At 42.4% G+C, this 72,089-nt stretch overlaps 2 long non-coding RNA genes and 1 other non-coding gene across 4 annotated transcripts; all 3 read left to right on the top strand.

Moving 5' to 3' along the window:
• The first annotated feature begins 8,292 nt into the window (after positions 1-8,292).
• On the top strand, positions 8,293-8,364 carry Trnaa-cgc (transfer RNA alanine (anticodon CGC)). The gene has a single exon. It is a non-coding gene; the product is annotated as a tRNA-Ala (tRNA).
• Positions 8,365-16,703: 8,339 nt separating this feature from the next.
• Positions 16,704-22,700, top strand: LOC148117305 (uncharacterized). Its single transcript, XR_015736910.1, has 3 exons — positions 16,704-16,804; positions 20,022-20,130; positions 20,393-22,700. It is a non-coding gene; the product is annotated as an uncharacterized LOC148117305 (long non-coding RNA).
• A 3,637-nt stretch (positions 22,701-26,337) lies between these two features.
• Positions 26,338-62,517, top strand: LOC146889195 (uncharacterized). Of its 2 annotated transcripts, XR_015736914.1 has the most exons (7): positions 26,338-26,568; positions 28,093-28,189; positions 42,728-44,418; positions 45,986-46,063; positions 46,881-46,997; positions 50,800-50,950; positions 59,138-62,517. It is a non-coding gene; the product is annotated as an uncharacterized LOC146889195 (long non-coding RNA). The 2 variants fall into 2 exon arrangements; XR_015736913.1 differs by having other exon boundaries at positions 42,728-46,063.
• Positions 62,518-72,089: the final 9,572 nt, after the last annotated feature.

The following is a 72,089-nucleotide window of genomic DNA, read 5'->3' as shown; positions in this document are numbered from 1 at the left end:
GTTTTCTTGATAGTCCCTATTGGGCCGTTATTTTCCATCTGTCAGTATTCAAATATCCAGGGTCCCTTGAACTTTTCAAAGATCAGTGTTTTCCTGTGGAGATAAGAACAGAACCCTGCCCCCATTCTATATGCTTTTCTTACCACCTGTACGGTTATCATCATTGTAGATGCTGTCATTTCTCCTTTCCAAGAGGTTTCTCCTCTTCAAATCGAACCTTTATTAATTTTGATGGCATCCACAATTTTTCTTCTCCTGTGGAAACAAGAGCAAAACCCCTTCCCCAACGTAGCACATCTCCTGGCTTCCATTGAGAGGTCAGCACGTCTTTGAAATAAACAGGTTGGTTTAGTTCAGAAGTTTTTTCCATTATCCAATGCCTCTCTGCTGCTGTTGTTCCTTTCTCATTAGCATTAAGAAAATTCAAGGTTAATAAAGCATTATGCAATCTATTTCTGGGGGTATCTTTCGTCCCTTTCTGTTTGTTTAGCATATCCTTTATAGTACGATTTGATCTTTCTATAACTGCCTGACCTGTAGGATTATTTGGTATACCTGTAACGTGTTTTATATTATAATAAGCAAAGAAGCGTTTCATTTTCTTAGATACATATGCTGGACCATTGTCTGTCTTTATTTGTGCAGGTATACCCATGATGGCCATAACTTCCAATAAATGTGTGATTACCGAATCAGCCTTTTCTGAGCTCAGGGCAGTTGCCCATTGAAAACCTGAATACTTGTCTATGGTGTGGTGTACATATTTTAATTTACCAAATTCCATAAAGTGGAACACATCCATCTGCCAGATTTCATTCCTTTGAGTACCCTTTGGGTTACTCCCTGCAGGCAATGGTGTTTGATTATAGAAAGAACAAGTAGGACATCTCTTTATAATGTCCTTAGCTTGTTGCCATGTAATGGAAAACTCTTTCTTTAAGCCTTTACTATTGACATGATGTTTTTTATGAAATTCTGAGGCCTGCAGAACGCTTCCAATCAATAATTGGTCAATTTCAGCGTTACCTTGTGCTAGAGGCCCAGGCAGACCGGTATGGGACCGGATGTGTGTTATGTACATTGGACAAAGCCTATTCCTAATTATGTCCTGTACCTCGATAAACAATGAAGTCAACTCTGTGTCATCTGGTATGAATTCAGCGGTTTCAATATGCAAGATAACTCTTTCTGCATATTGTGAATTTGTAACTATATTAAGAGGTTCTTTAAAATCCCTTAGCACCATAAGAATGGCATATAATTCTGCCTTCTGGACAGAATTATAAGGGCTTTGTTCCACCTTACTCAATTCTTCCGATTTATAACCTGCTTTCCCTGATTTATTTGCATCGGTATAAAATGTCCGAGCTCCAGTTATTGGAGCATCACGTACAATTCTAGGAAGAATCCAAGAAGTTCTCTTTATGAGGTTAAGTCTATCACTTTTGGGATAGTTGCTGCTAATTTCTCCCAAAAAATTAGCACAAGCTCTTTGCCATGGTTCATTATCTTCCCATAACTTTCTTATTTCCTCAGTAGTAAAAGGCACTATAATTTCTGCTGGGTCTATACCTGCTAGTTGACGAAGTCTCAGTTTACCTTTTATAATTAATTCTGAAACCTTTTCTACATAAGTTTTTAATTTTTTACTTGGTTTATGAGGTATAAATATCCACTCTAAAATAATATCTTCCCTCTGCATTAAAATCCCTGTAGGAGAAATTCTGGAAGGCAGTATGACTAGGATGGAACTAAGATTCGGGTTGACCCTATCCACATGTGCCTCCTGTAATTTTTCCTCAATCATTGTCAGTTCCTTTTCTGCTTCAACTGTCAATTTTCTGGGACTATTCAAATCCTTATCACCATCTAAGGTTTTGTTTAAATGAACTATTAGATCAGGTGTTATCCCAACAGCTGGTCGTAGACTGGAAATATCTCCTAACAATCTTTGGAAGTCATTAAGAGTCCGTAACCGGTCTCTCCTAATTTGTGCCTTTTGTGTTCGAATTTTCTCTAACCCTATTCTGTAGCCTAGGTAATTAATAGAATCTCCTCTTTGAATCTTTTCAGGGGCAATTTGTAATCCCCACCTAGGCAAGACTTTCTTTACTTCTTCAAACATACTTTCCAAAATATCTTTATTTGAATCAGATAATAAAATGTCATCCATGTAATGATAAATTATGGACTTGGGAAATTGCTTACGAATTATTTCCAGTGGCTTATTAACAAAATATTGACACAATGTGGGACTATTGAGCATCCCCTGTGGGAGGACAGTCCATTGATATCTCCTAGTAGGCTGAGAATTATTATAAGTAGGCACTGTGAAGGCAAATTTTTCTCTATCCATTTTTTGCAAAGGTATAGTGAAAAAACAATCATTCAAATCAATAACTATAAGAGGCCATCCTCTTGGTAATAGAGAAGGCAAAGGAATTCCAGATTGTAGCGGACCCATAGGCTGAATTACCTTGTTGACAGCTCTTAGATCTGTCACCATTCTCCATTTACCAGATTTCTTTTTTACAACAAACACAGGAGAATTCCAAGGGCTGGTTGATTCTTCAATATGGTTAGCATCTAGTTGCTCTTGTACCAGCTGTTCCAAAGCCTGTAACTTATCTTCAGCTAGAGGCCACTGCTTGATCCATATTGGCTTCTCAGTTAGCCATTTTAAAGGTAGGGCTGTTGGTACCTCTAAAGGTTTGCTATTGGCTGTGTGTTCTTGTACAGCCTGAATGGCTGGTGACCTTTTTCCATAATACCTCATTATATCCTTCCCAGAATTGTGAGTTCCTGGAACTACAGGAATGTTAATCTGGGTATTCCATTGCTGTAGCAGGTCACGGCCCCATAAATTTATTGCAATATTTGCTATATATGGCCTTAATCTTCCTATTTGCCCTTCAGGCCCTATGCATTCCACCCATCTTGTGCTTTGTTTTACACGAGATAGGGTTCCAATTCCCAGGAACTGAACCTCTACCTCATGAAGAGGCCAATTCGGATGCCAGGATTCTGGAGTAATTATACTTACATCCGCACCTGTGTCTAATAAGCCTTCAATAAAAATGCCATTTATACAGACTCTTAGCTTTGGTCTTTGATCGTTAATATACGTTTGCCAAAATATACGTTTACTCTGTCCTCCTGAATTTTTTGACTCATTCTCCACATGTAATTCATCATTTAGACCAGTATTACTTTTTACGGCAGACATTGGAGTTTTTAATTTTCTTGGTGAGACACATTTTCGACTGTAACTGGGAATTACTGGGCCACTTTTGGCTTGGGGGCCTGCGAGAGGCCCCTCAAGGAGTTTCCCGATGGTATCGGGTTGCCTTGTCTGTCTGTTGTTGACCTGCATTCGTTGGACCAATGTCAGCCTTTACCGCATCTCCTGCATATACCTGAAGGCTGAGATCTCCTACTTTTGTCATTCCCAGAGGAGATATTATTCCTAGGATTTCTTTGCCTGCAATCCCTTTTCAGATGTCCTAATTTACCACAATTAAAACACCTGGTAGTTTGATGTCTCCTCATAGCTTTGGAAATCGCTTCTCCTACCCAGGATTCATCATTATAGCTAAACATCTCAACATTCATTGTATGCTGTATCCATTCTTCCATTGGTGCTGATCTAGATCTTAAAGGCCCAATTATCTTTTTACATTCAGTATTTGCATTTTCAAAAGCTAGAGATTCAAGAAGTATTCGTCTAGCTTCTGGGTCTGTTACCCCTATGTTCAGAGCCTTAATTAATCTTTGCACAAAGTCAGTAAAGGGTTCTCTCTGTCCCTGCCTAACCCTGGTATATGATTCGACCCTTTTTGCTGGATCTTGTATTCTATTCAAAGCATTCAAGGCTGCTTTGTGACATAAGGACAGCACTTCTTCATCATAAAGAGCTTGGACCTGTGGATCAGCATATGCTCCTACACCAAGAATTTGATCTTGGGAAACCTCCACACCTTTTGCTCTTCCTTGCTGTTCCATATGTTTGGATTCTTCTCTGAAATAAATTCCAAACATCAAGGAAGGCCCATCATCTAAAACTGCAGACACTAGCTGAGAGAAATCATGGGGGGTAGCTCTGACATTAGAAGCCCAAGTCCTTATCATTTCCTTAACAAATGCAGAGTGCAAGCCAAAGTTAACGACAGCTTGCTTAATTTCTTTTAAATCATTCATTGCTATTGGTGTCCATCTAGCTTCTTTAACTCCCTTTGAGCCTTTGGAAGTTAACCCTTTGTCAGAATAAATTACAGGGTATGTTGTTAGGACCCTGGGTAAGCCAGTTCTAACAGCTGGTGGTGGCATTGTATCCTGTCCTTGTGCCTTCTTACTCTGTTCACCAGCTCCAATAGTTTCTTCAATCATTTCTAATCTTTTTATCATTGTATCCCTTAAATCCTGAATCTCCTGACCTACCCGTGTTTCTAGTAATTTCACTAAGGTATCAGTTTTTTGGTTCCCATTCTGGAGGTTCATTCTACCTGTTACCTTATCAAAACTTTGTGGTAACGTCTGAACGTCAAATTCAACAGCCTGTACCCTTTCAGGTAACTTCCTAGTACCCTTGGACATGGAGTCAATTTTGTCTATCATAGTATCCACTTGTTCAGATAACCCCTGATTTTCAATAATTTTAATCCTTTCAACTAGTTGTTCAATATTAGTCCGTAAAAATCGTATCTTTCTTAATGATAAAATATTGAAAAGAAAACTGAAACCTAGTAACAAGTAAATTAATATATTCCCATAGTCATATAAACCTTGCATGACATAATCCATTGTATTAATAAAGAAAACAGTAAAATTGGCGTTGGAAACAAAAACTGCCATATTACCTCTTGTCTAGTTGGCGGCGCTGTTGCCAAGTTGCGACTAGAACCACTGCAAAGGTGACTTAAACAGGTCCTGTTTCAGTGTCTGCCTTAGTATTTGTTAAAAACTAGGAAATATAAGTTGCTCAAGAAAGAAAGTTTAATTAAATCAATTCCATACACGGAACCAGAAACCCAGAATCCAGGGGTAGAAAAGAGCAACCCGGAAGCCGCGTATGCCTCCACGTGACCGAGTTGTTCTGATTCACGCCACTAAAGCACCGCACTTACAAGGGAAATTTAAAAACAACTCAGAAAAGAGCAAACCAGGCTTGCAGAGATTGTCCCGAGCCTGTGGAGCTTGGGAGGCGTGGGGTTTAATTGAACTGCTGGCTCCACATACAGGGCACAGGCCACAGCTGAGGGAGGTCTCGTGACTAGCCGAGCTGGTAGCAAGCAGTTGAGTGGGGGGGGAAGGGGGGGTTCTACAACCAAACGTGGGGCGCCAGATGAAGGCGTAAGTCACAGACAATCCCACACCAGTTTGGAATTATGATTAATAGAATGGTTATTTATTCAAAGGGGAAAAAACTTACAGATTACCGTCCCAGACAACAGCCCCTCCGCGCGAACAGGAAAGGAGTCCAGGGGCCGGAAACGGAGCCGGAAGAAAAAGACAGAGTGGAGGACAGCCGTTGCTTTTTTTAAAGGGAGAGAGACCACGCCCCAATGGGCTGGTAACTCAGCGGCGATTGGCTGAAGGAGCTGAAGGAACTCCCACAGCACCTCTCCCTTTAATCTCCCCAGTTCCTCCCCTCTTCCCATGCCATTCAGGTCCATCCCCTTGCTGATTCTTATTAGAAAATAATGGGCTCCTAAGAGATAAAAACAATGGAAGTTAGGACCACAAGGGGTGCGTCCACCCACTGAGATGGTGGGACTGACCTAATGGGAGCTCACCAAGGCCAGCTGTTGTGGGACTGATGGACCATGTGATCAAACCAGACTCTCTGAATGTGGCTGTCAATGAAGGTTGACTGAGAAGCCAAGGATAATGGCACTGGGTTTTGATTCTACTGCATGGACTGGCTTTGTGGGAGCCTGGTTTGTTTGGACACTCACCTTCATAGACCTGTATGGAGCGGAGAGGTCCTTGGACTTCTCACAGGGCACGGAACCCTGGCTGCTCTTAGGACAGGAGAGAGAGGGGAGAGAGGGAGGGAAAAGGAAGGTGGGGAGGAGGTGGAAATTTTTAATAAATAAATAAATTTAAAAAATAACAAAATTAATTAGAATAAGATAACATAAAACTATCACATAGAAGTGTCCTTGTGGTATGCTGAAGTGTCCTTGGAGTATATGCTGAAAGTGCTTTATTTGGAATTGGAGGTAGATTGAGTACCGTCTGGAGTACAAGTCCCTCTAAATCAACTCACAGAAGCTCAAAGAGACCAAAGCAGCAAGCATGCACCAGGTCTTCAATGTATATATTATCCCTTTCAGAATTTTAGGAAAAATTTTATTTGTATTTTTATAGGGCCGTTGAGTGTGTGAACAAGTGGGTCTCTGATTCTTGGATCTTCTTGTGGTCTCCTTTTCTCCTGTTCGTTTGCCTCATCCAATTTCTATTTGATAATTGTATTTTCAAGTCTTATTCTAATTTATTTTGTTTGCTTTGCTGTTACCTCTTAGAAGCCTGCTATTTTCTACTGAGAGAGAGAAACAGAGTGGATCCTGATAGAAGGGAAGGTGGAACGGAACTGGGAGGAGTAGAGTGAAGGGGAATTATAATCAGGATATATTATGGGGAAATCTATTATGAATAAAATGGAAGGAAGATTCCCAGACTGAAGGATAACACAAAAGAATCATGGCTCACAGAGATACACCGACTCATATTTTGTTACTTCTTGGTCATTTGTGTATCAGTACTCATCCACTAACGCCTCAGACCTAGACCACAGTCAGCACTGAAATGGTATTGCTCTTCCCTTGCCCTCATTTACCTTTGATTCCATCCCTCCATCCCTCTCTTTTTTTCTTTTGTCTTCATTTTATTTAGGTAGCTCTCATTCTCCCACACTAGCTCTACCTGTTTACCATCACTCCTTGTCTTTATCTAGAAGTTATATATTAAAGCCCTCTTTTGATATCATTCTTTGTAGTATTCCAATAAGTGTTGAGGTTAAGCAATGTCTTAATTGTAGACTCAGTCTTCTATAGTCTGCAATCTTCTCAGGGATTATTTATTAATTGTTTCCAGTTGAAGAGTGGGAGAAGTGAGAATATGAGCAGAGTTCATACTCTCTGGGTATGAACTGGTACACCCACTGAAACAGCTTACCTGAGCTGATGGGAGTTCACCAACTCTGGCCAGACAGGGAAGGAACCAGCATAGGACCAAGCTGGACCCTCTGAATGTGGGTGACAGTTTATGACTGGGCCAGACTGCAGGGCCAACTGCAGTGGCACCTGGATATATCCCTGCTGGTGGACTGACTTTTTGGAACCCATTATCTTTGGATGGATACCTTGCTCAGCCTGGATATAGTGGGGAGGGCCTTGGTCCTTCCTCTGGGCAATGAACCTGACTCTCTCTGAGGAGTTGATGAAGGTGGGGTGGGAGGTTAAGTGGAGGGAATGGGAGGAGGATAGGGAGCGGAAACTTGGATTGGTATGTAAAATGAAACAAGATAGATTGTTTTCTTCTTAAAAATACTCACTTTTGTCACTCATCTGAACATATATTTAAATACAATATTTATTTAATTATTTTTATATTGAGACATATACTAGATGATGTGTGAAAAGGGGGACATATTTCAGAAAACCGCTCACTTTTGAAACTTACAAAGCATGTGGTGAGATGCATAAACATGCAGAAAGTGTCAGCACCTTAGGGTTTTATGAATCAATAGCTACAACACATATTAAGAAAGTTATTAAACAAAATGAACAGCCTGACCAAGATTAGAAAAAAATGGCTTTCAAGTCCTGAAAGCTAAGGCATGTTTTAAAAGAGAATGGAGGTATGATAGGGAGAGATTCAGGAAGCCTCTCATACTCTCAGATATGACCGCATATCACTAGTCAGCAACATATACTTATTAATTCCACATGATGCTGGCATGTTGAGCCAATCCTTCAAGGTAAAGTTGAAATAAAATTGATGAGACTGAGTAATTCAAAGTACCATTCATTGTTAGCTTGCCTTGCTTCAAAGGGCATAAGATTTGTTGTTATTATTGTTGTTATTATTTTTATTGTTATTATTATTTCTTCGATTGAAAATAGATTGTTTTCTCAACCAACAAAAGTACCATGAATCCTATCAAAACACTAAACTTAACCTGGAATCCAATATACTCAAAGGATCTGATGCAGACCCTTGCAGACTCTCTGAATGTTGGCTAAGTCTCTCTGAATTCATATGTGCTTTGATCAGCCTGTTAACAGGTGTGGGGATGTAGCTCAGAGGTAGAGCACATGTTTCGCATATATGAGGCCCCGGGTTCGAGCCCCGGCATCTCCAAAGCCGTACTTTTAAACTTTGACTTTTCTTTTCAGAATGTTTCTGTTCCAGACTTTAAATTCTCGTGATGAGGTCATATATGCATAGCTAATTATTGGATGATATTGCTCATTTGTCACCGTGACAACAATGTTCATCTTTATGACGACATTTACATAGACACCGCCATGGTCTGGTGAGTAGAACGTGGTCATGCTTCCAGGGATATATTTTGTTCACAGATCGAACAAAAAAAGGAAAGCTGTGCTTTCGTAGTGGTGACACTTTCTCTAATGGGTGTGCTTTCTTGGGGGAAAAAACGCGAGAAGAGTTCTTGCTTTGAAAGAAAGAAAGGGAGGTCTGGGCGGATCCATTCCTGGTTACTACAGGGGAGGCAGCATTGCGGTTGTCATAGAAACCAGGGTCATTATGGCGACCATTTTCAAATGGCGCCCGGGCGACGTCCTGGAAAGAAGCATTCAGTTCCTGGTCTTTGGACTGAGTTGAGCGTCTGGGTTCCCGGAGGTGAGCACGAGAATCTTCCTGAGGGTTGAGAGGCGGAAGCAGGGATTCCAGACCCAAGTGGGAGTACTCCTACCTCGGGGTTTGCAGCCTGTGTATCTCTGGAAGGAGAGAGACTTGGGACCATTCTGCCTCCCCCTGTGCTGTTCTGTACTGGGGAGTGCTGGAGCCATTGTCCAGGAGGGGAGTTGTGGGACAGTGGGCGGAAAGGAGGACGATGAGGCCGAATGAGCACTCTGTGATCCTGGCTTCCCTCTCTGTGAAAAGTGCATGAGATTGCTCGCCCATAGGATCCGAGAGAGTTAAGTGGGGAAGCCTAAATACTAGTCAATAATTACCCTGCGGTCTCAGATGAGCACTGAAATATGCACTTGGTTAGAGGATTTTCTTTTTAGTAATCTGTGGTTTTGTTTGGATTTGAGACAACATTTTACTGTGTCCTATCCTGGCTCAGAACTCTCAATGATTCTCCTGCCTTGGCTGCCTCGTGAAGGGCTTGCAGGTGTGGGACACTTTGTGCAGTTTGACAATTTAATTTCCATTACCGTGGGACCCACCCTGCCAGGTGGCCCTGATCTCTCCTCAGAATCCTTGCTACACTGCCTATGGCCTTAATAGCGCTAATGAATCTCCATAGAAGGGGCGATCCTATCAATGCCCTCTTAAACAGCACACCTGAAACCTTTCACGGGTCTATATTACTACTTTCTGACTGACATTTGAGGTTTTCTGTATGTTCCATAGAAATGCTTTATCGGATATATGTTTTTCTAACTTTTCTCCTAGCCTCAGACTTATCATCTCTGTTCTCATCCATGTCTTTGGCAGTGCAGGAGATTTTAAATTGTAAGGGTTCCACCTTCTCCAGTTCTTCTATTAAGGTTTTTATTCGGTGTCTTGTTTGCGAAATCTTTGGCTAGCACCCAGTAACAGGGATTTTCTTCTTGTGTTCTGCTTGACATTTATAGGCTGATTTTTATAAGTTTACATCTGTAATCTGTTCTGAATGGTCTTCACATATGATACAATGTAGGTCCTAGTTTATATTTGTGGGTTTGGATATACACTTGCCTCAGCATTGCTTCCTGAAAGACCAGCTTTCTGCACCAAATTGTCTTTGTGTATTTGTCAAACATGAATTCTCCAATAATTCATTCAAGGTACATATGCCAATAATCCCAGTGCCTGGGAGGCTGCAGCAGGAGTATGGTCAGTTCTTCTCAGCACACACCGCACACACTACACACAACCTTGATGCCAGCATGGGGTACATGGAAAAGTGTTGACTCAATATAGGCAGTGGTCTGTAAATGTGTGGATGTGAGCGTGGACTGTTGGCTTTGGTCTTTTACTTCCCGACCTTGATTCAATAGCATGCTGGTCCACTTACTGTAGCTTCAAACAGAGGTCTCCTATCAGGCAATGCTGTTCTCTACCTTTGTCTATTTCTAAGGTTTTCCCACAAGCTATGCATTTAACTACAATGTTTAGAGTTATCCACTTTTTAAAAAATAATAAGTGCAATTTCATTGTTACTGCATTGAATCTGTAGCTCAGTTTTGAATCAATAGACATCTTATTAATAATGATTTTTTTGAGCCGTGAACATAGTATGTCTTTAATTAATGTAGGTTGTCTCCAATTCAGCAATGTTTGGAGTTCTTTCAGCCGATAAGCCCTATGGATCTATGTGCCTGGATTATTCACAAGTATTTGCACTTTTTGATTCATCTATAACTGGTATTATTTTTAAAACACAATTCCTAAGTATCATATTTTCTGTGAACAAATTATTAAACCTTCTGTAAACTGTCGGGAACCAAATGTCAATGACACTTACAAAGGGTCTTTTTTGTTGACAGCATGCATTACTCAATGATAGAAACTTTATTTGATGCGTAATGTAGTTTACCCCTGTTTCCTTATCAACATTACAGGTATTGACACTTGAAATAAATGAGAGAAATAATGTCCCAGAGACAAGTCCATGGCTGTCCTCACAGGAACCACACTCAAAGGACGTAACTTAGTAGCTCTCACCATCCCGTGTGTGGTCAGAGATGAATCTGTAGTAATGTGGTTGTACCCTTTGGGCAATCAGTAAACACCAGGGAGCTAGGAGAGTGAGAGGTGTCGTGTGTGTGTGTGTGTGTGTGTGTGTGTGTGTGTGTGTGTGTGTGTGAACAGGAATTCCTCGGCAGAGGCTGGTCTGCAAAGACTGGTTGATTGACTCTTAGACCTGCAGTGATGTGGAGATGGTGGAATGTCAGTCCCAGGGCCTAATGACAATTTAATTTATGTTCTCTTGAGGCCATGAGTAGCCACTCCTTGCGCCCTCTGTGTTGGACTTTCCTAACACCTTGTCACTAACAGATGACGTTGGACCTGACATCTAAAATTTCAGAATATATTGCCTTAACCAAGCCTCAAGTTTCTAGCATTCAAGGACTGAGTGTCATCACATAGCAGCTAGTGCCTGTAGCTGAGGTTTTTCTCCTTTACCTTCATAGTCTACTTAATGTCATCACCAGTGTAATTGAGGGGTGTTTAAAGTTTCTTCATTCTTTTATTATAAAAACTTCATAAACCTGTTTCTGCATTGTAACACGGAATTTGTCCTAACCTAAACCTGTCTCACTCATGTTTACTCACAGACATTTGACTCCAGAGTGAACTCTCTTCTTCCTCTGAGGTGAGAGCTGTGTGTTTACATTGACTTTTGTTAGTGTGGGTTGTGTATATACTCATGCGTGTGTAAATATGTTCCTGGATATGTATTTGTGAAAGTTAGTTAACCACTTACTGCTGTGAGAGGTTTTAAGTGTTATACTTCTCCTAGTCCTCGTCAATGACGACCTGGTGTTCAGTACGCTGCTTACTTATCTCCATAGGTCTTTACTCGTGTGCTGACTTATATCAGGATGACTCAACACCCATTTCCCCAAACTGTTTTCCTCTCTATTGCTGTTCTCTATTCCCATGCTCCATTTTTCCCAGCATTGGCAGAGGAATCCATTTAAGATGGCATCAGTGTTCATCTGGGGCCTCTGGAGAATTTCCTGAGTCTAAGCACTGCACTCTCTGAGCCCCTGTGTGGAAAGGAAGTAATGATGCCCACCTCAAAGAATCATTTTCAGGGCCTGAATGGAGAGAAAACAAAACCTGTGTATTTATGTGGTTGGCCGATTTCCCTTGCCTCCTTCGTGCTGCCCGTGGATGGCTGTGGCATGAAAATAGGGACCTGAGTGCACACAGACAGGGAGAGTACTTGCCAGGGGAATGGCAACCGTACAAGCTCACATTCCCAGGATGTGTCTGCAGTCCCAGGTGTCACCACGTGTGCCCAGGGTGGTGTGATGGCCTGGGAAGAGTAGAAACATCACTGTGTACCACCAGTGATGTCGTCTGCACAGACAAGGCTCTGTCATTCCTTCCTCTGGGTTTTATGTGCTTTCTCATCCTGGTTTCCTCTATTTCAGGAGTTATAACTAAGGGTGAGTTAGTTCCCTATCCCCATCCTTATCCATTCAATATGACAACAATACCTCATCTTCTGTTCATTAGCAATCCTTTGAGGTTAAATGTGATCCCCTGGGCATAAATCTCACATGGGTGGAAAGACGAAGGCACTTTGGAGTGAGCATGTTACACCAGCTATCCCAGATCTCCCTGGTAGGTGTTAGATAATGGTACTCAAATACAGTGAGTGCCTGCGTGTCTATCTCTATTTGATGTTAGTGCAAATATAGTTCCTTCACAATCATCCCTTGTAAGAACAGAATCTACAATACATTTACTCTACGTCTATAGAGGACCACATCACATCACATTGCTTATGCTTCCTGCTTCAAACATCACACAGAACTGAGAGATATCAAGAGGAAAACAAAATTTGTGCTTTGTTTAATTATATTCTGCAATGATTTTATTCTTCTTTCTTCCAGATATTTCTGTTTGATTTATAGATTTACTTCTGTTTTATAAACTTCCTTTAGTCCTATTTAGCAGTATGTCTCATATTGATAAACACTTATGTTTACTTTTGATGATGTCTTTTTATCCCCATGATAATCCAGCAGAACAATTTATGTAGACATAGAGATTCAGATTTCATAACTGCTATTATCAAATATTAATAATTGATATTTCAGCACTTCAATAAATATTGTGCTTTATCCCTTGAACTACTTGCCTTGTAATCATTACATGGTTGTCTTCTTGCCTTTTTTTCTTGAACCAGAAATAGAATTTCTTTAACGTGATCTCAAGATTTTTTCTTTGTTTTTCTTTTCTGAAGTTTGACTATATCAATCATTTCATGTATTTCTTGGGTTCCTACACTACCTGGATTGCTCAACATTGTTTTAGACATAGCTTTTTCCTTTGAGCTCCCATCCACAAGTAGTTGCACCTTCTGCTTTCATGTCCCACATATTTCAGTGTCCTCTCTTTTCCATCCTTTTTTAAGCCCATGTTCTTCTCCTCATGATCTAGTTTCTAGTTTCCTGACCTGCAGGCATAACCACACACAGCCACACTCATAAACACATTCAACTCTAGATTCGATATCTGAGAGAAAACTTGGGTCTTTTATCCTTACTGAGTGTGCTTAGTTTTCCTGAGTCTGCTTTGTTTTACTGAACTTCTGGAAAACGTGAGTCTTCTGCTCCATTTAAGGATGCATAGAGGTCACGATTCTTGGAATACTTTTCTCTTTTCGGGTTAGCTAGTGTTTCTACTGCTGTTGAAAGAAGTCATGGCCAAAACCGAGTTGGGAAGGACAGGGTTGATTTGGCTTACACTTCCACAGCACTGCTCACCATCAAAGTTAGTCTGGACAAGAACTTCAATAGGGCATGCACCTAGAGGCAGGAATTGGTACAGAAATCATGGAGGGGTGCGGCTTACTGGACTGGTCACATGGCCTGTTCAGACTGGTTTCTTATAGAACCAGGACCACCCTCCATCAATCACTCTTAAGAAAATGCTCTATGGCCCTGCCTACAGCCTGATCTTATGAAGGCATTTTCTCAGTTGATGCTCACTCCTGGCTGATGACTCCAGATTGTTTCAAGCTGATATAAAACTATCCAGCACACTCGGGTACTCTTTATCCCTTTCTTTGTGTACATATGTTTCTGTGGCTTGGTTTTGTTTTGACATGTATTCCTAGCTGACCTGGAATTCACTATTTAGATCAGGCTGGGCTGGAACTTTTCATCATCTTCCTTCCCCCTTCTCTTTAGTTTTGAGATTTTGATCATGCACTACCTGACACATCTTGTAGTTTAATTTTCTAAACCCTCCATTTCTACATTGATGCTTAAGTATTATTTTATTTTCCATAGTAGAAAATTTAGATTTTTCTCTTAAGATCAATAATAAACTTATTGCTTTCCAAGACAAATCAAAACATGTAGGCAAGCTATAAGTTTCGGTGGCTGTCAGGAGGAGGGAAATGGACTAGAGGGGTAGAGAAAGTCATCCCTTTGAGTTAAGGTCCCAGAAAGCAGGAAGGTTCAACAACTGAGTTCAGCAAGTAGCTGTGTTGGAGGTGGAGCATGTGCAGGACAAAGGTCTCCCCAAGAGAATGAGATGTCCATAGTGTAAGGTAAGGCAGGCTTAGGATTTTGACTGGGGTCTGGAAAAAGAAAAAAGAAACAGAAAAGTGACACCTTTGATTTATAATTCATAAAAATGTAAGGAGCTGGGCAAATGTTTTTTGTTGTTTGTTTGTTTGTTTGTTGTTTTAACTTGCAGGTGGCTCAGCAAGGAAAAGTGCTTGCTTGGAGGGCAAACCTGATGATCTGGTTCGGATCTCAGAACCCATGTAAGAGGCCAGATGTGGTGCTCACATCTGTTATCCCAGGATGCCTACAGCAAGATGGGAGATGTAAGCATGAGAATTGGTGAAAGGTTGTGGGCCAGGGACCCTGGAGTGCACAGTGTATGCAGCAGAAACTAGGGAAACGCTGCCTCATAGGTTGAAGCAGAGAACTGGCTCCATAATAAATTATTCTCTGACTTCCTCTCTTATATTATGGCATTTCCAAGCCTATGATCACACAATTATACACACACACACAGACACACACACACACGTTAGTGTACGTAGTACTGTAGATCTGTAGGCAGTTGTCATGGTGACCAATTATCTGGGTTTAAAAACTTGTATGTTGGTCTCTCTCTCTCTCTCTCTCTCTCTCTCTCTCTCTCTCTCTCTCTCTCACTGTGTGTGTGTGTGTGTGTGTGTGTGTGTCTTGTGTCTGTGTACCTTTCAGTGCATCAGTGTCTAGACGCATGTGTGCCGCTCAAAGACACTTTGTGATGATAGGTTTCCTCCTTCCACCTCTTGGGTCATGGGAATTGAACTCAGCCAGCAGGCATTATTATATGTGCTTTTCTTTTTCCAATTGAACTCTCTGAAATTGCAACATTTTAATCCATACGTGCATTTGTGTACAAATTTAACAGCCTCATGTGGAGCTGGTGTTGGTGAATCTTCCATGTTTATCTGGAGAGTGGGTAGGTTGTCTTCTATCAGGTTTCAGAAGTTCATAGAGCTGCATATAGGATCTACCTGGAAATTAGCTTTCATAAATCTTTTCAGTGTATTATTTCCCATATGATTATTGTTGCATCGAAAGCAGTGTGTTGCAGCCTACTATTGTTCCTGAGCTTTTCCTTATTCGTTGTATTAGATTTCACTAAAGCAGTGGTTCTCAGCCTTCCTGATGCTGTGACCCTTTAATACTGTCCATCATATTATGGTGACCTACAACTACAAACTTATTTAATTGCTACTCATAACTGTAATTTATTGCTATTTTTATGGACCACAATGTAAATATCTGCGTTTATCTATAGTCTTATCTGATCCCTGTGAAAGTGGTCAAACTCAAAGGTTGAGAACGTCTGCTCTAAAGGAACATAATTGGTAGACTGTGGTCAAGCTAGTCCAACAATGGCTGTCTCTGCACAGAAAAGCCATAAATTGTTCAGTCCACAAGACTGGATGTCTCAGCAGTCGCAATTTGACATTGGAGTTCTAGAGAATTCTTAGGGACCTGCTACTAGTCTTTGTTCAGTATTGGATTCTCCAAAGCATAGGTTCTAACTCCAGCCAATGCCTCAGAAGCAGGGTAGGTGACCTTGCTGGTAAGAATGAGGGCACACAAAAGCAAAAGCTTTCCTCTTCCACATCCTTTGCCGTGGTCTTCCAACAGAGACGTTGCCCAGATTAGGGTGGGTCTTCTCACCTCAAATAATTCAGAGCAGAAAGTCCTCACAGGAGTGCCCAGCTGCTTGACTTTTAGTTGATTTCAGATGGAGTCAAGTTGACAACCAAGATTAGCCATCACATTCCTCAAAAAAAAAATTGCCACATGATTGGCATATTCCTTGAAAAAGTAACATTTTGTCACGAAAGTTGAGCCCATAGAACTATTGTGGGTTTCAAGAATTTCTCTTAAATGCATATTCTTTTATGCATTTCTCAAATATCAGAATTTTGTCTCAAGTTTCCTTTTAATTGTCTACTCTTTTTTGTTCATTTTTAAGTGTTCAGTGTAACATTTAAGGGGTATGTGCTTAAAAAGTGAGTAGTTTGAAATTTTATCTTAACAGGCTACCTGAAGAGTATTTTTCTTTGCTTGATAAATTCATATACATCTACATTTATTATGAAATCAATACGCTTGGTCACTTGGAATAATCTCTAATCTATTATATGAACACACATAAGTAGCACTTACTTTCATGACGTCTATGAGATGTTCTGCATTCTAGATACAAGGAGTCCATAATCTGGTGCATAGTTTTCAAACTTGTATTTCCCCAGGCAGGGCATTGTCGTCGTTGATCAACCATTACTTGGAAGAGCATACATCTTGCACTTGATGGGCGTCCTAACAACAAGCTTCTCAACTTATGAAAAGAGGTTTGTTACATCTAAGAAGTATGGCTTTTATTGTTTTTATTGAGCTATACATTTTGCTCCACTCCTCTACCTTCCTATCCTCTTCCCTTCCTCCTCTCCCGTGACCCCCACACTCTCAATTTTCTCAGGAGTACTTGTCTTTTCCTCCTTCTTATGTAGATTCATGCATGTCTCTCTTAGGGTCCTTCTTCTTGTCTAGGTTGTCTGGGGCTGTGTCGTGTAGGCTGCTTTTTTCTTTGCTGTATTTCTAAAAGTCACTTCGGAGTGAGTACATATTACATTTGTCTTTCTGGGTCTAGGTAAGGAGTTTGTTTGGAATCCATGTTCCTGAGCTTGACGGTATTTAGGTTGTCTATTTATTAGATTGTCTTTTTAGATGGATTATTCTGTTTTAGATTTATTTTTATTTTTAATCATGAGAATGGTGTGTATTTGTGTGTGGAATATGTGCACCTAAGTGCACATGCCCATGGTGGCAAGGAGAGGACGTTGGTTCCCCTGGATCTAGAGTTACAGAAAATTGTAAGCCACCCAGGTCCTCTGCAGTGGCAAAGTGCACTTTAACCCCCGAGATACCCCTGCAGCCCGACTTAAGCCTGCTTTCTCTCAGTGTGTTTTCTCACACAGCCCAAAGGTCTTCAAAGCCATTTCGCTGTCAGAAAAAGTCTAGGGCACAAGGGAGGATGGGTGGGGGCGTCTCTATACACAGCTTGTTCCTGTCAGTGGTCATAGAAACCTGATGTCACTAAGGTTACCTCCATGACATTTATGGAACACAAGAAGATATGACAAGGACAGCAGAGATTCCCCAACCCCAAGTATTTGGACTGAGCTGAGAGTGTGAGTGCCCTACATTGGGGGCCGACATCCATGGGCATTGGAAGACAAAACTCTCAAACCAAGCCAGAAGGTGCTGCTTCATCTCCAGAGGTAGAAAGGCATGGATGACGTCTGGATACACAAGCGTGTACTGTCCTGGTTCAGGGTGGCCAGGAGCCATTTTCTGGGAAAAGGTGGGATGTTTGTGTCAAATAAAATAGGCCTCAGTGCCTGCTCTCGTCCAACGCCAGCTCTCTGAAAAGGGGATAAGAATGGCTCATCCACAAATCTCTGGGATCTTCAGTGATAATGCCTGCTTACACCGTTATCTGTGATGTGCTTGAATGTCTCAGGTCGATGTGAAAAGACTTCTTTGATGTAACAGTCTTGCTAAGAATCTGATATTAACACAAAATTTTCTTCCTTGTTGATTTTATTGAGCTATACATTTTTCTCTGCTCTCCTCCCTTTTTCTCCCCTCCCCTTCTATCCTCTCCCATGGTCCCCATGCTCTTAATTTACTCAGGAGATCTTGTCTTTTTCTCTTTCCATGAGGATTAGATCCCTGTATGTCACTCGGAGGGTGTCCATTGTTGTCTATGTTCTCTGGGATTATAACGCAAACTCTTCTAGATTTTAACAGAGACTTTTCTCTGGGCACCAGGCTGGAGCCTAATACTTACAAATGCACTTTAACAAACTCTGTTGATTACAATTTCAACATAATTTCTTTATAGATCCTTTCGGAATTTCACATCATGCACCCAAATCTTTTCATTTTGAGGTACCCCCACACCTGCCTTTCACCCAACAAAAGAATAAACAGCAAAAACAAAGGTAAAACAAACAAAAACCTAAACCCAAGCAAACTACCTACCTCTTTGCTCCTCCGTCTTTTCCCCCCGGCCAACACCTTTGTTCATTCACCTTAGTGACATTGGCATCCTCAGTGATCACACAGTATACCATTTTGGCCAATCAGCTCTCGTTGCAAACGTTCATTGCAATGAGTCTTTGGTCTCATTCATGGCCTCTGGTTTCTGGCACACCCATCATCGGTGTACCCCCACCAAAACTCTTCTCAGACATTCCAGGACCACCATGAGTAATGAAGATTGTGCAGGTGTCATTCCAGAGGACCTGTCCCTTCACAAGTTCTAGTCAGTTATAGATGGGGGAGATGTTAGGATGGGCCAACCCAAGGCCCTGCATATGGGCCTGGGATGTAGCTGAGCTTGTCAGTCCAAACCACTTGGGATGCCCCCCCTCAGACTAGGGGCAGAGCAGCTCTCCTATGGCCATGCCATCAACGCCAGTTCTTGTAAACAGATTGCACTTTGGTTTCCCATCTGCCCAGACCTGAATAATCACAAAGAAACTATATTAATTAAAAGAGAGGCAGTGCAGGTCCCTGAGGTCTCCCCGCATGACACTCAGACACCAACATGGCCCCTGGTGGTGACCCAGACCTCTAGCAACCACATGACCTTCAATGCTGACAGGAGCCCTGGACATGAGCTGAGACCCAGGCCGCTGTAGGGTCACAGAGCCAGGCAAGACCCTTGGCAGCAGCTCAGACCTGGACAACACCACGGCTCTGGTTGGCAACACGGGTCTCTCAGATCAGTGACACTCCAGTGTCAGCACAGCCCTCGGACACCACGCAGGTCATAGGATGCAGTGCAGACTCCAGGCTTCCGTGTGCCCTTTGGTGGCAGCATGGACCGTGGACATTAACACAGACCCCAGCTAAGATAGGACCACAGACCCAGACATGTCACTGAACAACAGCCTGAGTACTGATGGTTGGAGCGGTAAGAAGACCACCCACCTCAGCCTGTTCCTCATGGCCTTCACGTCCTCCGTTGCGCCTCTTTTCATATCTCTTTCTACTGCTCTTTCTCCCCCATTTCTCCACCACACTTTGTGCTCACCACAATGGCCCCCTTGAAGTACCGGGTAGGCCTGTGAATGTCTTCCTGCCAGCCAAGGCTTTGACAATCCAGGCTGGCCTGTGAGTGACTGGCACTTGCCTTAACAGAATGGTATCAGGCAGTCTGGGTATATTTTCCCAGAACCCAAGGACTGCAAAGTTTTAAAAATTGTGTATATATCGTAAGCATTGCTGCTCAGATGGAAAGGGATCCTGGCTGTCGTGTGCCAAGGAATACCACAAAGTCACCTTTAGCTTAGGAGCTCACAGCCCTGCTTCAGGGAACGTTTTCCCCAAGTAAACAGCTCTGTCTGGTAGGGGAGGGTTTCCCCCAGCCAAGTTGTTACAGCTTTGCTCAGATCCTCAAGAGAGTAACAACTCTGCTCTGCTAGGAGAAGCTTTTCCTGTTCTGCTCCCCTCTCCTCTTCTCTGCTCCAGTTAAAGTCCTTGCTTCTCTGTTCTTAGGCAAAGAAGGTCTCACCCACAAGCCTCATTCAAGAGATTCATTGGGAGGGAAGAATCCAGGAGGTGGCTGCCCCTGCAAGAGTGGGAAAGGCAGCTCCCAACTGAACAGGTACAGGTTGGTTTCCTGCTCATTGATCAGCTGGTTTTCCTGCTCAGGGATTGGTTGGTTTTATGCTGAGAGATCGGTTAGTTTTTTTTTTTTTTTTTTTTTTCGGAATTGGTCAGTGGAAGAGTGTGTTTCTGTGACTTTGGTTTCAGGGGCAAAGTGTGTTCCTTTCACTGGTCTTTTTTAAACGTTGGGCTCTGGTTTCAGGGCCAGTGAATTGATTCTAGTCTCGGGTCAGTGTATGTTTCTTTTGCTCTGGTTTCAGGATCAGGATGTGCTGCTTTGGCCAGAAAGGGGTGTTGTATCCCCTAGAAACATATATGCGGTCCATTGTGAGGCACCAAGGGAATGCTGAGAACCCAGCCCAGGTCTTCTGTAAGAGCAGCAATTCCTCTTAACCATGGGGCAATCTCTGAAGTCCAAGTCACCAAATATTAAACGTAATTAGTATTTTTCTACTTTGCTCCATAATGACAATAGGCATCTTCTTATACTCAGGTAGGTCCAAGTTTCATTATTATTTACCAATCCAGAAGGTTTCATTTCTATGTTACTTAGGTTCTCAATCCCAACCACTGACCTACCCTGTCTTCAGGAAAATACAGAAATCTGCCATTATCAAACAATTTGTATATGCTGGGATGTATTAGAATAGAATCACAGTTTAGAGACATCTGGCTTTCATTCATCTTGCATTGCATATATGTTTAAATTTATCTATTTTGTTGCCCATGATAGTTGTTCATTCTTAATATTAAATGGTGTAGCAATGTATAGCTACACTATGTGTATATATGTTTGCCTACAGATAGGTATGACGAGCAAATGCATTCTGGTGCCCATGGAGGCCAGAAGAGGGCACTGGATCCCTTGGCACTGCAGTTACAGACAGATGGGAGCTGCCATGCCAGTTTTGGGAAATGAGTCTTTACCTGTTGCCTGTTGTTGAGGTTGTTTTCAATTTCAGTGTCTTGCATATAAAGCTGGTGTGGACTGAAATAAATAAGTCTTTAAAAGAAAATATGTTCTCTTTCTCCAGGTTATATATTTGGGTATGTGATGGCCAGACAACAATTAACATATCAAGAAACTGGGAAATGTTTTTCCAAGTTATTGTCCTGTCTTCCATGGCCACCAGCAGTTGGTATGAGAGTTTCATCCTCCACAACCTTGCCAGGTCTTCGTATGACCAGTCTTTATTTCTGAATATTTTATGGGGGTGTCGAGAGTCCCCTCAGAGTCACCTGTCTCTTCCCTAAGTGTTAAGGATGTTGATGCTGTATGTTTCTCTTAGTGGAGCATCTACTCAGCCATCTGGCCATCTTTTATTTCCTGAATTGTCTATTTTCTTAGTGGCTCTTTTTGAGGCTTTCTGTATTCTGGAAACAAGAAGACTGTCATCTGATACACAATTTCCAACATTCATTTACCCAGGCAGGAGAAATATGTTTCTCACATATATTTGGAAAAGTAGACATTTTCTCACTCTATGGAATTCTTAACAATCCAGTTCTTCATTTAATGAAAGAAGTTTTGTTTTATCTAAGAAGTTTGTCTGTAGTTCATGAACCTGAACATTCCATTGTTTTCTGCCACAAGATTCACGTTTGGGTTGTATTCTTGATCAATTTTCTTTTAGGTTTCTTTTCACTATTTACTGAGTGTCTGCCTGTATGTCTGTGTGTGCTGTATGCACATTTGAGTGCTGATGCCCACTGAGACCAGAAAAGACTGCCAGTTCCCCTAGATCTGGAGTTCTAGGCAACTGTGGGCCACCATATGGGTACTGGAAGCTGAAGTCAGGTCCTCTGCAATAGCCAAAGGCTCGCTTAACCTTGGAGACGTCTCACTAGTCCTGTGTAGATCATTTGTTCGTTTTGGGTTGACTTGTGTATCCTGTGATAAACAACTTGTCTATATTTATATTTGTGCATGAGGATGTCTGCTTGTCCCAAAATTAGACAGAAAGACAGGGCATTGAAGGGGATATGAGAGGGGAATACACAGTCCCTCATCCTGTGACCATTTTTACATTTTTCTGATGTTCAAGAAGACTCAACCCAACTGATAGAGCCAAAATTACCTGCAGGTATGATGCAACTATTCCTAAAGACGTTTCAAAGAAAGTTTAAAAATAACAACAAATAAATTAGGGTCTGAAGAGATGGCTCATTCTTTTATATCACTGAATGTCTTCCAGAGGATCTAGGGTTGATACCCAGCACCTACCTGATGGTTCACAACTGTCTGTAACTCTAGTTCCAAGAGATCTCATAAACTCTGGTGCCCTCCGTGGGCATTGGGTACTCATGTGGTACACAGACTTCCCTGTGGAAAAGAATTCAAAAGCAGAAAATAAAATATGTAATTATGCTTACTTAGGGCCACAATGTTTGTAGCCTTGAGATGAACTTTATTCTCTCACCTAAGTCACATAATCACTTTACAATTCAATTTACTGAAAGAAATTTGAAAAGGAATAAGAACATTTACAAGCATTGTTTTTCATTTTCCTTTTTTACTTTTTAATAACCTATTGTATTTTTTTCCTAATGGAAAAACCGAACCCATTTAAAGAGTAAAAATATTCTTAAACTTAATTTTAAAGTCTGAATGTAAGATTTAATGAAATTTAATCTTGAAATTTTCTGAAGAAATTTTCTTGAAAATTTCTTTCAGCAGTGTAACTTTGAGAGCCATAAAAATCTTTCCATTTCTCCCTCTCCCTCTGTCCCTCCCTCCCTGCCCTGCTCTCAAATACCCTTTGCAATGACACCTCGTCTCAAGTCTTTCTCTAGTCCACACTAGTGTTTTCATACATGAACCACACTTATTCTGTGTGAGCTTCTGTCCAAAGCATTAATAAGCTCACAACATTTGCTTCATCCTGGCTTTTCCTGAAATTCTCTTCTGCAGCCTAATCATAGATCCAGCTTCACCAGGGTCAAGGTCAGAAAAGGGACAGGGTAGTCCTCAGGCTGCTGGTCACAGTGCTGGGCTGTACCTCCCTACACCACCGAGAGTCCCAGAAAAACTCGGTGAAGAGCATATGCTTTGGTCACTGGAGTGTCTTTGTGTCTTTGCTAAAGGCGTCCTCTCACACGTGTGTGCTCTTCGGTCCCCTTCATAGTCTTCCTGTCCTACTGTCCTTACCAATCAGGCATGCTGTCTTAATTTCTCTAGCTTTATAAGGAGTTTGGATGTCAGTTGTTCATTCTCCAGGTTTGTTCCTTTTCAAGGTAGTTTTCAAGTTTGGGTTCTTCATATTCACTATGAGTTTCAGGATAAGCCCACTAGTTTATGAAAAGTCTGTTAAGAGTTCTATCGGTATTGCACTGGATCTATAGATCAGTTTGAGGAGAACAGACACCTGTATCTTCCATTGCATGAAGGTGATTGTAGCGTGAATTCTAACTGTTCTTAATAATAAAAAATCTGGAGTCAGATATTATGTGGTGAAAGCTATAAGATCATAAGAAAGGAACAGCCAGCCACTCGTTCTTTCCTCAATAAAATCCTCAGACGGAATGGGGTAGCCTGTCTCTACAAGACCTAAGACTGAATGCCTGGAGCTCCTTTCTCCTCCCACTTTATATTCCTCTCTTCACCTAACCATGTCCCTTTCTGTCTCCATCTCCGTAGTGTTGGGATTAAAGGTGTGTGACACCCAAGCACTTGGATGAAAGGTGTGAGTCACCACTGCCTGACTCTGTTTCTCTTTTAGACTGGATCAATCTAGTGTAGCCCAGGGTGGCTTTGAACTCACAGAGTTCTGTCTCCTGAGTGTTGAGAAAGGTGAGTGCCACCACTGCCTGACCTCCAAGGCTAACTAGTGGCAATCTGCCCATGCTGATCCTCAAGCAAGCTTTTTTTTTTTTGTCATGGAACAAACACGATATCACCACAGTCGATGAATCTATCCATCTTTCCTCTCTCTCAGCAATGATTTGTCCCATTCAGTGTCTAGGCACTACAGAGAAGCGGGCAGATGTTTTCTAATTATTTCCTATTTCCTGATGCTATCTCCAGTGACAGGGATTTTAAATTACAGCTTCCACTCATTTCACTGTGGTTCACTGTCTGTTGGTAGATTTTAACAGATGCTCTCTTTTACGTTGAAATGTCAGGTTACTTTCTCTATGGTGAAAATGTCCTTGATGCTAACATATATTTGTTGTGTTTCAATTCCAGTACTTTAAAGTTGCAAGGAATTTAGCGAATTATGAGAAAAGAAACAAATGTCCAACACCCAGTTTGGGGAAAAATTTCAAAGCAGCCATATGCCAAAAATTTCCCCAAATGGAATCTTCAGAATCATAGAGATGTTCTTTTATCTCCCAGCCAGCTGCAGCAATGAGGTGCTGAGATCACGGGTGGAGAGAGAGCGAGATGATACATGTGAAGATTTAGGTATGTATGTGTAACTCCAGAAAGGTTTGTATTGTAAAGAAAACTTAGCTAAACATTTTCAAAATACCTAATATAATTTTCCCAAACAAAAAGGGCCAGGTTAGTACTCGTGTGTTTCCCCTCTTGTTTTCCCATCAGTCACACAGATTTTAGCAGTGTCTGCTGTGGACTGTGTACAGAGGGGGTGTTTATGTATGGTTCTTTCCATATGGTTATTACCATGACACCTGCTAAGCATTGCTCTGATACCTACTTCCCTGTGCAGTTTCTAGTCTACAAGCATTGCTTGTCTTTGAGTAAAGTTTCACTTTTCTCTTTTGCTTATTAATGCATTTACTCATGTGTTTGTGTCTACTCAGAAACACCCAGTTTTAAAGGAGTACTCCCTTGTCGTCATTATATATTGTGATGCTTAAATTATCCCATAACGTACTCGTGCGAGGACACACAGTCAAGTGGACCTGCTCTTCATTTGTATCTGCCTAGAATTCTGGGTTATCTGACCACCCCTGGAAGAAAGTCACCAGCACATGCTAGATATCAGTGGCACTTTGTCTCCTCTTTCTGTCAATGTCAGGTCTCATCTATGAGAAGAACAACCGACTGCAGAGAGAACACGCAGAAGGTTGACAAGAAGCTGACATGAGCCCATGTTTTCAACATGTGAGTCATCAGGGCCACTGGGGTCTGTGTTTGTGAATGCGTATGTGTGTCTGTGAGTGTGTGTGTGTGTGTGTGTGTGTGTGTGTGTGTGTACATGGGTGTGTATAGGAAGGGTCCCTGAGATGAACAAAGAAGAAGAAGAGGTCACTGCACAGCTCTGACTTGACTGGATGCAGATAGGCTACTCCATCCCTATATTCAGTACAGTAAACTGCATGAACATTCTCATCTGCCTTCCTCTCCTCTCCATGAGCTTTCTCTCCCCTTACTCTGCCTTCTAGTAGAACAGGGGAGAAAACTGCAAACTCTCCATCCAGAACCAGCTCCCGGAGAAGAATCAAGTGTGGTGTGGTCTTGTCAGCATGTTACCTGAGCAGGAGTGACGAGATCACGTGGGACTCACCAGGTGAGTCATCTCCTTTTCTCTTCCCATCCGTGTGAGCAGCAGCAGATCTGTGATGCCTTGTAGGAACACATCCCGTCGCTACAGGTAGCAGCAAAGAGCAGCAGACCGTGGAACAATGGCATTCATAGACTCCCCAGATGACTGAACCCTGCTTGGGTGCCGTTAAATTACCAGGACTCAAATGGAAGCCATCCACATCAGACCATTTCCCCGAATGAGCCATGCATTACTGCATCACATTGGCAGGAAGTGCTTATTAAAATGGTAGATGGCTGGGTCCACAAAAGACACTGAAACAAACCGGGGATCGCGGGGTGCGGCATATCCACTTCTTTCTGATGGCTGTCCATGTCAAAAAGTATTGCTAGTGGGTTTGATATTCTGTCTTCCAGGATATGGAGTCACAGACTGCTTAATTCCATACCATGTGCTCTTGCTACTCCTATAAATACCAGTGTGGTACATGGCATGTCACAAATGCACCAATTCCTTCATATATATTAATCCCGATAGTCACATAGTGGCCTCCTTTGTGAGCACCGGGCTCCTTCACTGAGTAGACTAGCAGGGGTCCTGGCATATCGTGTTAGATGGGTAAACTGTCAGTAAGCAGAGGAAATCAGTAATCAGGGAATTTCATGTAGTATTTGTGCTTTATAGATCATAAAGAGGACAGGAAATAGTTGTGATGGGGATTGTGGTATGTGATGTTACCCCCAAAGGTCAGTTTCAGAAGTTAGCACTTGATCTGAGTCCTGAACGACAAAAAGAAACAAGGCCGTGCACAAGCCGTGTTGTGGGCGTGCTTGCCCCCATGGAGAACAGTGGATCTAAGAGCAGAGGACAAGGCTGGTGGCCAGAGCCTTGAAGACAATGTGGACACTGCTCGGGGATAGGATAGAAAGGAAGATGTGTGTCGTTTTCAGCTGTGTATGACGTTTGGATTATTGTAAGTGTGGAAGGTGAGTTATGGAATGCCATGATTTGATTTTTTTTATTTTGGTGGAAGGTGTCTTGACACTGCACAGAGAAAGGCCTGAGGAGCTGAGATGAGGGAGTGTGTGGAGACAGTGGAGAGGTTTCGGAAGACAGGGAAGGGATGGAAGTGGTAGGAAAGAGGAATGAAGGCACGCTGCAGTGATCAGCGGGAGAGCCGCCCCTGCGCAGCCGTGTCTGGGAGAGGGCAGACAGTAGCTGTATGCACTGTGCATTTCCCTTGTGGAGACGTCGCTCTACCATCTCTGGTTTCGTCTGACCACATGGAGACACAGTGCTTCCGCTTACTGACATCAGCTGTTCCGTGTGGTTTTGACCCTGGATAGTTCTAATACGCAAACTAGTTATCGTAAAACTTCATAATTTAATAATGTGTCAACTGATGAATAATTGTCAAATGTAAACTTTTCTAAGTACAACTGTAGCAGAATTTCCAAAAGAATAAGAATCTAACATTTGTCTAATAAAAAGGAACCCAACGTTTAACGTAGTTTTGATATTTGTTTTATAGCATGTGCTGCTCTTGGCAGTTTACAGATGAAGCAAGTGAGTAGGTTTTAGGCAGAGTCAAGTGAAATCAGTCTCTAGGTGCCGCAGCTACTGCGTGTCCATATTCTTTCTCCAGAAGAAGGCTGCCTCTAGAAATGCATATTTTTGACAGGTGCTGGTGGTGCACACATTTAATCCCAGCACTCAGGAGACAGAGGCAGTTGGATGTCTGAATTCAAGACCAGCCTGTAATTCCAATTGCATACGTCAACATTAGTCTGCCACGTACGCAGGGACTTCTGACTGGTATTTAAAGCAGATGTTATCACTAAAGGCCCCCCAAATCCATAAGTGAGCAGTGTGACGCTCTCATTTCACAGAGTGGGAAGCAGGGCTCAGAGCAGACGGTCTCCCTCTGTTTTCTCCTCACAGAAATGCCCAGCCTGTGTTTGGTAATGGGTCCAGGACATCCTGGCTCAGGGATCCAAAGTTGCTGACACTAAAGAGGTCCCACATCTCTCTGACTCTAGAACAGTGGTTCTCAACCTGTGCCTCGTTACCCCTTCAGCAAACGTCTATCCCCAAAATTATTTCCATTGCTATTCGTAACTATAACAACATTACAGTGATGAAGTAACAACAGAAATAATTTTCTGGTTGGGATCATCACAACATGAGGAACTGTATTAAGAGTCACGTCACAGCATTAGGAAAGCTGAGAACCACTACTCCACAGACATCCAAACACAGAATCCGGCTTCTCAGATATGTCAGGGACCCCTTCATCATTGTCCCCACACTCCTAGGGAGCTGCAGCCCCACATCAGGACACCCACAGTCACATCTCTGTGCAGTGGGAACCCTGTTCTTTCCGCATCATTTCTATCTCCTCACACTATGCTATATTTCCAAATTTGCTTTTTTAATATCTTTATCACTCAGCTTAAGGATGTGTCTGATCCTTTGACCAACCTTTTTCCTGTTTTGTGATTCTTCTGCAGGGTCTGGGTCATTGGCTCTGCCCACACTACCAAAAGACAGCACAACAGCAGCATCCAGTCCCTTGTTGCTGACTTTTGAGGAAGCTGGGGATCTAAGGTAGGTTTGCTGGCAGGAGACTTGCTCTCAGGAACATGATGTCCTGCCAGAGGCTGGACTCGAGGATGCTGCAGCACTTAGATCTGCCCAGCAGCTGATGACCCCTGTCCCAAGTGCTTCACAAATGTGATGGCAGCACATTTCAGAATTTTTAAAAGTGGTTCCTAGACACTGCTATTGCTTCCCTGGCTGTGCAGGACATTCCCAGCTATATTCGTGATTTCTCTGGTAGCTGATAAGTGAGAATGCTACTACCATGAAAAGAAGTCATTGGTGAATTTAAAAAGCCGCAGTATGGGAGCTGGGGACGTAGGTCACGTGGTAGAATGATTGCCTAGAATGCAAATTGCACTGGGTTCTTTGACAGTCTGGGCATGTTCGCCCTCACCGGTAATACCAGCACTCAAGGCGTAGAGGGAGGAGGCAAGAGCCGTGAGAGGCATTACTGTTTACGTGAGTATGGCTCCCAGCACCCATGTCAGAAAACTCACAAGTGCCTTTAATTCCAGGTCCATCAGGAGTAAATGCTTCTGCCAATCATGTGCATTCTCACAGACAGACAAACAGACAGACAGACAGACAGACAGACAGACATGCATAATTAAAAGTAAAAGTAAAAGTAAAACCTAAACAACAAAAAAGAAGAATCAGCTCCAGTCTTTCTGGAGAGATGGTTCAGTGGTTAAGAGTGCATTCTATTCTTACTGAGGACGCAAGGTCTGTTTTCAGCATCCATTTCCAACATCCATGATGGACTGTAACTCAGCTCCAGGAAGCAATGACCCCTCCTGACCTTTGTAGGCACCTGCATTCATGTGTGCATACACACAGGAATAGACACAACATAATTTTTATTGTTATGTGAATTTTTTCCTTAAAAATTATTTACAAACTAAAGTAATTGTTGTGAAGCATTAGAGTAAGCTGCTCAAATGCCAGCAGTAATGAAAACAGTTTTCATCGGCGTTATGTGTCACATGCTTGCACTTCCAGCTATTTGAACACTGGGGTTACAGGATCATGAGTGCTAAGAAGTCTCACAATAGCCTGAATAACATAGAGAGACCCTGCCTCAAGATGAATCAAACAAAACCCAGAAATATTTCAGAAAATGCTAAATTTCTTAGAATAGCAATCAGAGAGTACATGGTTTTTCAAGAGATGTGGGTCAGTATAAAATAAATTTTTGCCAGAAAACCAATCATAAAATTACTTAGTTCTTGGGAATTCAACAATACACATGTAGAAAATGAAATGGAAATGTTACTGGGCCAAGAAGAAAACACAGTAGAATGAAGAATGTGTTTACATTAAGATAAATCCTTGAGCTGGGGCGGTGTGGTAGCTTGGAAGGTCGGCGCTCTGCAGGCTGAGGAAGGAAGGTGAAGAGGCCCAGGCTGGGCTGAGCTGCACCGGGAGACTCTGTACTAAACCCACAAAGCAGAGAGCAGGACTACTAACGTTCCATTCACTTGTGGGAAAGTCTCAGCTTAGTTCTGGCATGGGAAGCATCCTCTTTCCATCGGATGTGAGGCACAGCCCTGTGCGCCCCTGGCACAGACACATTAAAGATTACCATCCCCTAAATGGGAAGTGACTTCTTCACCATCACATACAGCAAGCACACAGAAAAAGGTGGCTGTGACTGTACTCAGATAGCTCATTCTCAGGAGATTTCCCAGCAGAGAGCCCTGTGCCTTAGGGGTAGGAATCAGCCCAGCGACAGACACAGAATTCCTTGTGGTGCTACTTGTGCTTTCGTGTGGTGTTTGAAATTTTGTATCCAGGAAGGAAAGTACTTTAAAGTGTAAACTGAGGAGATACTTGTGCTTGGCTGGTAAAAGAGGGGCTGGGGAGACAGCTAAATCAGTAAAGTGCTGGCCTTGTGGGCATGATCCATCCCCAGACTGCATGATTAAGAAACCTAAGCTAAACTACAGCAGGAAAAGTAACAGGTGTGGTGGGACATTCTTTTTGTGAAGGTGGAGGCGAGCCCATCCCTGAAGTGCACTGGCCAGCCAACCCAGCCTGCCTTGGATGGTCAGTCCAGTGAGAAAACTTGTCTAAGGAAAACTTCAAGAGGGAGGCCGCTTGAGGTACAGCGTTAGAGGATATCTTCTGTCCCCTGACCACATGCATGTATACACACACACACAATTGCACACGCATTCACAGGCGCACAACACCGTAGTCTGTCTTCCGGCCCCTGACCACATGCATGTATGCACTCACAGGCGCACATGCACATATGCACACACGGGCACACACCCACACATTGATAAAGGATGTATAGACCTTCCATACTTCAGGAGAAGTAGTCATTGTGTTCTGTTTCTGGGCAATGAAGTAGAAGGACAAATGGAATCGACGCTGATGCTCTGTGCATTCGTGTGTGTGAGAGAGTTCGTGTTTACACACAGTGCTCCACCATCTCTATCTAATGAGGCAGCTTTATGTTAACCTTAGACTGCAATTGGGTCCAATCTCAGGTCTACATTTGATATACCTAAGATGTCAAGTTTTATGCGCCAGGAAAATATACTGAGGTGAAAAAACACTGCCTAAACTCCCTAGGTAAGGTCTCTTCAAGTCCAGGTCATAGCCAATATTCCCTCCCACCCAACCCAAAATTCTCACAGGTGTACTTCCGACTATGGCCATGAGGTGGCAGCCAAACCATAGTCCCACATTTATTTCCTTTAAAAGGGCTGATGTTTTATGGAATAGCAATACAATTTAGTTTGTTTGGAAACTTGGCACACATACTAGAGCAGTTCCATTTATGGATTACCGCAAAGCTAGCGCTCCACAACCCACTTCATCCTCCCTGAGTGTAAAGTGGGCAGTGCACACTGGATAGAGTGGTGCTCTGTAAAGAATATGAATATGGTGGTCACATGGAGTCCCCTGACACTGGGATGGATGGATTACCTAGACTTTCCATCCCCTCTCCAGGAGGCTGTGGTACAGCCCCCAGATCGCTCCCTACCAGGCAAGTTCACTCCTGGTCAGTCACTGGCATTGTGTTGCATGATGCTTGTTGGGGACTTCCAAGAACAACCTGGTGTTTATGGTATGTTGCCATGTACTCGTCCATGCATATGGTCTGCATATGGCTCAGATGTAATATATCTTTACCTTTATGATGTGGACCAAGCTTCAGGGTCCCCTTTCTGTTGCAGGAAGATCTCCAAAGTATTTCCTTTACCTCCCCATCATTTTAGAGCCACTAATTTGATATTGAAAGAGAAATTATCCCCAAGCCCTACAAGAAGGGATAAGGCAGATGAAAAGAAGCAGGAGCCACAACTCCCTTGCCAGCCACAGAACATTGTCTTAGCTACTGTTCTCTTGCTGTGAAGAGGCCCTATGGTGAAGGGATTTACAGCACAAAGGGTTAAATTCGGAGCTTGCTTACAATGTCAGAGGGTTAGTCCATTACCATCACTGTGGGCAACATGGCAGCAGGCAGCCTGGTAGGGCACTGTAGCAGTAACTGAGAGTTTACATCCTGGTCACAGACAGGAGGCAGAGGGCTTTGGAGACCTCAGAACTCACCCCCAGTGACACACCTCGTCCAATTGGGCCACACATCCTAATCTTTCCTAAACTATGCACCAGCTAGGATTGATAAGCAACCATATGAGCTTATGGGGTCCATCCTCATTCAAACTACCACCGTCCTGTAAGGGATTTCCTCTGCCCCATCAGCAGCTGCAGAGGGAGAATTGTGGCTGGTTGAACACTCATACGTGCATAGGCTAGAATCTGTTCCAAGATGTCAGTCATTCATAGAAGAGACTACTGTGTGACATTTGGGGTGAGCAGGAGGCCGTTCAAGTTCCTAATCTAAAATAATGTGCTCTTCAGAAGACAGTAGTCCCCTATTGGCCCTCTTCATGGATAAGCCTGGGTATACGGAAACTTTAAAGACCTTGAGCACACAGGAATTTACCAAACACCATCTGGCGTGGTCACTGTTCTATCGCTGTGAGGAGACACCATGAGCAAGGCCACTCTTATCAAAGAAAGCTTATAGTTTCTGAGGTTGGTCTGTTATCATCATGGCAGGGAGCGTGGTGGCACACAGGCAGACATGGTGTTGGAGAAGTAGCTGAGAGTTCTACTTCCTGATCCATAGGGAGAGAGAGGGTGAAACTGGTCCTGGCATGGGCTTTTGAAATTCAAAGCCCACCCCCAGTGGCACACTTCCTCCAGGGATGCCACATCTGCTCCAGCAAGGACACCACATCACCTAAGCCTTCTTAAAGAGGGCCACTCCCTGGAGACTAAGCATTCAAATACACGAGCCTATGAGGGTCATTCTTATTGAAACCACCGCACCACCTCCAGACTCCAATGGATTTGAGCTCTGTGTTTGCCAGGCACATATCCCTGGACAGTCTCCGCTGTAACGAGGAAAACATTAGCAGACAAAAGCTTCCCTTTTATCCCACATTGATGCCCCCCCCCCATTTTTCTGCAAAGACGATTGTGAAATTTCTATCTTTTTTTAGCATAATGTGACCTGCTCCCCACTTTGTGCTCTTATGAGGGGTCACATAAACACAACTTGGGTAGTAGGGTTTTCCTTGCAACCCTACAGTTGCTTCCAAGATATAGTCTGAGTCATTATACCAGGATAGCAGATGTGCACATAGCCAGAGTTTTGTGGAACTGATCAATTTCTCAGACATCCACAAACAGGTGGTCTCTTCCGGTACTCAGCTGTCTTTGGGCAAATGAAAACATTGTGCAACTTACTAAAACTGGAAACTCAGAGATTTGAATTACCACGCTGCTTGAAGAAGCAGGCCCACTGGTGAAAGGAAGTGTCCTTGAGTCATTCCTTTGTGAGTGGGCACAAATATCCACAGGGGAATTTCCTTTTGTAAGAAGCAGCTATAGAATGAGATGGTGGAGCAGGCAGACAGGGAGTTGTACTACCAGTCGCTGTCACATAACAAATTCTAACACAGTGAAGTAAGTTAACTATGTACGCCACCTCTGGAGAGATAGATGGTTCATGGTGAGAAAAATAATCTGTTAAAATTGGAGACAGGTGGCTCGGTGGTGGTGGTGGTGCACGCCTTTAATTCCAGCACTAGGGTAGCAGAGGCAGGAAGGTCTCTGTGAGTTCAAGGCCAACCTGGTCTACAAGACCAGGACAGGACAGGCTCCAAAGCTACAGAGAAACCCTGTCTCAATCCCCCCTCCAGCCGCCGCCAATGGAGGCAGGTAACATCTGATGGTTCCTGTCAGAATGGCAGGACTGCAAGCCATCTAGCCAGTTGGTCTATAGCCAAGAGAATTGGAGCAGCTGAGGGAGGTTCAAGGATCCCTGCATTCAGGACAACAGAGGAGTCAGTACACTCTGGTTTGTGGCATCTTCTGGGCACAATAGGAAAGCTTTTGAAAAATTACATTTCCAGTGATTATCTCTGAAATGAGCCCATGGATTTTTACAGAATTGCAATCCTTCACATACTATATGGTACATAAAGGACCTAACCCTAACACTGACCCTAACCCTAACCCTAACCCTGGAGGTGCTGAAGAGATAGATGGTTCATTGGTTAAGTAGATACTTGCTTCCCCAGAGGACCTGAGTTCAAATCTCAGCACCCATGACAGGAAGCTCACAACTGTGTGCAACTCTAGCCTCTGGGATTCAACACCGCTGGACACTGACATTCACTACATAGCCCTCCTCCCCAGATTTAAAATAAATCTAAAGACGAAAACCAATTAAAATTAGGAGTTGTTCCTTGTCCTGTTATATTTTGAGGAAAAGTTAGTTTTGTTTCTGCTCATTAAAAAAAAGGCATTTAAAAAAAAATTTAAAAGATGCCATTTCATGATGAGACAAATAATCTGTTAAAATGGAGTCAGGAGACATCTCATGATCCATGTGGGAAAAGCAGGACTATTTCCCATCACACACCACCATCCAGAGCCCCTGCAGGGACAAACTCACAGTGTCTCTATTATTCTCTGACACTTCTAGCGGGAATTTTTCCACTGTAAACATAGTGAGGCCTGCTACCACATAGCTCAGGGAAGTCCATGAATTCCAGAGCTTTCTGACATTCTTCAGAGGGCTGGACTCCAAGCCCGCCTGTCACCTGGTGTGGAAGGAATACTGAAGGCTCCTGCCACGTTTTCCCCCTGCTTTCTCTTAATCGTGTCTGCTGCTTCCTCTTGTGGAGGTGTGTGTGGCAGGAGAGGGTGCTCATCTCTGCAACGGGGAGGACCAGACTCTTCCCATTGCAGCGGCCACCTGGCCACTTACCCTCACCCTGCAAGAGCAGGAATGGAAGGCGCATTGTGAAACACCGCCTCAGGGCCAGGGTTCCCGAAGGAAAGGCTCTAGGGAAACTGCGGACGTGGTCACCTCTGCCCTGCGCGGTGTGGACAGAGGGGAAGAGGGACTGCTTCCTTCAGCAGTAGGAAAATTCATAGTTTTAACAAGAATTTATTGTATATACTTATTGTGCTGGTGTGTAGTGTGTTTATTCCAGGGAATGAGTGTGAGGCTCAGAGGACAATTTACAGGAGCTAGTTCTTTTCTTCCACCAAGTAGGTTCCAGGCCTCGAACTCGTTGGGCTTGGCTGTAAGCTCCTTCATCTAGTGAGCCATCATGTGGGCCAAGAATTCCACAGTCTTGGTACTTCTGCTTGCATGTCCCAACCCTGCCATAAAGGAAAGCATGTATTTTGCCAATTGGCCAAATTATGCAAGTCACGAAATTTTAGTACATGTTAGTCTATGTTCTTCTAGTGTTAGAAAGTAGAATTGTGTTTTATTTTCTCTAATTTCCATATGTGTTACATAGTTTACATTGATGCCTTAACAACATATGTCTGGGGTAATTCTAGACTTCATGCTCTAGAAGGGAAAGTCTAATGGCTAAGATGTCTTTATGCTGCACCCACTGAAATGGAAAAGGTGACAGAGGAGAACTCCATACGTTGCTGGAGGAGAAATTTCATGTACTCCCTATGTAGAAAAACTAGGCAAGCCTGACCAAAAGTCAGACGTGAAGCTTCCACAGCTACCGCAGTCTCGGGTACTAAGGAGAGGGTCGCAGGCATGTGCACACGAGAAAACATGCACAAGAATGGTCGCACAGCATAGCTACACGTGTCCAAGAGGTCCCAGATGACCTGACCCCAGAAACCTCAGAAATCCTTTCTGGAATGAAAAGTTGCAGTATGTATATTAATCTATGGGTCCTTCGGCCGCCACATACACGCTAACACTCGATTGTTGGGCATAATTCTATGACCATTACCAGATGTCGGGATGCTAAGGGCACTGATCTCCCTGAGTGCTCTGAGTGAGTGGACCACTGCACCACCCTCTGATGCCCCAGCCTTGCCTATAGGCAAACTCCATAGTTGCTGTGAGGTCCTGCAACTCACATTTTGATCACCAGATGGCGCCTAGCTCTATTTTCTAAATGCTAAGATTTCACCGAATAAAGGAATATTTTTTATGAACAGAAACAAAAATACTTCTCAAAATAGGTAACAAAATAATAAGTGCTAACGCACCTTGATTCTCTGTGTATTGTGAATTATACAAGATTGAGTGAAGGTACACACATACACATGCACACACACATACACCCACACACACACACACTTACTTTCTTCATCCTTGTCATAAATTTACTCTGTGAATTAGTTTATTGTGAGCCAGGCATCATCATTCTAACCCCACATCTACATGTCTCACACAATTCCTTTTTCCCTCTTTTGATCTGCTCAAGTGGATTCCCATGGAAACGATTCAAAGAGACTGCCTTCCATGGGTCTGGTCCAAAAAGACAAAAAAATACCGCCTTGGGAAACGAAGGAAAATTTGGCCATCTTTCCCATAGTGCTAGCTATCAGGCCCCACCCTGCTCCTGGCTGTATCTCCCTTACAAAGAGGGGAGGGGAGGATAAACCTTGTGTGGTGTCTGTCTTGGAAGTTGTCCTGAGTGGGTCGTCGATTTTTCCTGATTCTGCTTTTCATTTGATAGTGCAGTTAACATGTTTCCGTACTTAACCAAGTATGGATGATCTATAAGAAAGCAATCTGTTTAAAGGGGACATTGAGGTGACACCAAGCACGTGACTTCCCTTTCCCACATTGGGACTAGAGCCAGAGCCACAGGACACAGATAGGAAGAAGAACCACGTCTTCAAAGACAAAGACAGGCAGAGGGTCTACTCTGAGCATGTAACTCTCCTGGTTTCAGGAAATGCTCACCGCAGGTTTCTCACATAGGAGTCACCTCCTCTCAGCTCTCCCCGTGGGTAGTCTGTGAGCAAAGAGACACTCTTCTCCATTGCTGGAGAGAATGCAACTGTTCTCCAAGTGTATGGAGAGAATCTGAGGCTAGTGAATAACACAAGCGTGCATTCTTGGGACCAGGGATCTTTCTTCTAAGGATCCATCCCAAAGAACACAGAAGGGGACACAAGGACCCTCTCAGAGCAGCAATGTAGAACTCCAAGAGCAGAACTATGAAAATCGTCTGTGGGGAAGGAGAGAGTGGCGGCCTGATCTCGGGTGTATCTATGACTCAAAGGATGAGGTACGCATGTGCTTAGCCAGCTATGGTGGTACGGATCTGGGATGCCAGCAAGCTGATGGGAAAGACAAGAGAATAGTCGTTTTGAGGCTATCCTGAGCTACATAGTGAGTTCAAGGTTTACCCGACTTATATATTGAGATCCTATCTCAAAACAAAAGAACAAAATAATTTTTAAAAAGGCAACGTGAAGCACACAATTATAGTTCTACAGAGTGATCTCCAGGGCGTATTCTGAATAGACAACACAAGGTGAAGAAATGGGGCCAGTGTTATCTGCCTAATATTGTCCTCACAGTTACATGTGGCACATGGAGGTTAATAGATTATACAAACCTATTTAAAATAAATGAAGTCAGCTTTTTAGCAAACAAAATTTAACCGTGTTTATAAATATCATCCTTAGCACTGCTCAGATTTCCGGTGCCCAACAACAGACAGCTAGTGAGTGCTTCCTGGGCTGGGCAGTGCAGATACTGAGCATTTTCATCTCTTCAGAAAGTTACATTGAGCACCGAGAGTTCACACCTTTTCTTGTGAGTGGGAGAATTGATAATATGTGTATGCCTGTGCTATGAAACAGTGGATAGATGAGCACCCCCCAAGAAGAGAAAATGATCTCCTATAGAGTGCCATGGAAGAAACCAGGACAGAGGCTGATAACATTTACGCTCTTGAAGAGATGCTGAAGTATTCATTCCATGCACTGAATCCAATCAACTACTTATCACTCAACTCCATTGCTCAGATTGAGTACACTAAAAACACTGCCCCCTCAAAGATTCCTGGGGAAAATGGCTGATTCCAGATAAGTGCACAGTGACCTATCACATCAGGAAGAATTTGGAAAAGACTCAGAAGCCTGTGTTAAAATGGAGATCCTCACATGAGTGCAACAAATCAGACTTATCAGGTAGATATAGCATATTTTCTCTTACAGATTGAATTAAAGACCAGACGTGACAGTAGTAGACAAACCTACAATTTTATAATATATTTGAGTTTAATTGGAGCTACCTGACAAAAGGGATAATGCTCCTTCCAGAAGCCATGGATTATTAAAAAGCCCAGTGCCAATTGTGGGTTACCCACTCCAGTTGTTGGTCAGGGCTGTTCCAGTGACCCCTCCCCAAAACAATACAGGTCATTGTCATCACTCTTGATTCCTATTGCTTAGGACACCACACACTTTGGCCACAGGGTGTGGAGAAATCAGGTTGACACTGGCCAGAAACCTTCCTTCGTAGTGCCTAGAAAGAAAGTTTCTTCGTATTACCCGAAGAAACTACCAGGCTATTGAGGGGAGGAAAGTCGTCAGTATGCTTATCCCTCTGTGAACTACAATAAAGGCCAGCATGGCAGGATATACCCATGAAACAGTGGCATGAATACCACAGAGGTAATCAAATCACTTTACGGTTGAATTTAAGGCCCACTCTACAGGAGGTAACACTTGCCTAGAACTATAAATCTGTTCACGATCCCATGGTTGGCGAGTTCATAGGTCCCAGAGGTGAAACTATTACCACCACCACCACTACTACCTTTACCACTAGTACCATTACCACCACCACTACGACTACTCCTCTGGTAGGTGAACACTGTGTGACAGTCTCAGGTGTCACTAAGATGTGCAAGTATGTGGTGAAGAGATGAGAGAAAACTCTTCATCAACTCACATGTTTATTAAATCACCAAGTTTCATGATAAGGGTCATTGGGTTTCCAAACCATCCAGAGAACGTCTCAAAAACACAAGGAACAACTGAAATCAGAAAACACCACCACTATGTGGCCATGGAGCCAGAAAAGCCCGGGAGTCTTTGCCCTGCTTCTTCTCCAGTCACTGCCCTGCCAACAGCAGCCATGGTCAAAGGTTCCACTCTCTACACACTGCAGCTGCATGGCTCCCATTGACCACAACGGCTGTTCCGACCCACGCTCTCACCAGTTCCTACTCAGTCCATTCTCCACACAATCACAAAACAACTACAAGAATCAAATCGCAGTTCTCTCCGAATCTTCCTTTCATAGTCATAATCCAACCGAAAGACCATGAGAGTCATCTACCCTTTCCACCTCACACCAACATGACTACACTGGCGGGCAGCCTCTAGGCTTGTCCTCTGCTCGTAGACCAAATGAGGTCCATGTGCACAAGCCCACCAACAAGGCTTGTCCATCCCTTGTTCTTTTTGTCAAACAGGACTCGAGTCAAATGCTACCTGATGAAACCGAACTTTGGGGGAAACACCACCTACAACAATCCCCATCACAGCCATTTTATATCCTCTTTATGATCTTTAAAGCACAAATAATACATGAAATTGCCCTGATTACTGATTTCTTCTGCTTACTGACAGTTTACCCATCTAACACGATATGCCAGGACCCCTGCTAGTCTCCTCAGTGAAGGAACCTGGTGCTCACAAAGGAGGCCACTATGTGAATATCGGGATTAATATATAAGAAGGAATTGATGCATATGTGACATGCCATGTACCACACTGGTATTTACGGGAGTGGCAACAGAACATGATATGGAATTAAGCAGGCTGTGTCTCCATATCCTGAAAGACAGAATATCAAATCCACTGGCAATATTTTTGACATGGACAGCCATCAAAAAGAAGTGGATATGCCGCACCCCGCGATCCCCGGTTTGTTTCAGTGTCTTTTGTGGACCCAGATATCAACCATTTTAATAAGCACTCCCTGCCAATGTGATGCAGTAATGCATGGCTCATTCAGGGAGATGGTCTGATGTGGATGGCTTCCATTTGAGTCCTGGTAATTTAACGGCACCCAAGCAGGGTTCAGTCATCTGGGGAGTCTATGAATGCCATTGTTCCACGGTCTGCTGTTCTTTGCTGCTACCTGTAGCGACGGGATGTGTTCCTACAAGGCATCACAGATCTGCTGCTGCTCACACGGATGGGAAGAGAAAAGATGACTCACCTGGTGAGTCCCACGTGATCTCGTCACTCCTGCTCAGGTAACATGCTGACAAGACCACACCACACTTGGTTCTTCTCCGGGAGCTGGTTCTGGATGGAGAGTTCGCAGTCTTCTCCCCTGTTCTACTAGAAGGCAGAGTAGGGGGAGAGAAAGCACACGGAGAGGAGAGGAAGGCAGATGAGAATGTTCACGCAGTCTACTGTACTGAATATAGGGATGGAGTAGCCTATCTGCATCCAGTCAAGTCAGAGCTGTGCAGTGACCTCTTCCTCTTCTTTGTTCATCTCAGGGAGCTTTCACATACACACCCATGTACACACACACACACACAGACCAGTGGCCCTGATGACTCACATGTTGAAAACATGGGCTCATGTCAGCTTCTTGTCAACCTTCTGCGTGTTCTCTCTGCAGTCGGTTGTTCTTCTCATAGATGAGACCTGACATTGACAGAAAGAGGAGACAAAGTGCCACTGATATCTAGCATGTGCTGGTGACTTTCTTCCAGGGGTGGTCAGATAACCCAGAATTCTAGGCAGATACAAATGAAGAGCAGGTCCACTTGACTGTGTGTCCTCGCACGAGTACGTTATGGGATAATTTAAGCATCACAATGTATAATGACGACAAGGGAGTACTCCTTTAAAACTGGGTGTTTCTGAGTAGACACAAACACATGAGTAAATGCGTTAATAAGCAAAAGAGAAAAGTGAAACTTTACTCAAAGACAAGCAATGCTTGTAGACTAGAAACTGCACAGGGAAGTAGGTATCAGAGCAATGCTTAGCAGGTGTCATGGTAATAACCATATGGAAAGAACCATACATAAACACCCCCTCTGTATACAGTCCACAGCAGACACTGCTAAAATCTGCGTGACTGATGGGAAAACAAGAGGGGAAACACACGAGTACTCACCTGGCCCTTTTTGTGTTGGGAAAATTATATTAGGTATTTTGAAAATGTTTAGCTAAGTTTTCTTCACAATACAAACTTTTCTGGGCTTACAGATACATACTTAAATCTTTATGTGTATCATCTCTCTCTCTCTCCACCCGTGATCTCAGCACCTCATTGATGCAGCTGGCTGGGAAGTAAAGGACTATTTCTATGATTCCACGGATTTTATTTGGGGCAAACATTTGGCATAAGACTGTCTTAGAAAATTTCCCCCAATCTGGGTGTTGAACATTTGTTTCTTTTGTCATAATTCACTAAATTCTCTGAAACTTCAAAATACTGGAACTGAAACACAGGAAAATAAATGTTAGCATTAAGGACATTTTCATCATAGAGAAAGTAACCTAACATTTCAATCTAAAATATTCATCAACAGCCTCTGTTAAAATCTACTACCTACAGTAGACTACAATGAAATGTGTGGAAGCTGCAATTTAAAATCCGTGTCACTGGAGATACCATCAGTAAATAGAAAATAATTAGGAAAAATCTGCCCGCTTCTCTGTAGTGCCTAGACACTGGATGGGACAAATCATTGCTGAGAGAGAGGAAAGATGTATAGATTCATAGACTGTGGTGATATTGTGTTTGTTCCCTGACAAATAAAGCTTGCCTGAGGATCAGCATGGGCAGATAGCCACTAGTTAGCCATGGAGGCCAGGCAGTGGTGGCACTCACCTTTCCCAACACTCGGGAGGCAGAGGCCGACGGATCTCTGTGAGTTCAAGACCACATTGGGCTACACTAGATTGATCCAGTCTAAAAGAGAAACAAAGTCAGGCAGTGGTGACTCACACCTTTCATCCAAGTGCTTGGGTGTCACACACCTTTAATCCTTCAACACTATGGAGATGGAGACAGGAAGGGACATGGTTAGGTGAAGAGAGGAATATAAGGTGGGAGGAGAATGGAGCTCCAGGCATTCAGTCTGAGGTCTTGTAGAGACAGGCTACCCCATTCCGTCTGAGGATTTTGTTGAGGAAAGAACGAGTGGCTGGCTGTTCCTTTCTTATGATCTTATAGCTTTCACCACATAATATCTGACTCCAGATTTTTATTATTAAGAACAGTTAGAATTCACGCTACAATCATCTTCATGCAATAGAAGATACAGGTGTCTGTTCTCCTCAAACTGACCTATAGATCCAGTGCAATACCGACAGAACTCTTAACAGACTTTTCATAAACTAGCGGGCTTATCCTGAAACTCATAGTGAATATGAAGAACCCAAACTTGAAAACTACCTTGAAAAGGAACAAACCTGGAGAATGAACAACTGACATCCAAACTCCTTATAAACCTAGAGAAATGAAGACAGTGTGCCTGATTGGTAAGGACAGTAGGACAGGAAGACTATGAAGGGGACAGAAGAGCACACACGTGTGAGGGGACGCCTTTAGCAAAGACACAAAGACACTCCAGTGACCAAAGCATATGCTCTTCACCGAGTATTTCTGGGACTCTCGGTGGTGTAGGGAGGTACAGCCCAGCACTGTGACCAGCAGCCTGAGGACTACCCTGTCCCTTTTCTGACCTTGACCCTGGTGAAGCTGGATCTATGATTAGGCTGCAGAAAAGAATTTCAGGAAAAGCCAGGATGAAGCAAAGGTTGTGAGCTTATTAATTCTTTGGACAGAAGCTCACATAGTATTCCATGTATGGCTCATGCATGAAGGCCTGAGTGAGGATTAGAGAAAGACTTGAGATTAGGTGTCATTACAAACAATGTGTGTGAGGAGGGCAGGAGAGGGAGAAATGGGAAGATTTTTACATTGTTTGGCTCTCAAAGTTACATTGTTTTAAAATTACGTATAACAATACTTTTGAGTGTTTGAAAGGGTTCTGTTTTTCCATTAGAAAAAATATACAATAGGGTATTTAAGACTCAAAAATAAAAATAAAAATGCTTTTAAAATATTCTTATCCCTTTAAAAAATTCTTTTAGTAAATTAGATTATAAGGTGAATATGTGCTTCTACAAACATTCTGGTCCTAAGTAGGCATAGTTAATTATTTTTTTAATGTTTTTCCACAGGAAAGTCTGTGCACCACATGAATACCTAATGCCCATGGAGGGCACCAGAGTTTGAGATCTCTTGGAACTGGAGCTGCAGGCAGTTGTGAACCATCAGGCAAGTGCTGTGTATCAATCCTAGAGCCTCTGGAAGACAAAAGTTTGAGTCATCTCTTCAGACCCTAGTTTATTTGTTGTTATTTTTAAACTTTCTTTGAGATGTCTTTAGGAATAGCTGCATTATATCTGAAGGTAATTTTGGCCCTATCAGTTGGGTTGAGGCTTTTTGAATGTCATTTAGCAAAAATACAAACTAGATCACAGGGTGAGGGACTCCTTCCCCTCTCGTGTCTCCTTCAATGCCCTGTCTTTCTGTCTTACCTCAGGACAAGTGGACATCCTCATGGACAGATATAAATATAAACAGGTCATATATCGCAGGATACAAAAGTCAACCCAAAATGAACAATTGATTTACATAGTGCTAGAGAGACATCTCCGAGTTTAAGCATGCCTTTGGCTATGGCAGAGGACCCAACTTCAGCTTCCAGTACCCATATGGTGGCCCACAGTTGCCTAGAACTCCAGATCCAGGGGAACTGGCAGTCTTTTCTGGTCTCAGTGGGCATCTGCACTCAAATGTGCATACGGAACACAAAGACATATAGGCAAACACATAGCAAATAGTGAAAATAAATTGATCCAAAATACAACCTAAACATGAATCTTGTAGCAGATAACATTTGAATGTTCAGGATCATTGATTAGGAACAAACTTCTTAAATATTACAAACCCCCTTTCATGAAATGAAGAACTGGATTGTTAGGACTTCCATAAAGTGAAAAATGTACACTGTAATAGAAAAAATATTTTCCCTGTCTGGGAAAAAATGAATGTAGGAAATTGTGTATCAGATGACGACAGTCTTTTTGCTTCCAGAATACAGATAGTCTCAAAAAGAGCCACTAAGAAAATAGACAATTCAGGAAATAAAAGTTGGCCAGAAGGGTGAGTAGATGCTCCACTAAGGGAAACATACAGCATCAACATCCTTAACACTTAGGGAAGAGACAGGTGACTCTGAGGGGACTCTCGACACCCCCACAAAATATTCAGAAATAAAGACTGGTCATACGAAGATCTGGCAAGGTTGTAAAGGATGAAACTCTCATGCCCACTGCTGGTGGCCATGGAAGATAGGAAAATAACTTGGAAAAATATTTCCCAATTTCTTGATTTGTCAATTGTCATCTGACCAAAGCTGTAACAACTTCCTTAGGGAAACCCTCCCCTGATGGAACAGAGCTGCTACTTTGAGGAAAGTTTTCTCTGAAGCAGATCTGTATAAGCGGCTAAGCTGCTAAGCTTGTACAGACTTTGTGTTATTCCTTGCCTCTGGACAGCCAGGATCCCTTTACATTTGAGCTGAAATGTTTACACTACATACGTATGTTTTTAACTGTACTCATTTACTGGCAGGAAGACATCCCCAGCCTGTCTGATGGCATTTCACTCCGGAAGGTGACAGCCACCCACAGGCCAGTCTGGGCTGGTGGGTAAACATCCAGAGGCTTGCCCAGAGCTAAAAGGCTTCCATTATGATGAGCAAAATGTGTGGTGGAGAAACGGGGGAGGAAGAGTAGTGGGATGGTTCATGTGCTGTGAAAAGAGGTGGAATCGAAGATGTGAAGACGGTGAGAAACAGGCTGAGGTGGGTGGTCTTCTTGTCATTCATGGCTCATGGTGTCATCAGGACCGAGGTTGCTACTGAAGGTCATTTCTGGGTCTCTGGCCTTATTGCTACTTGGGTCCATGTTAACATTCATGGTCCATGCTGCCACCAAAGGGCACACAGGAGCCTGGAGTCTGGGCTGCATCCTTGTTGGCATCTGAGGGCCGTGCTGCCACTGGAGTGTCACTGATCTGAGAGACCTGAGCTTGCCAACCTGGGCCATGGTGTTGTCCATGCCTGAGCTGCTGCTAAGGGCCATATCTGTGACCCTGCACCAGCCAGGGTCTTTGTCGTCCATGGCTCCTGTTACCATTGAAGGTCATGTTGATGCCTGGGGTGTGTGTCACCACCTGAGGCCACGTTGGTGTCCAAGGGCTTTGCTGCATCTGGGGCCATCCTGATCTGTGTGGTCTGTGCCACCACCTAGGAAAATGGTGACATCAAGGGCAAGTTGCTGCCAAGGGTCGTGTTTGGGTCCATGGTCCTACCAGAGCTAGGGGCTGTGCTGATGTTTGTGGCCCATGTTACTACACGGGGTTTTAAGAACCGTGTATGATGAAATCCGAGGGCCTCGCTGAGCTGGTTCTGCTCTTTGGTGGACATTGTGACAAGAGAGCTGGCCCTGACCTCACGGAAGAGCTGGTTCCACCCCTCATCATGGGCATGGGAAACTGGTCCTGATAGAATGGGCATAGGTGAGCTGGCTCTGACCATATCCTAAGGCAGGCAGCCCTTGTGGCCTGATCTGACAAGCTCAGCTACCACCCAGGCCCATATTTGGGTTCTTGGCTTGGCCCATCCTAACATCTACACCATCTAAGACCTCCTGGAATGCTGGGATTGACTGGTCCTGTGGAACAATACCTGCAGGGTCTCCGTTACTTGGGGTGACTGCAGGATATCAGAGAGGAGTTTTGTTGAGGGTCCCGTGATGATAGTGTACCAGAGACCAGAGGCTATGAACGAGTTCAATGACTCATTGCAATGAATGTTTACAAGTAAATATGATGGACAAAAGCATATACTGTGTGACTCACCTTATATGTAGATCATATTAAAGTGTAATAGAAGCCCTAGTACTGCTTCTGATGATTCAGTTGAATCCCCAGGACCCACATTGTGGAAGCAGAGAAATGACTGCTGCAAGTTGTTGTCTGACCTTTCTACAAGTACACTGTAGATCATGTATGGCCTTGCCAGACACACACAAGAAGCAGATAAATAAATGTAAAAAATGTAAATGGACATAACTTACCAAAAGCAAAACAAAAAGCCAAAAAATGATGCTCTTATTGCTGACTGAAATAGAATGATTGCCTTTTTCAAGACATATATCTGAAACAAAGGCATTAAAATTTTAGTTTGAACACTTAAAAAGAAATAAACACATACCATCCAGAGATGAATAATTAGAAATATAGAGTTGTAATCTTAACGTTTAAGGAAGAACTAAAACTAAAATGGAATAAAACTATTTTGAAACATGCAATAATGTTATGTCTAAAACTCATTAGGAAAATGCTAATCTTTCATACTTATATTTCAGTCACACAGCACAATATGGATTGAAGGAAAACTACAAGAAGGTATTTGACTCCAGAGTGAACTCTCTTCTTCCTCTGAGGTGAGAGCTGTGTGTTTACATTGACTTTTGTTAGTGTGGGCTGTGTATATACTCATGCGTGTGTAAATATGTCCCTGGATATGTATTTGTGAAAGTTAGTTAATCACTTACTGCTGTGAGAGGTTTTAAGTGTTATAATTCTCCTAGTCCTCGTCAATGATGACCTGGTGTTCAGTACGCTGCTTACTTATCTCCATAGGTCTTTACTCGTGTGCTGACTTATATCAGGATGACTCAACACCCATTTCCCCAAACTGTTTTCCTCTCTATTGCTGTTCTCTATTCCCATGCTCCATTTGTCCCAGCATTGGCAGAGGAATCCATTTAAGATGTCATCAGTGTTCATCTGGGGCCTCTGGAGAATTTCCTGAGTCTAAGCACTGCACTCTCTGAGCCCCTGTGTGGAAAGGAAGTAATGATGTCCACCTCAAAGAATCATTTTCAGGGCCTGAATGGAGAGAAAACAAAACCTGTGTATTTATGTGGTTGGCCGATTTCCCTTGCCTCCTTCGTGCTGCCCGTGGATGGCTGTGGCATGAAAGTAGGGACCTGAGTGCACACAGACAGGGAGAGTGCTTGCCAGGGGAATGGCAACCGTACAAGCTCACATTCCCAGTATGTGTCTGCAGTCCCAGGTGTCACCACATGTGCCCAGGGTGGTGTGATGACCTGGGAAGAGGAAAAACATCATTGTGTACCACCAGTGATGTCGTCTGCACAGACAAGGCTCTGTCATTCCTTCCTCTGGGTTTCATGTGCTTTCTCATCCTGGTTTCCTCTATTTCAGGAGTTGTCTTTTCTCTATGCTACCTTCTAGTGTAAACGTGAAGGGTTTAATCTCTGCAACCCAGAAGCAGAAATTCATAGAGAAGAACCCAGTGTGCTGTGATGTCTGCCAGACAGAAAGGGTGAACAGAACATTGGGACATTAAGGGTGAGTTAGTTACCTTCCCCCATCCTTATCCATTCAAAATGATAACAATACCTCATCTTCTGTTCATTAGCAATCCTTTGAGATTAAATGTGATCCCCTGGGCATAAATGCCTTCTCATCTCAGCTGGATGGAAGGATCAAGGCACTTTGGAGTAAGTATGCTACATCAGCTATCCCAGATCTCCCTGGTAGGTGTTAAATAGTGGTACTCAAATATCATGATTGCCTGTGAGTCTAACCCTATTTGATGTTAGTGCACATATAGTTCCTTCACAATCACCCCTTGTAAGAACAGAATCTACAATACATTTACTCTACGTCTATAGAGGACCACATCACATCACTTATGCTTCCTGCTTCAAACATCACACAGAACTGAGAGATATCAAGAGGAAAAGGAAATGTGTACTATATTTAATCATATTTTTCTACCAATACTGCTGCTGTGCACTGACCTGCAGGGATTCTACCGGGTTCCCCCTGTTTTTCTAGTATCTGGATTAGCTGGCAACAGCAGGTTCAGATATACAGCTTGGGAACACAGGCAGGGTCTGTGCACTCAGTGGAAAGCTGAAACAGGGAACCTGTCCTGAATCCAGGATGTCTCCACCTTTTCTTTCCCCATCCCTCCCTGCTCATCAGCCACCCTTTCTTTTCATGTCTTGAGCTCTAAACCTGGATGCTCTTTTTTGAGTTTATGATTTTTTTTCATTTCTGTCAGCAACTCTCCACCCCACCTTGGAGATTAACATCTTTTTGGGTGGGAATGGCAATAGTTTTATTCCATATCCTCTCTTCCAGGGCTTCTCCCTGCTCTGAGACTAGGATTCTGAAATGGAACAGAGAAGTGGCAGTGATGCCCAGATATTTTGGTGGGGTGTGACAGGCAGGCAGATGTACCTGGAGAGTTCTGAGTTTCCTACCCAACTTTCCTTTAAATACATCTGAATATGCCCCCTAATCTGTGAAATACCCAGTTTTCATAGCCTTATTTCCAATTACATCTTCTCAGGAAATTCCTGTTATGTTATGCCATGACTGAAGTCTTAGATGCTTTTTTAAAAATCGCCAACACAAAGCTTTCTCACTTGAATCTCTGGAGAGCACAAATGTCTGACTCTGTTGCTTTAACAAGTTGCAAACAAGCACCCTCTATTTGTTCTTCCATGGGTAGCCCCTCTGTCCCTTCACCTAAGCCTTTGGATGGTTCTGTTATCAGTAGCCTTGAACCTCATTAATGGGATGTTGTTGCCTGTCTTCCAAAAGAACGAAATGTCCTTCTGAATGGAGATGTGCCACTCTCTCCCTGGTGAAGAGTTAGTCCAGTTGGGTCAGCCAATCAGGAGGCCAAAGGACCCCTTCTCCAAAATGGGGCTCCTCCCCATTAAGCCACACTAAAAGCCAAAGGGGCCATACTGATCCATCCTTTCAGGAGGCAATCTGCTTTCCCTTACCTTAAGCCCTGCTCCTCCAGCAGTGGCTCTCACCCCCCGACTCTGGCCACTGTTCTTCTCTTTTCTAGGTGTGGTTTCACTAACTCTTTTTGCTTCCCTAACGCTGTGAACTTTATTGTTTCTCTAAGGCTCCCTCTCGACCGTGCTGCTTATGAACCATGTGTGCGCCATCCGTGCAGGCTTAATGCAGATGGTACAGCTCTTTCTCTTTCTTCTCCATCGTTTTCCTAGGGATGATTGTGGAGATTTACAGCTTACCTGCCCTGGATCTTTTATTTTTCCTTTTTTCCTTTTTTTCCCCTTAAACTTATTTTACTATATGTGTGGGAGTATTTTGCCTACATAAATATCTGTTTACCATGGGGTGTCTGTTATCCAAAGAGGTCAGAAATGATCCCCTTCTAGTTTTCTGGATTCCATGGGTAGCATAGATTAAAAAAATAAATATAACAATTCAATGCTAAGATTTGCATGTAACACCATGATCAAAAACAAATTGGGGAGGAAAGGGTTTGTTTTTACTTTACAGTTCCACATCGCTGAGGGAAGAAAGGGGAGGAACTCAAAGAGGACAGGAAGCTGGAGGCAGGAGCTGATACAGAGATTACGGTTGTTTACTGGCTTGCTCCTCAAGACTTACTCAGTCTGCTTTGTTATAGAACTCAGATCCCTCACACAGTGGTGGTACCACCTACAATGGACTAACTCCTCTCACATCAATTACTAATTAAGAAAATGCCATAAAGACTTGCCTACAGGCCAGTCTGGTTGGGCATTTTCTCAGTTGAAGTTCTCCATTTCCAAATGACTTCAGCTTGTAGTGGCTTTCAGTTTGTCATGTACATTCTTATTATGCGGAGATATGTTGCATCTATTCCTGGTCTCTACAAAGCTTTATCATTAGGTGATGTTGGATTTGAGTTCATGATATGCTGAATCATATTTATTGATTTACATATATTACACCATCTCTGCATTCTTGTAACAAAACCAAATTGGTCATCGTATATGATCTTTTTGGTGTGGATTTTTAAAATATGGTTTGCAAGTCTTTTATTGAGAATTTTCAAGTATGTAAATCAGTAAGATTGACCTATAATTCTCTGTGTTGTTTTTGGGTCTTCATCTAGTTTTGATATCAGGGTAATGTTTGCCTTGTAAAAACGAAAAGTGTTCCTTGTTCCTTCCTTTTTATTTTACAGACTATAATTTGAGTAGTATTAGTGCAAGTTCTTATTTGAAGGTCTGATTCAATTCTGTGTTGAATCCGTTAGGCTCTGGTGTGATTTCCACCATGCTCTCCACAAATTTTCACTTTTTCATCTTCACAATGTGAACCAAACCCATGACATACTGACTTCCTGTCCCCTCTCCACACTCCTGGTAGCCACCACTTCCAGTCACTGTGAATTTGACAACTCTAGGATCTCAAATAAGTGTGGTCATAAAAAAAATAATATTTGTTCTTTTTTTTTTCTCGAGACAGGGTTTCTCTGTAGCTTTGGAGCCTGTCCTGGAACTAGCTCTTGTAGACCAGGCTGGCCTCGAACTCACAGAGATCTGTCTGCCTCTAGTATTTGCTCTTTAGTGTCTGGTTTATTACATTTAGAGTAGTATTGCTAAGGTACATGCATATTACAGCATATGCAGAATTTTTTTACTTTCTAAGACTATGTAATATTCTATTATAGCTATATTATATTTCTTTTTGTTTGCTCATTTACATTATATTTACTGGTATACACTTGAGTTGTTTCTAGTTCTGGTCTATTGTTAATAATGCTGTGAACATTGATCTATAATAAGTATTCAAGTCCCTGCTTTCAGTTCTTAAGGATTTTGCCCAGAAATGTAGTGGGTGGATCACATTCTACTTGCATGTTAAGTTTATATATATGTGTGTGTGTGTGTGTGTGTGTGTGTGTGTGTGTGTGTGTGAGAGAGAGAGAGAGAGAGAGAGAGAGAGAGAGAGAGAGAGAGAGAGAGGAGAGAGAGAGACAGAGAGAGAGAGCACCTGCCAGGTGCATATGCCCACAGAGGTCAGCGGATACAGATCCCTTGGAATTTGTGTTACAGGTGGTTGTGAGCCCTCATGTGGGTGCTCTAAACTGAACCCAGGTCCTCCGTAAGAGCAGTAACTGCTGTTAACCTCTGAGTCGTCTCTCCAGCACCTGTATGTTAAATGGTTAAGGAAAGAATGGATATTATTTTCTGCACGATGGCCGCACCATTTTATATCCCTACTATTAATGAACAAAGATTCCAATTTCTCCACATCAGGAAAATACTTGCAATTAGGTGTTCATATTCTAATTATAATTGTCATTCTTTTTTTTTTTTCGAGACAGGGTTTCTCTGTAGCTTTGAAGCCTGTCCTGGAACTTGCTCTGTAGACCAAGCTGACCTTGAGCTCACAGAGATCTGCCTGCCTTTGTCTGGGAGTGCTGGGCTTCAAGGAAACTCTGCCATCACTCCTGACTATAATTGTCATTTTAACGAGTAAGAAATCATGTGTTATTGTAATTTTGATTTACAAGATCACAATGATTATTTTTTTATTTGATTTCAATAACTTTTTTTTTTATTTACGTCACCTACTAACCACAGTTTCCCATCCCTCCTCTCCTCCCTGCACCCTCCCCTCGTGCTTCTCACCTACCCCCTCCCTTTCCACTCCTCCTCCAACTCTATTCGGAAAAAGTGAAGGCTTCCCATGGGTTTGAGCAAAGCAAGGCACTTCAAGTTGAGGCCGAACCAAGCTCCTCCCCTTGATCAATGCTGGGTGAGGTGATCCAGCATGGGGAACAGATTCCCAAAAGCCAGTTAAGCACTGGGGACCAGTCCTGCTCTCACTGCTAAGAGCCTTACAACGAGACCAAGCTACACAGGCAGAGGGCCTAGGTAGGTCCCATGCAGATTCCCTAGCTGTTGATCCAGAGCCCATCAGCTCCCACAAGTTCAGGTCAGCTGTCTCTCTGGGTTCCCCTGTCATGACCCCCCTGGCTCGTACAACCCCTCCTCACTTTCTGCCACAAGACCCCCTGGAGCTCACTGCAGAGCTTGTCTGTGATCTCTATCTCTGCTTCCCTTCGGTTGCTGGATAGACTATCTCTGGTGACAACTGAGGTAGTCACCAGTCTGATTACAGTACATGGCCAGTTCAGGTACCCTCTCCACTATTGCTAAATCTTAGCTGGAGTCATCCTTGCACAATGATTATTGATGTGGAACATTATTTTTTGGCTTTTTTAAATTGTGAATTTTTAAATTTAGTATCTTCTCATTTTACATATCTATCCCCATTCCCACTCCCTCTCCTCCTCCCCCCTCACCCTTCTCTCCCCACTCCACATCCACTCCTCAGAAAAGGTAAAGCTTCCATGGGGAATCAACCAAGTCTGACCCTTCACTTGAAGGCAAGACCAAGGCCCTCTCCCCTATATCTAGGCAGAGCAAGGTATCCCTCCAAAGAGAATGTGCTCCGAGATGCCAGTTCAACGTGTGTATTTGAATGGACCCAGGAACTTGCATGTGCGAAGCACATGTCCTAGAATGGAGTAACAATCATAGCCAGCGTTTTATTGAATCTCGAGGGTTTAATTTTTAGAGATTATCTTAGGTCATGTCACATGAATATGGAGAGTTTTCTTTTCCAGTTCAAATCTTTTTGATTTTGCTTGCCCAAAGGAAGTGGCTATAACTGTCAGTACAATCCTGAATGCAAATGTCTTCTTTCTAATCTCAAAGAAAAACCTTTCAGGCTTTCCCCAACTGTGTAAACGAGCCAGGAATTTTTTACACTGGGTTTTGGAAAGATTCTGTTTGTTGACCCTAACACTAAGAAGTAAAGCCCAAAACAATCTCCTAAGAGGTTTGTATAGTTTATGGCAATCTTTACTTCTTAATGTTTATAAACAATCTCATAGTTACCAGCCCATCAACAATGAGCTTCTATTATATTTGCTGGAGTCCCATAAGCTGGGTACCAAGTCAGTTTTCCACACTGGGTTCCCCTCTGTCAACCTTCATTTGCTAACTGTGGCCACTCACACCTGATTAAGTAAGAAACTTTCTGAAATACGGTATTTTAGGCAAGCACAAATTGCCAATCACACACAAATAAAAATCTGGACAAGCTGGTAGGAAAGGATTTACAGCTAATCATGTGTGCATGAAAATGAAAATACTCAATTTAAACTTGTATGTTCCACAGAGTGGAAAAGCAATGGGAAAAGATATTATTTTCAAATTCTCGTTTTCCAGGGGCTAGGGAGTTGGCTTGGTACGTAGCGGTGCTCACTGTGCAAGCATGAGAACCTGGCTATGAATCCCTAGAAACTACATGAAAAAGGGCAGGCATGACAGCACATGTCTATCATCCCAGCATTGTGCAGCAGAGACGTGTGACTCCTTGGAGCTTACTCAGCCAGTTTAGCTGAAGAACCAAGCTTGTGAGACTAGACCTTACCTTAAAGAAATAATGAAGAGAGCGATAGGAGATCACTTGACCGCTACGCCCACCGCATGTGTTACCCACATGCACCTGTGTTGTTGGTTTTCCTTTTACTCTAGTTCCACATCGGGTGCCAAAATGTTGTTGGATGTTTTATTCTTTTCTCTTTTGGGTGGCCAGTCATTCAGCTCCCAAACAAATCACACACACACACACACACACACACACACACACACACACACACACACACAGGGGCTTATTATTACTTATAAATGCCCAGCCTTAGCTTGACTTATTTCTAGCTAACTTTTCTTAAATTAACCCATTTACCTTTTGCCTCTGGGCTCTTACCTTTGTCTATTTTTTGTATCCGTTTCTTTACCTCTTTCTCTGTGGCATACTGTGTAGCTGGGTGGCTGGTCCCTGATGTCCTCCTCTCCTTTGTTCTTTCATTGCTCCTTCTGTTTATTCTCTCTGCCTGCCAGCCCTGCTTAGCCTTTCTCCTGCCTTGTTAGTTGACAATCAACTCTTTATTAGGCCATCAGTTTTAGACAGGCAAAGTAACACAGCCTCACAGAGTTCAATAAATGCAGCATAAACAAAAGCAACACACCTTAAAATAATATTTCATAACACACCTGGGTTCTGCATGCCCCACACTTACACCATACACTTCCCTCCCCACATGTCCATTTTACAGTACCCAATTCCCTAAATTGCTACAAGGTTGAGAGAGTATAACTAAGACATGACAGGTACATACGAATAGTGTGGCTACTGTGGTAGCTTGGAGTGGGGGACTTGTGGATGGTGCTGAACAGGCTTTGGGAAAACAAAGCTGTTGGTTTCAACATGGTCTCACAACAGATGAAAACATGACCTGGAGAAATCCACACCAGTGGTTTAGAGTCAACTGAATACACGACAGACAGACAGACAGACAGACAGACAGACAGACACACACACACACACACACACACACACACACACACGAGATAGAGGTAGACTCAGTAAGACGCTACTGGCTAATTTTATGTCAACTTGACCCAAGGTAGTCATTTCAGAAGAGGAAACCTCAGTAGAGAAAGTTTCCACCTGATTGGCCTTAAGTAGTAACTGATTGGGGAGGGCGCAGCTCACCCGGAGCAGTGCCACTTCTGGGCTGCTGGTCCTGGGTGCTATAAGAAAGCAAGCCATAAAGAGTTAATAAAGAGTGAGCCAGTAAGCAGCGCCCCTCCATTGCTTCTGATTTTATTCTTGCCTCCAGGTTCCTGCCCTGCTTAAATTCTTGCCCTGACTTCCCTCAGTGGTGGACTGTTATCCGCATATTTTAGAAAAAATAAATTATTTCCTCTTCGTCTTCTTTTTGGTTATGGTATTTTGTCACAGAAATAAAAACACTAAGATAAACACATTTTAAAAATGACTCTCTTTAGAATTACCCACATTCAATATTTCTACTTCGTAGTGACTACTATAATAAGGACTGATAAGGCTAAATTAGCATATTGAAACCCTTTATATAATGAGAAAATAAAGCATTATTGACTTTAAACTTATATTTTAAAAACTAATACACAGCACATGTCATTTTGGGAACAGCTGCTCTCTAGCACGTAAACAACTTTAAGCACATCCAGACAGGCCCTAGAGGCAAGCACTAAACCACTGCTCATCCACATCTCTGGAGAATGCCTCTTGCTTCTCCCAGACTAGGAGGCCACAGTGCTCTTCTGTGCTGCTGTTAGCAGACCACGCCCCCTTTCCTGCTCCTAAGACTCTGGAGCTGCTTCCTGGTTCCTGTTGACTGTGTGCTTTTTGCCTCACTCCTTTGGGGCAGAGACTTGGGGTAGAAAACTGCTTTGCCGCGCGTCAGCCTTGACCCAACGGTGAACAAATTGACCTCTTGTTTTTCCCAAAGAGAAGAGCAAGGGAACTCCTGCATTTTGCCTATTTACCCTGTTAATGCCTTTGTAAGTCTTAAAATGTCAGGATGTGAGCCTCTTTCCTTCTTTCTTGACATAGTCTACCTCCCCACCACTGTGCTGACATCCATTTCTACGGGGCTTATAGGCTTCCTTCCTTGGAGACACACATTCTGACCATTGGCCAATCATGCAAACATTAGCCAAGTGTGACAATAAAGAAAAAAATTGCGTGTATGGGAGAGGGGCTTAAAATGGCTGTGGTTAATTTAGCAATGGTAATTTTCTAATGCAAAATTAGAGAGACATCTGTAATCAAAATAGCGCAGCTGATGAGATTTGCTTATTTTTTATGGCAACAAGTGTAACAATGTCAATCCCTAAAATTATAGAATAAACATGCATATTGCTAATTTTCATGCCTTCATTTATAACAGTGAATGTTACATCTGATTCACAAAAACTGATGGATCTAATACTTGTAAAGAAAACATCTTGAGATAAAACATGTAATTATTCCCCAAGACATAACATATCACCAGTGTATAAAGCAGCAATCATATATACTAAAAGAACATCAAATTAAAAGACTCAGTATGTCTGGGGTAAGCTCCAAATATCTACATTTTAACAAAACTGTACAGAAAAGTTTTTTTAAAAAATTTTTATTGACTGTATTGAGCTCTACATTTTTCTCTGCTCCCCTCCCATTCTCTCCCCTGCCCTTCAACCCTTCCCAATTTACTCAGCATATCTTATCTTTTTCTACTTTCCATGTAGATTAGATTCATATATATCTCTCTTAGGGTCCTCATTGTTGTCTAGGTTCTTTGGAATTTTGAATTTTAGGCTGATTTTCTTTGCTTTATGTCTAAAAACCACTTATGAGTGAGTACATATGATGTTTGTCTTTCTGGGTCTGAGTTACCTCACTCAATTTAATGTTTTCTAGATCCATCCATTTGCCTGCATCTCAAAATGTCATTTTTTTCTGCTGTGTAGTACTCCATTGTATAAATGTACCACATTTTCTTTATCCATTCTTTGGTTGAGGGAAATTTAGGTCATTTCCACATTATGGCTATGATAAACAATGCTGCTATGAATATACTTGAGCACATGTTCTTGTGGTACAATTGAGCATCCTTTGGGTATATACCCAAAAGTGATATTGCTGGGTCTTGAGAAAGGTTATTTCCTAATTTACAGAAAACTTTTTAACCAGCATAGGGTCACAGGTTTAACTGACTGCTATTATGTAAGTGGCAGTTTTCACCATGCACCGTGTTTCTGAATTCCATCTACAGCCTATCTACCGCAGTTCTCTCATTATTACTGGTATATTGTATGGCAATCTGTGTCTGTACAATGAAGTTTAGTACTGTTTTAAAACGTGGCCCAGGGTCAGTGTGTGTGGATAAAGCAGTTTTGAAAAGACTGATAATCTAATTCAATCCTTGGGACTCACATGATGGAAGGAGAGAACCTAGTCCTTCGTGCTCTCAATTCTTTCCTCTGACCTCCATGCACATGCTAAGGCACATACATACACACACACACACACACACACACACACACACACACACACGCAAACATGGAGTATATACATACATATAGGGCAGTGATGGTGCATGCTTTTAATCCCAGCACTTGGGAGGCAGAGGCAGGCTGATCTCTGTGAGTTTAAGGCCAGCCTGGTCTACAAGAGCTAGTTCCAGGACAGGATCTAAAACTACACAGAGCAATCCAGTCTTGAGACATCCCAAAAAACATCTTTAAAAAAGAAATGAACATAATGTGTGTGTGTGTGTGTGTGTGTGTGTGTGTGTGTGTGTGTGTGTGTGTGTGAATGGATATTTGAAAAAATACAATCTGGAGGCCTTGCTTGTACAAATCTCCTTGTGGCTTTCTGTCAGATGTTCTGCATACATGTACCTGTGGATCCATTTGAGGTTGCAAGAGATAGACACAATCTGCAAAGTCAGTGTACCTTGTCACAGTCTAATCAGTTGTGTGGAGTGCATTGAAAGAGGGCACCAGGTGTCTGGTCCACAAACAAGCCTGGTGTCAAGCTCATGAAAATTATGACAGAAGCTTTTTCTCTTATTAGAATGCCTTTCTACTATAATTGTCATTTTATCACTGAGGTTGTTTGAATAAGAATAACCCCCATAGGTTCATATACTTGGTCTCCAATTAGTGGAACTATTTGGGAAGGATTAGGAATTATGGCCTTGTTGTAGGAGTTATGTCGCTGGGGGTGGCCTTTGAGGTTTCAGATTCCCCCTGCCTCTTTTAGTCTCTTGTTTGAAGGCCAGAAGCTGAGCTCTCAGCTGTTCCTGTCCTTCACTGTCATGGACTCAACCCCTCTCAAATGCCAAGCCAAATTAAATGCTTTCTCTTTTAAGTTGCCTTGGTCATTGTGTTTTATCACAGCAACAGAAAACTAACTAATATAAGCATCTTGCTTTTGCAGTCTATAAATGTACTCCTAATATAAAATATAATATCTACAACATATACAGAAAGCATGCTTTTTTCTTTCATATTTCTGCTACTATTTTCAGAAATTCCTTTTTAACCCTGAGATCACCACTGCACTGTGGTCTTTGCAGACCACTGGCAGGAATGCTAACTGCTGTACCTCTTTGTTATGGACATCAGTGTGGAAGTTATTCAAAGAAATGAAAATACAGCTGGGCAGTGTTGTGCATGCTTTGAATCCCAGCACTCGGGAGGCAGAGGCAGGAGGATCTCTGTGAGTTCGAGGCAAATCTAACAAGAGCTAGTTCCAGGACTGGCTCTAAAACTACACAGAGCAACCCAGTCTTGAGACACCCCCAAAAACATTTTTCAAAAAGAAATGAACATAAAATTACCGTATGACATAGCTATACCATTCTTGGGTACATACACAATGGACTCGAAGTCAATATACCACAGAGATACCCACTAGTCTATGTTTATTGCTGCCCTGTTGACAATAGTTAAGTGGAACCAGCCCAGAGGACCATAAACATGAATGGATAAAGAAAATATGGTAAAGGTGATGGCTCAGTGAGTAACGGCACGTGACACTGAGCCTGACAATCAATCCCCAGGAGCCTCAAGATGAAAGGAGAACAAACTTCCTACAGTCCTCTGCCCTCCACACACACTCTGTGACACAAGATAAAAAATATATGCACACATATATACAAAGTAAAGATGAACGCGTTGCTGCGAAATGGATGCAACTGGAAATTATCTGAAGTAAAATTGACATAAATTCAGGAAAGCAAATATTCACCCCTTTACTCACACATGCAGGGTCTAAAACTGGGTGCGGAAGCTGCTGTGTGTCGGGGCATGGGGTGTGTAATGAAAGTGGAAAGGGGACCATGGAAGGGAAATGACGGAAAAGGAGTTTTAGTGGAATACATGTGACATGAAGTCAAAGGGACGAATATTTGGGAGCATGAAGGTGATGAGCAACAGAGGAGCAGGGCGAGGGAGAAGGCAGTGGGAGAAGGGGAACAGATAACTCTGTAAATGACAGATAAGGATTAAAAGGCCATAACAAAATCCACACTTTCCATAACTTAAAAATTCATTTAAAAAACAAAAATAGGAAGACATTGTTTTGCGTTTTAGACATCATTTTGGAATGTTCAAAGAGAGGAAAGAAAGATACTCATACACAGTATAGGACATATTTAAGGTTATTTCTGTGGCAAAGAATGCTACAGGGAGGGTGGACAGTGTATTCAATGTCACTGTTCGACCGGAACAAGGTGTTCTTCTGTTCCATTACACAGAGGTGCAATATGGTTTTTAAAACCACATCGTATGTTTCAAAATAGCTAGGAGAGGATTGTTGATATTTTCACTAGACAGAAATGATGCATATGTGATGTCTCTGATATGCCAGTCATTACCTGCTATATGCATGCACTGAAATAGCACCTAGTACCTTATATTTCTGTACTTATGTGTCAAATAAAAATAAAATAAAATAGAATTTAAAAGGAGAATTGATAGAATTGATATAATGTAGGGCATGGTTTTGCCTTCTTTGTAGTCTCTCGAGGTTCAGAGGTTTATTCCTGATACATCCACTCTGTCACAATGATGACTATGACCTATATTCTAACACCCTAAGCTTTGATAGTTATGAGTGTTCATTTTATTGCTGTTCTATGTGTTTTTAGTTAGCTTGACACATTGGCTTTTATGCATGAGTGTCTATATAGTTGGATGCTTTCTTATTGTTTTGTGAATTTCTAGTTGTATTCATTATTTCCAAATAACCCATATTTTTTATTTCAGATTCTTCAACGTCTTGTATTTGTGCATATGTGTGACCCAGGATGATTGACCCACACTTATTTGAAGAGTTTAAAATCCATTGTTTTTAGATATAATGCACTGTACTCACCCAGTAGATCCACTGGTCAATGGCATTCAGCTCATCTGGAACCTTGTTACTTTCTGTTCTCCCAATCCCCAGTGTTACTGAACAAAGAATGATGAAGACTCGAGTGTAACTGTGGATTTGTCTGTGCCCCGTCAGTCTTCTCGGCCCTGATCCACAGCTTCTGATGTACCGTTGCTTTATGGGCATCTATTTTCAGAACTCTTATATCTTCTTGTTTAGTGAATGTAAAAATTCTTCTCCTGAGTTGTCAGGTTTAACAAATCTGAATGCATATAGGTCATGCACTTTCACTTGCGTTTCAGATAAAGAAATTATATTGCACATTTGTATAACTATTTGTTGTGACATGAAATTCAAACTTAGCTGGACTAAATTTAATCTGGCAACTCTGCACCTGGAATATATTCTGTGGAGTAGAGTCAAAGTGCTCTGAACAAAGTCCCAAGTGAGGTTCGGTATCTGCCACACCAGTGGTCACCCCTGTGAGGGAGGTTTCCTGATGCCGCAGGGGAGTGGAACCTCCAGGTGACTACAACCATGAGTGAGACTCAATGCGGGTTACACAAAACACCCAGGTGAGCCCTTTGTCACTAATTGAAATCTTAGAATTTTGTTCAACATATGAATTTCTTATTGAGTTCAAGAGACCAAATGATGTGGGAGTCCCCTCTATGTGCTGTGATTACCATTAATGAATGAAGAAACTGCTTTGGACCTATAGAAAGGCAGAACTTAGATAGGCAGGGAAAGCTAGGCTGAATGCTGGGGGAAAGAAGGGTGGAGTCAGAGAGAAGCCATGGAGCTGTTGGAGACAAACACTGGGAACTTTAGCCAGTAAGCCACTGTCACATAGTGATACACAGAAATGGGTTAAATTAATATGTAAGAGATTAGCCAATAAGAAGCTAGAGCTAATGGGCCAACCAGTGATTCAAATAATACAGTTTCTGTGTGATTATTTCATGGCTAAGTGGCCAGGAACCAACGAACAACTCTCTCCTTCTCCACAACCAAAGAAACTTATTACCCTTAGACAAGAATGTCACTGAGTTTCTGCTTTGAGTCTGCCACCTGCCAATAGAGAGCTGTCACTCCAGTGTCCAGTCCAGCCGAAGATGCATAAGGATCCCATCTCACCCTTCTGGAGCTCAAAGGAAGCACATTTTTCTCTGGTAAAATAGGGAGGGGAGGAAAAGTAAAATAAGGGAACAAGAAAACTCAGCAACCACATCAAGTGGAGTCAGTGGTGATTTTAGTTGAATGGAAATGTGATCTCATTGTCCCTCCCCCTAAACAATGAGGACACCCAGTCCACCACATGAACTTACAGAAAAAAGAAAAACATTCCTCCTTTTCTGTCTCGCCTCCCCTTAGATGGCATAAGTCATGGCACTTTGTAGAGAGGTGATGAATTCACACACCCTGAAGAATGGTCTAATTTCAAGAAAGACAGCTAATGAAACCTGTGCTCCTTATGGGTATCAGGGCCCCTAGAGCCTTGTAGATCAAATGAATAAGCACAGACTGGCCATGTAGCCAGCAATTTCACTTTTAAGTACATAGCCAAGAAAAAGCAAGAGCTAAGTCTATATAAACACTTGTGCACAAAAGTGTACAGCAACATTACTCATAACATCTCCAAAATGGAAATCACCTAAAGACCACTAAGTGATTAACAGATAAATAAAATGTGAAATTCCCGAACAATAAACTATTACTCAGTCTTTAAAAAGCAAAGGAATAAATCCTCCTGCGTTCTAGAATATGGATGAACCTTGAAAACATCACAAAATGGAAGGAAGCCTGATGCAAAAGGCATATAGCATGAATCCATTTCTGTCAACTTCCCCCGAAGAGAAAAGGAGCATCCAGAGAGAAAAATCACCATCTGTGGTTGGACAGGCCACTACGCCCTTCTAATCCCAGCTTTCAGGAAGCAGGCTGAAGCAAGAAAAGTGCAAGTTTAAGGTTAGCCCTGACTACAGAGTGAATTCAAAGTCAGCCTAGGCTACATAACTCAGAACCTGTCTCACGGACTATTCCAGATTCAACTAGGGCATGAGGGTCTAACTATACTAGAACCATAATGAGAGTTTTCAATGTAACAGAAATATCTGAAAATTATTACAGTGATGCACAGTGATATATGTTTACTGAAAATTATCCTTAACATATAGGGACATGTTTTGTTGTTGTTTGAGATAAGGTTTCATTCTGCAGCCCGCACTGGCCTCAAACTTACAGCAATCCTCCTACCTTATCTTTCCAAATACCAGGGCAGAAAGAATCAGAAGAAAATATGGTTGTCATCACAAGCATTCTGACTCATTCCCTCTTTCTTACACACACATGTGCGCAGGCATGCATGTGCATACACACACCAGACAGATTCTAGTATCATATCAATGTTTCAAGATAGTCTTCTTGATTCAGACAGTACAATATTTCATTTTAGTATTAACCATGTCTACTCTACCCCAAACTACAAGAAAATCACACACACACACATGCACACACGCACACACGCAGCTACGCACACACCTAGTTCATAATAAAAGGTATCAGAAAGGAGTCAGGCAATGATGGTGCAGGCCTTTAATCCCAGCGCTCAGGAGGCAAGGAAAGGCAGATCTCTGTGAGTTCAAGGCCAGCCTGGTCTACAGAGTAAGTGCCAGGACAGGCTCCAAAGCTCCAGAGAAACCCTGTCTCGAAAACCCAAAAACAAACAAACAAACAAAAATAACAAAGGATATAAGAATCTCTCTCTCTCTCTCTCTCTCTCTCTCTCTCTCTCTCTCTCTCTCCTCTCTCTCTCTCACACACACACAAACACACACACACCTAGTTTATAATAAAAGATACCAAAATACATAAGATGAACTGGTAAAAATTATTATTTCATGGGTATAAGATGAAAGACTCTAGGAGGAAGTAAAAATAACTATAATAAAACAATACAATGATGAAGGGTGGCTATATTGCCTGTCACATTAACAATAGTTCAAATTATTGCCAACATTCAGAGAAACAAGACATTTCCATACCATATTAATAGCAAAAACATTAGTAATTCTACACTGAATATATTTGTCAGTGTATATATAGTACACATTTCATAGTTTCCAAGGACATTTTGAAAAATTTAATGTAGAAAAATGATTTAGAATACATTTGCTTATGCATGTACATGGGTATTGAAACTGAAACTTAATTTTAAAAATGTAAAGAAATTAAACTTTATCATAAAACTACAGGTAAAATAAACTTGGCATCCATTCTAAAGAAACAACAATTTGAAATAAAATTTAAAACAAAATTGTATTTTGGAGATATTTCAAATGTATTTCTTTTTTTCCAGAGACAGGGTTTCTCCATGTATCTCTGACTGTCCTTGAACTCGCTTTGTAGACCAGGCTGGTGTCAATGTCACAGAGATCTGCCTGCCTCTGTCTCCCTGAGTATTGGGCTTAAAGGTGTGTGCCACCACCGCCCGGCTTCAAATGTATTTCTATATAAATAGCGTCACAATATAGGCAAAAGGAGGTTACAAAGAACACAATGGGCCAGTATTCACTTTTGTTCGTATGTCTCTTAGCTATCTACCAAGCCGACCTACACACAAAAATGAAAGTAAATCATTTTGTGCCTCTAGCATGGTTTTCTAGTCAGCATGGTGTTAGGCAGTACTCTCTGTACAGCGGCCTTAGTGGCCTTAAACTCTCGAAAGGTCTCCCTTTGTCTATTCAGACATCCAGAAAGCTCTATGGGCACAATTAGCCTCGGCCCTTCCCTCTTACCTTGCTCAGCGGGCTTCAAGCTGCAGTTCATATTTTGACCACCAGGTGGCAAAAGTGCGCCATTCATATAGCAAATAGCTACAAAGACGGTTCTACAAAAAGAAAAAAAATACGATAGTTCTTTAAATAAGCTTATGAAAATCATTCTAATTCTCTCGAGGGTAGAGATTTTATATGTAAAAGAATATCATAAAATTATATACATGAAAATCAGCGGTTAGTTCTAACATTCCGTCACAATCGGCAGCAAGCACGGTGGTGGGGGCCCTAAGGAGGTGTTTAGTGGATGAAGAAGGTACTGGCTACAGCTGTGTCTGTAGGGTCCTAGCGAACGGGTGGCAGAGAGGTATTGGAAAGGGGCCTAGGAAGAATGTAGAAGGGTGGGATAATGGAAGATGAACGCAGTGGCCTTTGGGTGCGTCTTCATCATACACTGAATACCAGGTAGAACTGGAGACAAACAGGAAACAGAAAATGGAGCTACTTTCCCACACATGCGCAAGTTGCAAACATCTGCTGTCATAGGCAGTGATTTATCTCAGCACACTTGTTAGTTTTTATAAAATGCTTTCCTGTGCATTGAAGAGAGAAAAAGAAGCTGCACCTACTGGCACATATCTGTAAGGCCAGCTCGTAGGAGACTGACACAGAGGGATTGACAGAGGTCAGCCTGGGAAACCACTGGAAATTCAAATCCAGCCTGGTTGGACTCTCAAATAAAAATAAAGAACAAATAAATTAAAATATAATAAAATAATAAAATGCAATTAGATATGGGTGCCAACAGTCGAGCAGAAGGGTTGCAGCTTTGTCAGACCAGGGAGCCGAGGGGGAAAAAAAAGAATACAGATTCAGATTCTGCCTTGCAATTCCAGAATTTTCTGGAATTGTTGAACTAATAATGGAAGGAATTCTCTTCAGCTATCACAGGAACATCTGAAACAGAGCCTGCCTCCTCCCTCCCACACCTACTGAGATAAGAGCGCACCTGCATGTGCTCAGGGTCCCCCGGGGGTTAAGACGGACTCCGTCCAACCCTGCCGGACATCTGGAGATGAGCCTGAGCTTGTTCACCTGTGAAAAAGGTCAGGCAGGCTTTTCTTACAGAGATGGACCGAGGGTAACTGAGAAAATGTTCCCAGGGTGCGTGTCACAGAGTGGGACGTTGATGGCTTTTGACTATTGGGACACAGCAGCAGGATCTAGCTGAGCTTTAGATCTAAGGCAGGCACCGTAAAAAATCATTTCTCTGTTCCTTGCCGAACAAGAACGCAGGCATCCACAGTAATGAAGGAATAACTCTCTGGCATCCTTTGTGTTCCCAGCTTTAGAGTCGGGAAGTGCTTTCTCTTCTTGGATCGTCATAATTTGACGAGAGATGTTTCACTCAAGCAAACCCAACTCAGGCCCGGACCTGGGAAGACAGGGCTCATCTGTGCCTCCATCTGAGGCGCTCACTGGTGCTGGGTGGGCCTAGTGGCTGCCCCGGGATTGTAGGGTCTGTTAGTTACTAGCTTTGTAGGAAATGCTGGACCTGTCCCACTATCACCGATCTTTGGATCGATCCAGACACTCATGCCACTCGAGAATTTCACCCAAGTCCTGACTGTTCTGGGACAAAAATCCAAGACTAGCAGGCATTTATTTGACACACAAGAGTCTGTTTTTGTCGTTTCCCAGCAACTAAGTATTTCTTGAGCACAAGACCTACACTGTTCTATTAGAGGTGCTCCATTAATTCTCTGGTGAATACAAGACAAGAGGGGTGAGTGAATGTGTGGGCTTTCAGTCTGAGAAGAGCTCTCTCTCTCTCTCTCTCTCTCTCTCTCTCTCTCTCTCTCTCTCTCTCTCTCTCTCTCTCTCTCTCTCCTACAGTACACATTCTCTCTCCAAGGTCAGAAAATTTCTTTTTAACACTAGGTACTGTCAATTGTGAACATATTAAATACTATTTTAATGGCATTCTGACATATGCTTAATTGTACAGACCATTTCTCTCCCTTAATTGTCTTTGACAGTTCCGCAGGCGCTGGGGCACGATGTTCTGGCTGTAAGTGCAAGCTGTCCTGCTCTGTGACTCTGCAGCCTTGAGCACCGTCCTTATCCTCATCGACGCTGTACGAAGATCAGTTGTCCATCTTGGAAGTGCGCTCTGAGCACTGAATGACATCATTTTAAAGGGGTATGGTACAAAAGAAATGTTTGTCAATTTTTAAATTTGGCTTTATGTATCACTCTTATTGTTTTTCTTACAACCAGGATACAGACACGTCGCAATCAGTTACGTTTGAGATATGCTATTATCAAGCAGTCTGGGTGCTTAGGACAGCCCCATCAAATCACCACACACCTCAGAGCATAAGCCAACAGGAAGCTCTTTTCCTGCTCAGCCTCCAGAAGAGATACCTTCTTTGCCTCTTGCAGCTCTTCTGGTGCATGCTGCTCTCCTGGCTTTACGACAGTATCACTGTCAGCTCAATCTTCTTTGAACTCGCCTTTGTATGTCAGATTTTCCTGTTTCTGTTATGAGGGCAACAGTTGTTAGATGCTAAATCCAGGATAATCTCTTCGCAAGATCCTAAACTGCACAGTCACGGATTCCTTTTCCAGAAATGTTGCACTCATGAGGCGCTTGCGAGGAGGGGGCTAAGTCTTGGACACATCTCATTTGATGATGCAATTAAGACTGCTCTGGTTACAAGCAAGAGTGTAGTTAAAACTACAATGAGATTATACATTTTGAACCTAAATTTTAAAAATCCTAAGGAAAGCTTGTGAAGGGCTGGAGAGATAGCTCAGCGGTTAGAGCCCTGACTGCTCTTCCAGAGGTCCTGAGTTCAATTCCCAGCAACCACATGGTGGTCTACAACCACCTGTAATGAGATCTGGTGCCCTCTTCGGACCTGTAGGGACACGTGCAGGCAGAACAATGTATACATAATAAACAAACAAACAAATAAATAAAAACCGAAAAGAAAACTTGTGAGGTGATATGAAAAGATGACATTAGCAGGGTTTACTTTGTGTGTTATTTGGGGGGGATTTTTTAATATTACTTCACATATGTTCTAGCAACACATATCACTCATGTAAATAAATTATTGAAGTTGTTGAGCACACTTACTTCACAATGATAACACAGGAAGGGAGAAAGGAATCCAAGTAGTGTTCTATAAAATGCTGTAGACCGATTTCCCAACATTCCAAACCATGATTGTTGTTTGCTTTGTTTTCCTTTCAGTACTTTGCCCCTGTACCCACGCAACTGGCAAAACCAGATTCACTTATTCTTGCGCCTTGATGAAGAAAAGTGCTAGTCTGGTCTCTGAGACACGGTGAGTAGCACAGAATGGTTAGAGGTATTTACCTTGGACCCAGACGACTTGTGTTCCGTTCTGACCCTCAGCACTTGCTGGCCATTCAATTTCTGTTTTAGTTTTCATACGTTTTTAAGAAATATTTTTAATGTAGCCTTCTCCTTTTTAGAAGTATATTTGTTTTTTGTGTTTTATGTCTATGAGACCTTTGTCTTCAGGTATTCCGGCACACCAGAAGAAGGCTTCAGACCCCTTTATAGATGGTTGTGAGCTGCCATGTGGATACTGGGAATTGAACTCTGGCCATCCAGAAGCGCAGTCAGTGCTTTTAAGCACTGAACCATCTCTCCACCTCCTAGTTCTGGTATGTTTAAAGTCACGAAAATATTAAGTACTCAGTTACCAGCTGTGGAAAGTCTTAAATTAGTAAGCATAGTCCTGGCATTGACAATAATGTTGGGGCACTGAGGAAGTCAGGAATACATATTAATTACTATTTTCATACTGTCTGAGTCACTGTTCTATTGCCGTGAAGAGATATCATGGCCAAAGCAACTCTTATGAAAGAAAGCATGTAATTGGGGGCTTGCCTACAGTTTTAGAGATTCAGTCTATTATCATCATAGCAGGGAGCATGCCAACATGCAGGCAAGCACCGGAGTAGTAGCTGAGAGCTACATCCAGATCTGCAGGCAGAAGAGACAAAGAAAACCTAGGCCTGGCATAGGGTTTTTGAAATCTCAAATCCCACCCTCAGGGACACACTTCCTCCAACAAGGCCACACCTCCCAACCCTTCTAATCCCTTCAAATCATACCACTCTCTAGCAATTATTCAAACACATTAGCCTATACAGGTCATTCTTATGCAAACCACCACACACACCTAATCTCGTTGCTATGAGAATTTCTAGTGGTGAGTATGGACTGGCCTTCATAATTTGGACATTAGGAAAAGGTAACATGGGAGCTGCAGAGCTCATCAGGTAAGAGCATTTGTTGCTCTTGCAAAGGACCCAAATTCAGTTTCCAGCACCCATATGGTGATTCCCAACCACCTGAACTCCAGTTTCAGGGAGTTTAGCACCCACTTTTGAATTCCACAGTCACCACGGACACATATGGTTCACAAACATACTTGCAGGCAAAGCATTCATACATATTAAGGAAATACATTCTTCTTAAGATCTAAAATTAAAATGAATATGAGTAATGTTATTTGATTCTTGTTCTTAATTAGGTATATTTGCATCAACTTCCTCAAAAATGTTTAAATATATAGAGCAAAAATTTTAATGTTCATTCACAAATAGGAGAATTTTAAATGTGTGTGAAGAACTAGGGCTGTCACAGTGTTGTCCAGCAAACATGAGGCACTAGGTTCAATCCCTACTATAAAAAAGAGAGGGAGGAAAAGATCCCTAAGGTGTATTCCTGGCAACTAAGGGACAGAAGTAGATGAGTCGCCACAAGTTTAAGGCCAGCCAGGTATATATGATAAGATTTTTGTCTCAAAAAGTTTAAGGGTTTTTTAAATGGTGCTTTTCATTTTTGTAGTCTTCATTTTATTTACATTAATAAAAATGTACAAGTAAAAAAAAGGATAACTATTTGAAGCCCTTCCTATACAAAAACATAATAACAATACAAAGTCTGAAGGAAAATCCCTAGCCCACGTAATTTGGTTTAGAATAGATTAGAACTATATATGCCTCTGCCCATTTGGCCGCTCCAAACAAACATCTTCAGGGACATGACAGATGCCTACAGGAAGGGCAGGAACAGCCTTCAGAAGAATTTTACATTCAACAGTCTCCACTCAAGGAAGTCTCCACTTCCCCAGCTAAAAGCGAAGCCTGTGAAATAATAATAATAATAATAATAATAAAAAACTCTTTCAACACGCTTCTCCTTGGCCTATATCAGATGAAACCCCTGAATAGTCCTGTTTACCTGTCCAGCTAGCTACCACTTTGAATCCTATCACCCCAGTGAGCCTCAAGGGACTCCATAGGGGAGGAAGAGATGAGAAACTACACTAAATCACATCATGCTCAACTCCACAGATTCCTCAGAGGGATCAAAGTTGAGTCACAGTCTCATTCAGCCCAAGGCCCCAGGAGTAATAAACACACGGGAATGAGCAAACCTTCCTATGAGTTCCCAGGTTTTCTATCTGCCCTTCTCTGTCTGCCTCCCAGAAATAAGGCCACAATACCCTCAGTTTGTTTCTAGAAGCCCTGAACAGGATCCTCCAGATAATAGAAACATACTATTATAATAATGGAAGGAGTAAAAGTGCAAGTCAAAGATGGAAAATTAGACCTAGGATAATGGGAAGATAGTTCATGTTCATTATTTTCAGCAAGCTAACTCCTAAGAACCTAAGACTCAAAATATTAACTGTTGGTTCCATTAGAACTCCGTACATTACAAGTGGAGAAAATGGATGTCTCTTTTAGTAAGTCTGAAAGAGGCTACATGTGGATACATCTGGAAGGGTGTATATGACAGGTTTGGAATGAATTACTTCCTTTCATGAGGCAATCTGGGATCTACAGGTAAAACCATGCACCAGAGCAACGCAGTATTTCACTTAAAGAGGAACTACTTAAAAAAGGTCTCATGAGTAAAATGTCTACTAAAAGATAGAAGAGTAGGAGATACCAACCTCCATTATCAACAACTACCTCAAAAACACAGAGGCACCCATTCACAAACCAAACACGCCCAGAGAGTGCTCAGAGGACCACAAAAAAATTACACTGTCACACAATGGAGCAAAATCCAGGTAATATCCCCTCTTGAGATTAGCAAACCTGAGAGGTCCCTGGAAGTAGCTAGGAGTAACAGAATCCAAAGTCATCATTATCAGTCACATGCTAGAACCACCATGATCCCCAGAGGCCAGCTCCACAGGGGAATCAAGCATCTTTTGCTTTCAGCCAAGGCCATTCTCAAATGGGAAATTCAGGAAGGATTAAGCTGCATTGGGAAAGATACTGGCAGATCTCCCAGCTCTAGCATTCCCAGGTCCAGGGTTACAGCATTTCCATGGGTATCCGCACTCTAAACTCAAGATCTATGAAAGCACTATGACCACCCACACCTCTGACACACACACACACACACACACACACACACACACACACACACAAATTAGAAAACTGATCTATTCCATACTCTGAGCCTGAGCACTGGGCCCTCATTCTGCAGGATTATGCTTTTAGCAGTAGCTCAGTCCCAGCTAAGGAGATCACCACCATGATGTCAGAACCACTCTAACTCTGCCCGTATCCATGCTCCCGTCCTGTGATACCTGGATACATCACAAGTATATGCATCCCCTGAACTGCCACGCAATGCACCCTAGGTATCACTTTGAATCCCAGAGATGAAAGTACTTCAGGTTTGTTTCATGGACAGAATTCATCCGACCCTGGTGCCACTGACACTAGACATGACTGCAGGAAGGGCACACCCACACATCCCTCCCCACCGAGCACACAACATGCTCTATGCCGAACCATTTCTTAGTCCATACGTCTTAAAAACTTCAGGAAGACGGAAATCATATAAAGTTTCTCTCTCCTTCCCCTCTCCTTTGTCCTCTTTCTTTCTTTCTTTTTGGAAACAGGGTTTCGCTATGTAGCCGAGCCTGGTCTTGAATTCCCAATCCCCCTACCTCAGTCTTCTGAGCACTGGCACTATAGACCATGACACCCAGTGCCAGCGTGCTTTACAAACAAATGGAACAGTGCAAAACTAAAAACCAGGAACAGGAGGAATTTCAGAAAAATTCACTTAGATGTGAAAATTGACCATGTTTGTAAACAACCAGAGACAAAGAAACATTTTAAAAGCAAAAAAAAAATTAGATTGACACAAAAATGGAAAGATAAATTTATGCAATGCAGAGGAAGTCATTCTATAAAGGAAAGTCATAGCAATTAATGCTGCTATCAAAAGAATAGGAAGATCTCGAATGATTTTTTAACAGTAACACTATATTTCAAGGAGCTAGGAAAGAAAGAATACTTATAATCTCAGCAGAGGCAGGAGTCTAAAGTCAACCTGCCAACCTGGGCTACACAGAGTTTCAGACCAGTCTGTATGGCAAGACCTTATCTCAAAAAAAAAAAAATCACAAGGAAACTTTAGGGGACTTTTGATATACGGTGCTCATAAAAAAATGGAGCAATAAAACATATAATTGTAATAATATATGATAATTCTTTGAGCAAAATAATAACCTATGAGCCATATTAGCATAAAGATAGCTCTGTTCAGCAGTCAAATGTCAATATATGCAGAAGGAATGACAGAATTATAAAAACGGTGCTTGACAACCAGCATCATAAAAAGTGATTCAGAAAAGCCTCATAAAATGGATGCTCAGTCTGTACCAAATCCCACAGCATTCACTGAGTTACCATGGTAACCATGATAGCCAAGGAAAGCTGAGAAAAATCAAACATCACAGCCCTCCATTTGCTTCCTAATATGTACAAGGAACTGAAGGCAACTGACATAATACACAATAATTAACCTCAAATATTTCTTATGATAAATACTCTCATGGCTTAATCAATACACACAAATATACATAGATATCCTTATCCATACATTTTTTTTCTCAAAACCCAAGAACCTAGGAATTCTCCAAGATGGATTTGTTTGGGGATAAAAGATGAAAATTCCTTAATGCAATTGCAGAAATACAGAGCTTCAAAATTCATTTTGTTGACTTATTTTTCTAAAAATTATCTAGTGACTTCTCAAAGCTGATAGCAGACATTTGAGCAAATCGATGATGCGATGATTAATTATATGTGCCAACTGTGCTGCGGCGCCCAGGCATTATTTTGGATGTTCCTGGGAGTGTACTTTGGATGAGATTAACATTTGAACCAGTACACTGAGTAAAGCAGATTGCTCTCCATAGTGTGAGTAGGCCTTATCCGTTACTCAGAGTCCGAAAGAAAACAGAAAACTGATGCTTCCTCATAAAGAGGTTATTCTGTAGCTCACTTTGGAATTCATGTACGATATAGGCTCTAGGGAGTCACCAAGAGACTGGCTATTGATTCAAGTTTCAAACGTTTGTTCAGTCTGAAAATTGCTGGCCTCTTCCATCAAAATTTGAACTCACTGAGCATTCAAAATCATATGAGTTAATTCTTTTGTATCTCTAGAGAGATAAATGCATAGAGGTAGATACATAGATGATAGCTAGCTAGTTAGCTAGATAGATAGATATCTGTTATTGCTTCTATTTCTCTAAAGAACCTTGATTAGTATTAATATTCAAAAATATTTCTATCCTACAGTAGCTTGTGCTTTTTATTTTTATTTTATTTTATTTTATTTTTCTTTCTTTCTTTTACCAGACAGGGTTTCTCTGTAGCTTTGGAACCTGTCCTGAAACTCATTCTGTAGACCGGGCTGGCCTCGAACTCACAGAGCATCTGCCTCCCAAGTGCTGGGAGTAAAGGAGTGCACCACCACCACCCAGCAGCCTATGCTTTTAAACAACAACAACAAAAAAAGATATCTCAGTAATTAATGCCACACATTTGGCTTCTGGCAGTTCAGTGAAAATGTAACATAAATTAACTGATACTAAAAATCCTGTTATTTGTAAGACCATCAGAAAAGGAAATGTATGGGAAGAAGCTGTCCACATCTCTAATGGGATAATCATTTATACCTTTGGTCACATGTTTTGGT

This window comes from Myodes glareolus, chromosome X, assembly GCF_982192425.1.
Source record: "Myodes glareolus chromosome X, mMyoGla1.1, whole genome shotgun sequence".
Lineage (NCBI taxonomy): Eukaryota > Metazoa > Chordata > Mammalia > Rodentia > Cricetidae > Myodes > Myodes glareolus.
This window is presented reverse-complemented; position numbering and strand designations above follow the sequence as displayed.